The 72,089-nt window shown below is 40.5% G+C and overlaps 1 protein-coding gene across 1 annotated transcript; it reads left to right on the top strand.

The window, feature by feature from the left end:
* Positions 1-46,607: 46,607 nt before the first annotated feature.
* SCG2 (secretogranin II) lies at positions 46,608-51,940 on the top strand. The gene is made up of 2 exons (XM_002749835.5): positions 46,608-46,683; positions 49,646-51,940. The coding sequence occupies exon 2, from the start codon at positions 49,660-49,662 to the stop codon at positions 51,520-51,522; it is 1,863 nt and encodes a 620-aa protein (XP_002749881.3). The 5' UTR covers positions 46,608-46,683; positions 49,646-49,659; the 3' UTR covers positions 51,523-51,940.
* The last annotated feature ends 20,149 nt before the right edge of the window (positions 51,941-72,089 follow it).

Below are 72,089 nucleotides of genomic sequence, written 5' to 3'. Positions count from 1 at the left end.
TTTTTTAAAGAAAGAGAGAAAGAAAGAAAAAAAAGGAATGAAGGAGAGGAAGAAAGAGGAAGAGGGAGAGAGAACGGAAGTGTTGCTTTATTCTAAAAATGGGTATTGAAAGCCTCTTTTATGCCAATAATTGTGCTTAATAATGGCCAACCAATATTTTATTTAAACCTGTGAGTAGGTGTGATGTGGTACTGATAAGAGTGTATATTCTGTGTATTTAAAGTGGAGAGTTCTATAAATGTTTATTAAGTTTACTTGTTCCAGATCTGAGTTCAAGTCCTGGATATCCTTATTAATTTTCTGTCTCGTTGATCTACCTAATATTGATGTTGAAGTCTCCCACTATTACTGTGTGGCATTCTAAGTCTCTTTATAGGTCTTATGTATCTGGGTGTTCCTGTATTGGGTGCGTATATATTTAGGATCATTAGCTCTTCTTGTTGCATTGATCCTTTACCATTGTATCTTTGTTGCTTTAAAATCTATTTTATCAGAGGCGAGAATTGCAACTCCTGCTCTTTATTTATTTATTTATTTTTGTTCTCCATTTGGTTGGTAAATCTTTCTCCATCCCTTTGTTTTGAGTCTTTGTGTATCCTTACATGTGAGATGGGTCTGGATGCTGCATACAGATGGGTTTTGGCTGTATCTTTTGATTGGGGGATTTAGTCAATTTAAATTTTTAGTTGATTTTAAATTTAAATTTAAGATTACTGCCATTTGATGCTAGCTGGCTGTTTTGCCCACTAGAATTTAGTTGATGTAAATTCTTCATTATGTTTATGCTCTTTACTTTTTGGTATATTTTTGGAAAGGCTAATACTGATTGTTCCTTTCTATGTGTAATGCTCCTTTCAGAAGCTCTCGTAAAGCAGGCCTGGTGGTAATGAAATCTCTCAGTACTTGCTTGTTCATAAAAGATTTTATTTTTCCTTTGCTTGTGAAGCTTAGTTTGGCTGGATATGAAATTCTGGGTTGAAAGTTCTTTTCTTTAAAGATGTTGAATACTGGCCCCCACTCTCTTGTGGCTTGTAGAGTTTCTGCTGAGAGATCTGCTCTAAGTCTGATAGGCTTTCCTTTGTAATTAACCTGACCTTTCTCTCTGGCTGCCCTTAGTATTTTCTCCTTCATTTCAACCCTGGTGAATCTAACGATTATGTGCCTTGGGGTTGCTCTTCTTGAGGAATATCTTTGTGGTGTTCTCTGTATTACCTGGGGTTGAATATTGTCCTGCCTTGCTAGGTTGGGAAAGTTTTCCTGAATAACATCCTGAAGAGTATTTTCCAGCTTGGATTCATTCTCTTCGTCACATTCAGGTACACCTATCAAACGTAAATTAGGTCTTTTCACATAGTCCCATATTTCTTGGAGACTTTGCTCATTCCTTTTTTTCCTTTTTTTCTCTATTCTTGTCTTCTCATTTTATTTCGTTAAGTTGGTCTTCAACCTCTAATATCCTTTCTTCTGCTTGATCAATTCGGCTGTTAAAACTTGTGCATACTTTACAAAGTTCTTGTGTTGTGTTTTTCAACTCCGTTAATTCACTTATATTCCTCTCTATGTTGTCTATTCTTGTTAGCATTTTGTCAAACCTTTTTTCAAAGTTCTTAGTTTTTTGCATTGGGTTAGAACAAGTTCTTTTAACTCCCAGAAGTTTCTTATCATCCACCTTCTGAAGCCTACTTCTGTTAATGGAACACAGTCTTTCCCCATCAGGCCTTGTTCTGTTGCTGACGAGGAACTGCAATCCCCTGTAGAGGGAGAGGCGTTCTGATTTTGGGTATTCTCAGCCTTTTTAGGCTGGTTTCTTCCCTTCGTTATAAATTTATCCATCTGTCATCTTTCTAATGACCACCTTTCTAATTAGGTTTCTGAGTGGACGTCCAGTTTATTGAGTCCCAGCACCGGAATCTGAGCAACCCACTGTGCCGGCTAAAACAGCGGCATTGATTGATGGTGCTTTTCTGCCTGGGAATCTCCAGTCTGGCCCGGAGCTCCAAACATCGGTCAAAAGGGGAACCAGTCCTGTTTATTCTTCACCAGGAACCACCATGCCAAGGCACCAGCAAAACCGCCCTGCTGGCCACAAGAGATGTGCTGGCGACCCGTGGGGCTCCTCCACTGGGAATCTCCTGGTCTGTGAGCAACAAAAATTCGTCTAAAACTGTGGTGTCCTCCCGTTCTCTGCACTTTCACTGGGAGCTACAATCCCGAGCTGTTAGCGATCAGCTATCTTGGATCAATTCTTCAAATCATACTTCATGAACCTTGTTCATAAAACAAAGGTATTTTAGAGCTCAGATGGGAAAAGAGAAATGTTGTTGGCTCATATCACTGATGATCTTTCTGTCTGTTTTTATTATTGTTCTCATGCCAGAAGTGAGGCATTCTCCACTCCTTTGAAAATACAAACTGTTAGAACTAGAACCTGCTGATACATGGAATCATGTGTCATGTATCAGCATGGAATGGGGGCCTTATGCATTCATATTTTTTTTCAGACAGAGATTTGCTCTTGTCACCCAGGCTAGAGTGCAACCTCTGCCTCCTGAGCTTAAGTGATTCTCCTGCCTCAGCCTTCCAAGTAGCTGGGATTACAGGTGTGCACCACCACAGTGGACTAATTTTGTATATTTTTTTTGGTAGAGATAGGGTTTCACCATGTTGACTAAGCTGGTCTTGGACTACTGACCTCAGGTGATCTGCCCACCTAAGCGTCCCAAAGTGCTTGGATTATAGGCATGAGCCACTGCTCCCGGCCTAGGTGTCATTTCTTTAAAAAAAAAAAAAGATTGTAGCCAGGCACAGTGGCTCAAGCCTGTAATCCCAGCACTTTGGGAGGCCGAGGCAGGTGGATCACGAGGTCAAGAGATTGAGACCATCCTGGTCAACATGGTGAAACCCCGTCTCTACTAAAAATACAAAAAATTAGCTGGGCATGGTGGTGTGTGTCTGTAATCCCAGCTACTCAGGAGGCTGAGGCAGGAGAATTGCCTGAACCCAGGAGGCAGAGGTTGCAGTGAGCCAAGATCACGCCATTGCACTCCAGCCTGGGTAACAAGAGTAAAACTCTGTCTCAAAAAAAAAAAAAAATTGTAAAGAGGACAGTAAAATTGGTAAATGTTTTTATTTTGGTAATGAAATAAAGTTTTCTATGTGTCTGATAGTTGAAACTGAAGTCTTTTGAGAGAATCACCTGAAAACTCAGTGCACATAGTGACTTGATGAGTCCCCTTGATTTCTAGGCACATGGCCTATTTCTCATGTGCAAACATGATGGATAATGTGTGCCTTTTTCTTTTTAGAAAAACATATATCCTTTCTTTACTGCAAAGCTGAAATTCTCTTTATTCTGATTAAGTATAAAGATTAAGTAGTAGTAGTCTGATTAAGTTAGGAAGTGTGGGGTGGAGAAGAGGACATGCTTTTCAAGTTCTTAGAGCCTAAGGCCCTTCTTACTCCTTTTGGCAGTATGTTCCCCAGCACCCACCATGATGCTTGGTCCAATCTGGTCACATAACTCCAGGCAGGCCAATCAGGGGTAATGGGATTTAATCCTTGGAACCGGCTTGTGTTATTACAAGGATGTCAAGCTGCAAGACAGATCCTGGTGACATGCTCTGAACTTAAAATAAGACCCACTTGAAACTTCTGTTCCAGCCTGTGAGTCAACACATTCTCTTTCTGTAAGCCTGTGAGGCTTGGGTTTGACATCTTTATAACCAACTTTGGCAGATTCCCTGAGCTTAACAGGTTTTAAACAAATGTTTTAAAAGTAAACATGTAGTGGCCTGAATATAGAAACTTGTTCATTTGCAGTCAGTCAGACTCACCTGCAAACAGCTGGGCGAGCTCTGCTCTACCCAGATAGTAATTGAACCCTCAGCTTTGACTTGAGATAAGGAAAGTAAATAAGACTGTTTCCAGGTGCATGTTATAATAGGCCAAATTCAGGTCTACTGCACCCAAACCTGGAGTAGTCCTGAAGGTATAGAAAGAAATTAAACTTGAAGATATGGCATTACAAGATATCCTCTTATGGAAGCAGTATAATGGACTCTGGAGACAGACTGGGTTGGTGTGAATCCTGCTCTTCCACTTTCTAGCTGTGAGATCCTGGATCAGTTATTTCCTTGCTGTGTGCCTCAGTTTTCTCATTGGATACTTTTTAACAAACCACATTTGTAAAATGCATAATAGATGCCACATAATTTTTAAAAATTATGAAGATATATGGTGATATAGTTTGGCTGTGTCCCCACCTAAATTCTCATCTTGAATTGTAGTTCCCACAATTCACACATGTTGTGGGAGGGACCCAGTGGAAGGTAACTGAATAATGGGGGCAGGTCTTTCCCATGCTATTTTCATGATAATGAATAAGTCTCACAAGATCTGATGGCTTTATAAAAGGGAGTTTCCCTGTACCAGTACTTTTCTCTTGTCTGCCACCATGTAAGATGTGCCTTTCACCTTCTGCCACGATTGGGAGGCTTCCCCAGCTATGTGGAACCGTGAGTCCGTTAAACTTTTTCTTTCCTTTTTTTTTTTTTTTTGAGTCGGTTTCACTCCTGTTGCCCAGGCTAGAGTGCAATGGCACAATGTTGGCTCACCGCAACCTCCGCCTCCCAGGTTCAAGCGATTCTCCTGCCTCAGCCTCCTGAGTAGCTGGGATTACAGGCATGAGCCACCAAGCCTGCCTGTTTGCATTTTTAGTAGAGATGGGGTTTCTCCATGTTGGTCAGGCTGGTCTCGAACTCCTGACCTCAGATGATTCACACGCCTAAGCCTCCCGAAGTGCTGGGATTACAGGCATGAGCCACTGCACCCTGCACTCTTTCTTTTCTAAATTTCCCAGTCTCAGTTATGTCTTTCTCAGCAGTGTGAAAATGGACTAAAACATATGACAATAAACTAGACGATTGAGTGCTGACATAGCTTCTCCCCAACTTGACATCATTTGACCTCAGATAGAACGCAAAGCAGTGAACTCAGTTCTATGTGACTCACTCCTTCTTCAGTCTCTCTATTTTGTTCAGACCACTGAATTTTGGAATGACTGTGTGAGGAACAAAGCAGGATTCAAGAGCCCCATCAACCCACACCTCTGTGCTTTCAGTATCATAGGCATCCCTTTTACAAGGTTTGTTTGCTGATTTGTGAACAAGACCTCGTGAAATAAACCTCAGTTGGGACTAGTACTCTTTTTCACCTGGGCCAGACTTGGCTCAAAAGTAATAACAGAGTCAATGCTGAAAGCAAGTTTGACAAGAATATTTAATATGTTCTTTTTTAAAAAGTTAGGGTTTTTTTTTTTTGGTTTTGCTTTTTTGTTTGTTTGTTTTTTGGAAATAAGTTGATGCTTTCATGACCATATACACTTTCCCAATATGTTTTCACATTTAAATTAATTCCAAGATCAGCCATTTGTAGTTAGACTCACTTATGTTTCTCTTTATCCATATGTTTATTCTTTGTTGATGTCAAATCCTATTTTCAGTTTAGCCACTGAAGGGAACAAAGCATGGGTGACCATGAAAGGCAACCCGAAGCTATTTTAAATGGTGTTGTTTATTATAGACAAAGCAAACAAGATTCAACAGGTACAACAGTATTAAAAAGCATCTAATAGGATTGACTACTTGTTTGTGTAGCGTAGTGATCTGTGCTCTTTTTATAAAGTACACAAAAGTTAATAAATACTTGTAATTAGGTTTTGTATTAGAGTTTTAAATCCAAGTTTATATTTAAAGAGCTATCGGTTTATAAACTGTGAATCTTCAGCAAATGGAAATAGATAATATGTTTTTGTTGTTGATAGGTGATTTCTGTTATGCAGTCAACTTTTTTTAACCAAACCGACTGGTTATTTGGATTGGCTCTCTCAATCTTTGGTTCATCATCCTTCTATTTAGAGAAGTTGGAAAGCTAAAAACATGACGTTACCCTGATTCCCTTGCCGCTAGATTCCTGAATACAGATGAGATTCAGTCCACTGATGAACTTATATGGGATTTGAAAGACAGAAGGATGTAAGATGTGATTGTGTGATAGAGTGTACATGGACAGTTAGGCTCTAAAAGAAATGAACTTTAGCAATGGCTGGATTCCACTTTCCATCCAGGTTACTGGCTTTGTGGATGGAAATGGCTTTGAAATTAGCATCAGTGATGATAGCGAAATTAACTTCCTGACCTTGCATCACAGCCACAGTGGTGAGAATTTGGACGTGAGTTTCTTTGTCCCCTACACTGATTTTGTAAACACTTAATCTTCTGTTTTACTGAAGTAATTTCTTTCTTTTCCATTGAATACTGCCTGATCGTAAGTGTTAAGTTATATCTCTAACCTGTGTACAATTCAATGCAATATTCTTAATTTATCATTCCTATCTTGGAATCTTTACTTGGCTGTCTCTTGCCTTGCCATTGAAAATACCATGAAGAATGTATAAGACAGTTATTTATGAAATTCACTGAGAATGCCCTGCCTGTCTGGAACTGATGCTACTTGAACCCTTTATCCTTGACTTTCATTCACTCAACAAATATTTGTTGTTTGTCTACACTTTGTCAAGTGTTCTCCTAAGGGCTGGGGATTCGGTCATGAACAATGTAATAACCATTACCTTGCAAAGCTTATAATTTCCTGGGAAGACCCCATGAGCAAGTATTACGATTGTGATAATAATAATAGCTTACATTTCTGACAAGCAACCCCAGGAGATTCTGAGGCAGGTTGTCCACAAACCAAACTTTACAAAAACAAACCTTAGACTTCATTAATATGTTCCCTCTAATCACCAAGCTGCTGGTAAAAATGAATTTAGAACCAGAGGGCACTAAATAGCATCCTTGACATTGAGCTAAGGAATTGCAAAAGAGTATATGACTGGATATTTGTTGAATTTCTTTGACAAACATTTCTGAACACTGGTTTTTCAAAATGCTGTCTTCATAGTTTCTGTTGCACAAATTTTGTTCTTTTTTGCTTTTGCTGTTATTTTTAAGCAGCTGTTACTGGTAAAATATCACCTTTAATTTGAAGGTGAGAGAACATGTTTCATTGTTGAAATTTCATCTTTGCTAACAGCAGCCAATATTTGGGTTGATTTCCACAGTTGATTCTCATATTAAATATTAGTAAAGATTAATGTATTTCTTATGTTCTAAATAAAATATCTTTGTTTTCTCTTCCAAGGAGACTTTCTACTTTCAAGTTTTATGTTTCATTATTGCCATCATCTTCATCATCATCACGGAATTATTATGACTTTGCAATAAAGGAAATTCATCAACAGAGCCACGCTGCTGGTGTCTTTAGATAAAACAAAAGAAATATGTTAAATATTTATAATATATCAATAGAGGCTCTAATGTTTTCTTTCAACCCTTAATTGATTGACTCATGTACACTCTCGGATGTATCCACCCATCTTTAGAAACCCATGCAGTAGAGGACAAATTTGGCTGGCTTATAACTTAACTTTCCATATAGTAATTTGTGACTTTTATCCACACAGAATACTCCCTTTGGGATAATCTTAATTTCTTATCTCCGAGTACCACTGTTGTCCCCACATTTATTCATTTAGAAAATATGCATATACATATATATATATATATGTATATATATATATATGTGTATATATATATATATATATATATATAGAGAGAGAGAGAGAGAGAGAGAGAGAGGGAGAGAGGGAGAGAGAGAGAGTTTACTATATGCCAGCAATAGTTCTAGGTCCTGGAGATATATAAGTGAACAAAACAAAATTCCTGTCTTCGTGAAGCTGGTACTGTAGTTGGACATGAACAGACAGTGAATAAACTAATAAGCAAAGATGTAATAGATCAGATAAGCACTGCAGAATAAAATAAAAGAGTGAAGAGGAAGAGAGTCCAATGGCGTACCACAGCCAGTTGCATGGGCTCTTAGGAGACAACTGTGTGCATGTCTTCCCAAGTCAGCATTCAATGATGTCATGTTGGCAGTTTGAGATTGGCTACTGTGGGGGTATTCACAGCACAGAAATTAACAAATACTGCAAATCAGGTCTTTCTTCCCCCAGAGAGCCAACAGTCCAACAGTGCCATAAACGTATCCATTAACTCCAAAAGTTTCCTTCCTTCCCTCCCTCCCTCCCTCCTTTCCTCTTCCTTTCTTGCTTTCATTATTTTTTGGTGATAGGAACACTTAGTATAAGATATACCCTCTTAGCTTTTGTTATTTTTTTTTAAAGTGGCCACGTTTTGTCACTTACTCTTGTGTAAACCGTTTGATGTGTGTGTATGTCTGTGTTGTAAATTATTTACATGTATATTTTACTTTTTTGAGATGGAGTCTTGCTCTGTTGTCCATGCTGGAGTGAAGTGGTGTGATTATAACACAAACTTTTGGGCTCAAGTGATCCTCCTGCCTCAGCTTCCTGAATAGCTGTGACTACCAGCATGCACCATTGTGCCCAGCTAATTTTTAAATTTTTTTGTAGAGGTAGGATCTTGTTATGTTGCCCAGGCTGGTCTTGGATTCCTGGCCTCAAGAGATCTTCCCATCTTGACCTCGCAAAGCAAAAATGTACTATTTTTTCTTTTCTTGCGGGGACAGAGTTTCACTCTGTTGTCCAGGCTGGAGTACAGTGGCAGTACTTGGCTTACCTCCCGAGTCCAAGAAATTCTCCTGTTTTAGCCTTCCAAGTAGCTGGGATTACAGGCATGCACCACCATATCAGGCTAATTTTTAAATTTTGTAGTAGAGATGGGGTTTCACCATGTTGGCCAGGCTGGTCTTGAACGCCTGACCTCAGGTGATCCACCCACCTCAGCCTCCCAAAGTGCTAGGATTACAGGTGTGAGCCACTGTGCCTACCAAGAACGTACTTCTTAATTGTACACTTAAAATGTGTGCGATTCAATGGCATTAAGTATATTCACATCGTTGTGCAACTAAACTGCTATTTCTGGAACTTTTTCATGATCTCAAAAGAAACTCTGTACCTACTAGGCAAGAATTCCCCATTCTCCCCTCTCGCCAGTCCTTGGCAACCTTCATTCTACTTCCTGACTCTATGAATTTACCTATTCTAGATATTTCATGTAAGGGGAATGATGTAATACTTGTCCTTTTGTGTCTGGCTTATTTCACTTAGCATAATAATGTCTTCAAGGTTTATCCATGTTGCAGCATATCTAAACCTCTCTAATATGGGCGTGGGTGAGAGACAGCATCTTTCTTCTAAAGAGCTCTTCTCTGTAATCCCAGCCCTTTGGGAGGCCGAGGCGGGTGGATCACGAGGTCAGGATATCGAGATTATCCTGATCAACATGGTGAAACCCCGTCTCTACTAAAAATACAAAAAATTAGCTGGGCACGGTGGCGTGTGCCTGTAATCCCAGCTACTCAGGAGGCTGAGGCAGGAAAATTGCCTGAACCCAGGAGGCGGAGGTTGCGGTGAGCCGAGATCACGCCATTGCACTCCAGCCTGGGTAGCAAGAGCGAAACTCCGTCTCAAAAAAAAAAAAAAAAAAAAAAGAGCTCTTCTACCTTCAAGTTTCATGTTTTCAGCAGCATGATCATTATCATCATCGAGTTATTATGACTTTGAAATAAAAGCAAGTTACCCCCAAGACCATGCTGTTTGTGTCTCTGAATGTTATTTTTGACATATGAATGAAGGTAGTTCGACACTCATATCAGTTAAGTGCTACTGAGAGTGACAAGTGAAACAAAGTGATCCTGAGGCCAGGAATCAGACCCGCAATGTGAATCATCTGGACAGTTTGGCATAAAACAGCTCACTTAGCAATTTCCCATTCTTGTCATGCCTTATAGGAGAGTTTGAAGGAAGTAAATAACCACTCAGTATTGAAGACAAACAGCAGCTCTGAGCTCAGGCTCAGGCAAGAACTTTGTTCACGCCTGTAATCCCAACACCTTGGGAGCCCGAGGCAGGTGGATCGCCTGAGGTCAGGAGTTTGAGATCAGCCTTGCCAACATGTAGAAACCCCGTCTCTACTAAAAACACAAAATTAGCCGGATGTGGTGGTGCCTGCCTGCAGTCCCAGCTACTCGGGAGCCTGAGGCAAGAGAATCACTTGAACCTGGGAGGCAGAGGTTGCAGTGAGGCGAAATTGCGCCATTGCACTCCAACCTCAGCAGCAAGAGCAAAAACTCCATCTCAAAAAAAAAAAAAAAAAAGATCTTTGTTCACTCACTGGAAATTAAGGCTATAGGCTGAATACATTCCTGTGCTCTGAAGACGGTGGTGTTGCCACCCAGGCAAGGAGATGGGATCTATCTATAAAGCTGGGGAAGGAGCATGGTTTAGAAGCTCTAAAGTTAGACTCAGCTTGGACTCAGATTCTGGCTCCATCACTCGCCATCTTTGTGGCCTAGGACTACTTACTGACCTCTCTGAGCCTCAGTTTTCTCAACTGTACAGTGGGGATAATATTACTATTAACCACAAAAGATGGTAATGAGGATCAAGCAAGGCAATAAAAAAAATGAGCTTCACATAGTGCCTGACATAGGTTAAGTGCTCAAGAAATATTTGTTGTGAATCAGGGGTGGTAATTGAATTGTTTACTAAGTGATAGGGCATGCATAGAGACCCATCCAAACTGTCACTCCCTGGAGGTCTCTGCTGTGCCTAATGTTATACTTTTGGTAGCTGAATGGTGGGCAGGACCTGGGGATAGCTTTTGGGAGGCTTGAGGCAGCTGCTATTAAGCAGCTGGTCTGGAAGTATTTCAGTATTTTAATAACTTGCATGGCCACCCCCGAGTCTCAGTCCTGGCTGTTATTCTGATGATTATTCTTGCAAAGGAGCATTATTCTGGAGGCATGAATGCATCACATTACATAGCTTCTCTACGCTGATGACTCACACATTTGCATTTTCAGTTCTCTTCTGCTCCACTGCCTGCTTGACATCTCCACTTGGCTGTCTTATGGGAAAATCAGACCGAACATTTATGAAGCAGAATTCTTGATCTCCTCCATAGAGGTCCTGTGCCTCTTCCTCTCTCTACCTCAATTAATGGCACCAGGGTCCTGGTGCATACCCTGAGTGTCTCTCTCTTCATGTAAAAGGGGCTCAAGCTTGGGCTTGGTGGCTCATGCTTGTAATCCCAGCACTTTGGGAGGAGAGGTGGGCAGATTGCTTGAGCCCAGAAGTTCTAGACCAGCCTGGTCAGCATGGTGAAAACCAGTCTCTACTAAAAATAGAAAAACAAGCCAGGCGTGGTGGCACGTGCCTGTAGTCCAAGCTACTCAGGAGGCTGAGGCATGAGAATCACTTGAACCCGGGAGGCAGAGGTTGGAGCAAGCTAAGATTGCGCCATTGCACTCCAGCCTGGGTGATGAAGTGAGAACCTATCAGAAGGGTCTCAGCAAGTGAATAAATGGACATGTGGTACCTCACCATGGCTACAGTGTTAGCCTATGAAATGTGGAGCTGGAGGCCATCTGGCAGAGTGAATCCCGTGCAGTGCAGCCACACAGGACTAGACTCAATCCCAGCTTTGCCATTTGCTGGCAAGTCTCCAGACCATCATGGCCAAATCATTTTTCTGTCTAATGAGAATAATACTCTGCAGGATGATTGTGTGCATCCAAGATAATATACATGAAGTGACTGACACGTAGTAGGCACACATAGATGATGTTCTCAAATTTGTTATTACTATTATATTAATGGCCAGTGTCATTCAGATAAAAGGCCAGGAATCTCCAGGACAGGCCAGCTGGCCAGGAAGTGAGAACTCTTCTCTGTTTTCTTTTCCTTACTCACAGACTTGGCATCTCTGATCTTGAATCTCTCACATTGCACTTGATTCTGTGTTTGCTCAGAGCGTCTTTCCTCCCACGCATTCTCTCAGAACTGTTTTCCAGTGTCTCAAACTCTCATCTTTGAAATTGAAAAGATAATATTTTCTACTTGTCAGGCAGGAATGTTTGGAGAGTTAAGAAAATGGTACAAAACTTGGAAATAGACAAAAGGCAACCATTATGGACTGAGTATTTTTGTCCCACTGCCCCCCTCAAAATTCACATGCTGAATTCCTAAGCTCTCAATGCGATGGTATTTGGAGGTAGGGCCTTTGGGAAGTGATTAGGGTTAGATGCAGTTATAAGGGTGAGACCCTGATAATACGGATTAGTGCCCTTATATGAAGAAACATCAGAAAGCTTGCACTAAGGGGTCATGTGAGCACACAGTGAGATGGAAGCCACATAAAAGCAAAGAGAAGGGCCTCAGAATAAAATCTACGTTGCCAGCACTTTGACCTTGGACTTCAGTCTCCAGACATAATGACATTTCTGTTGTTTAAGCTGCCCAGCCTCTGGTATTTTGTTACAGCAGCCTAAGCTAGCTCTGACGGCATTATTGAGTATCCCTTCAGGGCATTGTTGCCTATTGACAGTAATCCTATTCCTCCTTGGATTGTCTAATTTTCTAGGGGGTATACAGTGCTTTGTCCTCCTATTCATTAATGATTATGCAATTTCACAAATCTATAAAGGTAGAAATAAGCTTGTGGAAAACTGACAGCAATGCAAATTGTGTTTGAGGGCAAAGCAAATAATTCCTCTTTTATTTTGTACCTCAAATCTATCTGTATTTGATTTCTTTCTTTCTTTTTTTTTTTTAGTTCTAGGAATTAAGAAGAGAGAAAATGGGTAGTAGGAAGTTATAAAAGAAATGGTATATATTTCCCATTAATCAGGGTCATAAGTATCCAGTTTATTTTTTTATTTTTATTTTTTGAGAGAAGGAAAGAAAAAAAGGAGTGAAGGAGAAGAAGAAAGGAATAAAAAGAGGGAGAGAGAATGGAAATGTTACTTTATTCTAAAAAATGGGTATTAATAATGGCCAATCAATATTTCATTTAAACCTATGAGTAGGTGTGATGTGGTATTGACAAGAATGTATATTTTGTGTATTTAAAGTGGAGAGCTCTGTAAATATTTATTAAGTTTACTTGTTCTGGATCTGAGTTCGAGTCCTGGATATCCTTATTAATTTTCTGTCTCACTGAGTCTAAGTCTCTATGTATCTGGGTGTTAGGATCGTTAGCTCTTATTGTTGCATTGAGAAATAATTCCTAAACATAAAATAGATCATCCAAAAGTTACAGTTTATTACCTATTAGGACATTTGTCAGTTTTATAACTGTTAGCAGATTTATTTCAGCTTTCTATTGACTGTCTGACTCAATTCCCCTCTGAATCAGCGTCAATGTCTTACTGGTTTCCTCATTAATTAATGCACTGAATGGAATATTTGACACATTCATTTTGTATTTATATGAGAATCACATTTGAACTTTCTGAAAATTATACTTTAATAGAAGCAGTAATGAGATAGTGTTTAGAGAATACTAACTCTCTGGGTAAAGCGTGTTGCCTCATTGATTGGCATTATAAGAAAGAGCACTTGCAACATTCAAAATTTCTTTCTGAATAGTGTCTATCCTTCTAGGTTATATTTCAGTGTCTTTCATGTACCTTTGAGGCCATTCTGCAGATACTTTTTTTGAGGGGCACATAATGAAAATCTGGGTCATTAAGGAATATTCTCTAACGGGCAATGCTATGGATCAGTTGCTTTTAGACTTTTGAAAAATAAGTTTTTCACCAATCACTATCTTTCTTTCCAGGGCAAATGAGCTGCTTTAGATTCAGTGTACTGAAATAGGACATTCTATTCGCTGCCATTTGGCTAAAATGGATAAAATGTCACCAGAGTAATTTGTGGTTGTTAAATTTTTGATTTCTTTAGTTCCACAAATTAATGGAAACAAATCAAATGTCAGCCACCCTTGACACCTCATTCCACCCCAGCCAAACTATGGAATGCATGCCGAGATAAACTATAGACAAATAGTTCTCAGTGACATAGTAAATTAGGATGATTCAGTTTTTTTATCCATCATTCTTGTTTCAACACTTAACTGAGTATATAGATTTCTCATGTGCACCAGAAAAAAACAAATTTATAAAATTAAGGTGGAACAGCCAATTCCTTAATGCTGAATTTCAGGTTATGAAAAATTCTCTGGAGTTAAACTACTGACAGAGGGTACCTTATTAATCCTTAGTAAATATTTTTTTTCCCTCTGCACAAATTTAACTGCAGTCACTTTTGGTGGTTAATAATAAATTAACTCCTCTCACACCCCAGGCTGTTTTATGTCAGCCCATGAACGTTATCACTACACATAATCAAAGGCATTCCAGAGTGACAGCCACATACTGTCCATCAATAATAATAGAAGCAATGGAAACTCAGTCCCTATCACATTGTTTCCCGTGTAATTTTAGACATGATCCTCACCTTTATGGGGGTTACATTCTAGAAGATGACACAAACACTAAACAAGTAATGAAAATTCTGTGGAATGTCATGACCCACTCTCTCAGGCTCAGCACTTCTTATATTTTTCTAACATCATCTTTTAAAAAAAAAATCACAAAACCACCCAGACGGATTAATTACTACTTACCAATGCCTGCTGCATGTGTAACACTGGGCTGGGTGGTATTATTAATACTTGGATCTTTGATGATTAATCAAGACAAAGCCCATCAATACTCAGGAATGTCTATGCTAGGGGAAATTACAAATAATTGGGAGGGAATGTGGAGATGTAGTTCAAATAGTACAAACTTGCAGTTATGTAGGATGAATCGGCCTAAAAGGTCTAATGTACAGTGGGAAAATGATAGCTAATAATATTGTATAGGCTGGGTATGGTGATTTACACCTGTAATTATAACATTTTGGGGAGGCTAAGGCAGGAGGATAGCTTGAGCTCAGGAGTTCAAGACCAGCCTGGATGACATGGTGAAACCCCATCTCTACAGAAAATACAAAAAAATTAGCCAGGCAATGTGGCATGCACCTGTATTCCTGGCTACCGGGAGGGCTGAGTTGGGAGGATCCCTTGAGCCCGGGAGGTTGAGGGCTGCAGTGAGCTGAGATTACACCACTGCACTCCAGCCTGAGACAGGGCAAGACCCAGTTTCAAATATATATACATTATATATACATAAATTCATACTTTATATATATGTAAATTTGCTAAGAGGGTAGATTTGAAATGCTGTTGCCACACACACACACACACACACACACACACACACACAGTAACCATGTAAGATGATGGGCATGACACACACACACACACATAGTAACTATGTAAGATGGTGGGCATGCTACATTGCTCATTGGGTGTAATCATTTCACTATGTATATGCATATCAAACTATCATGTTGTACATCTTAAATTTAAAAAACAATTCAAAAGTCCCTATCTCATTGGGATACAAAATGAATATAGGGGATATATACCAATTAGGGAATAGAATGCCACCCACTCTATGTGTTATCTGTAACCAAGAAAGAGAAAGATGACTGTGTGCTGATGTCATAAAGAAGAGATTCATGGGGGAAGCAGGGCATGAACCAGGTGAAGAAAGATGGAGAGAGAATAGTTAACTGGATGCCACCCAGGGGTCAAATGGCATTTTCTTCAACAAACACTTTTAGAAGGCTTGTTATGTGTCAGGAACTGGTCTCAGTGCTTTCGAAGTGCAAACTCATTTAATCCTCATGATAACTTTATGAAGTAGGTACTAGTGTTACCACGTCCATTTTTACAGGTGAAGCACAGAGAGGCTAACTAGCCTGTTGAGGTCACACAGCTGGAAGTAGAAAACTACGATTTAGACCTGGGAAGGAAGATACCACTGATGTGTTTTAACCACTGTGCTACGCTGCATCCTTGGCATCAAGCAAGGCACGACATCTGGAAAGGAAACTGAGCTACAGGGAATCAGTTATACGTGGACATATGGTGATAATGGATGATGGACATCCATGTGACCCTTTGGGCTTGCAAAAGCAGAGATTGTTTTGAGAGCTGGCAGCTGGAGTTACAGATTCAGAAGTGTCATCTACCAAGAGGCACAGGTGAAGCAAAGGATAGTTTGCATAAAGAGCAAACCTTAATTTTTCCTCGAAAGGGATACTTATTAATTTCTGCCTATTGACAGTCCTTAGGCAGAAAAGAACTTTTTCATTGCCTCTTACTGGCAGTTTTCTAGTAGACTACAAATCAAAGTGAGGGAGAATGCAAAGATATTTGCAGTTGTGAAATATACCCATGGAGTGACAGGTCCCCACTGTGTCACTGTGTCCAAAGCAATCAACACATACATAGGTACTACTGATTAGGAGGGAAAAGGCTGTCTTCGAGGAGCAGCCAAGCTTCCATTTGGATATTTATTGTTTTGCTGTGAGAGCAGGGCCTCAAGTTATTGAAGGAAACAGTTTAAGGCCTTTTTCATATCCACTGCAAATCAAATCGTTAAGGAGTGCTGAACTGCTGCTCTCATTATTCTGATTAACAATTCAAAACCTGATGTTGAATTATTCACAGTGTTTAAATAACTTATCAATGTGAACAAAAGTAATGTGAAACTTGCTGCAATTAGAAAAGCTTACTTAAAGCTTGTAGAAAAGTATCCTTAATGAAGTCATATTGCCTACTGGAGATGGAGTTTCTGAAACCAAAGAAGAATTGGAGAAATGGAAGTCCAAGAGGGGTAAACACACACACACACACACACACACACACACAGACACACACACACACAAAAACCTATGCATGTGAAGATACTTTAGTGTGCCCACATGATTTTGGAATGCTTGAGGGAGCCTCAAGCAGGAGTCCTCTGAAGGTCTACCACTGCCTTTGGAGAGTCTAATTAATTAGGTCAAAAAAGAAAGAAAATTTAAAACAATATGATATATTCAGCTTTCAGTTACTGGAAAACTGACAGGAATGATGGACAGTAATGTGTAAGTAATCAAAAGTTAAAAAAAAAAATACTGGCTGGGCGTGGTAGCTCACGCCTGTAATCCCAGCACTTTGGGAGGCTGAGGCGGGTGGATCATGAGGTCAAAAGATCCAGACTATCCTGGTCAACATGGTGACATCCTGTCTCTACTAAAAATACAAAAAATTAGCTGGGCATGGTGGCGCGTGCCTGTAATCCCAGCTACGCAGGAGGCTGAGGCAGGAGAATTGCCTGAACCCAGGAGGCGGAGGTTGCGGTGAGCCAGGATCGTGCCATTGCACTCCAGCCTGGGCAACAGAGAGAGACTCCACCTCAGAAAAAAAAAAAATACCCAGGGGCAGTAAAACCAGTGTAAGGAAGGTGGAACTGGCATCATCTTGAGTGTAGTGTCTGAGCACTGGACAAACCCTGAGGCTCCTTGGTTGTTTTATTTTGTCTGCTTGCTCCTAGATTATCTCTAAACCATTTTCTTATTCTCAGATCCTCAAAGGGGAGAAAGAGGTTTGGGGTAGATAAGAGACCACTCCATTACTAAGCATGTTGAAATACAACAAACACTATTTATCATGTACTACTGAGATGATTGGGTCTCTGGTTGCAAAGCTGAACACTAGCTTGCTGTTGTCTCATAAAGAGCTCATAGTCATGCCAGAAAAGCAAAATAGAAGATGCAGTAGTCATGCACAGGGTGTCCAGGAAACATAGCAGAGGGATGGAGCTGTCTTAGGTTCCAGATGGCTGGAGACCCACAGGCTGGATAGACTCGGTTCGCAGTGTTGAGGGCTCACATGGTGGAATGGATAAGTCACTATAGCAGTCAATGTCCTTAGTTTCAAGCAACACATACTAATGGGAGAACTTAGTCAGCAATTAATGGAAGGTAGCTCTTTCCAACCATAAAGGGCTAGAAGGGCAGACTTGACAAATGGGTAAAAGTAGGAGAATTTGGAAGATAACGTCAAGGCAAAGTTATCTCACCATACTCGTTGGTATGGGTAGCTATCATTGGCATCTTCCCAGAGAGATACTTCTTACCATGTGACTGGACCCTGCTCCACATCTTTGAAAGTCTTTGTTTCTCCTTCATAGAAACTCTTACCAAGAGTCAAAGTGCTGGGTGGGAGCACCTGATTGGCTAAGCTTCAGTTACATGGCCCAATCCCAGATGTCAGGGCGCAAAGTTGAGAAATATCTCATACCCTTTGTTTTGCAAAGGGCAGCTCCTTCCCCAACCTACCTCCTACCTATTTGGGAATTTCTTCACATAGGAAGGATATTTGGTTGCTGTGTGACCAGCCTCCTCAGCAGCACCCTCGTCTATCCAAACACGTTGTTCTTCAACCATGGGGTACTCAGGCCAAATGCACAGGCAGAAGTACACATGCGTGCACCCAACTTCCCGGGACATACCTTGTTGCTCTCTCGAACCAACTTCCACTACTGCCTAGAGGTGCTGAGAGGAAACACATCCTTTATGGTACATTGTCGTACCCAGATATTTAGAATCCTCCAACCAAAATTCCAGAATGAATTCCTTAACCTGAACAAATCCTACAAAGCTCTTCAGAAGTGCCAGATGGTGCCACTCCTTCTCCTTCCTCTTGCTGCTGTAAAAATGTACTATAATGTGAGTGAGTTAAACAGCAGGAATTTGTCTCACAGCTCTGGAAGATACAGGCCCAAGATCAAGGTGTCAGTAGGATGAGGTCCTTCTGAGGGCTGTAGCTGTCACGGAGAAATGTTTTCCCGGCCTCTCCCTCACTTTTTGTGGTTCCCTGGCGGTCTTTGCTGTTCCTCAGCTCCTGCTGCATCACCCTAATCTCTGCCTTCCTGTTCCCATGGCATTCTCCCCATCTATCTGTGGTCAAATTTCCTTTCTCCTTTTAGAAGCACATACATTAGATTAGGAGCTCCCTACTTCAGTATGACTTCACATTAATTTAACTCATTTCATCCGCAATGACCCTATTTCCAGATAAGGTCTCATTCTGAGGTACTGGGGACTTCAACATATGAATCTGGGGTTGGGGAGGACAGAATTCAACCCATAACAACCAACTAACCAACTGACCTACCGGTCACATATATACAATTTTTCTTTTTCAAAATGTTTGGCACAGAAAGAGTTCAGTGAAACAAGATAAATGAATAAGTAAGACTAAGTCAGTAGGAATGGAAAGTTCTGCATTGTTGAAGGCATGGCCACATTAAAACTCTTTGGTTAAGATCTAAGCCACTTACTATAAATGGATATGCTAATGTAAAGTCTGAAGCAATCACACCAACAAAGAAGCAGGGGAGCAAAAAGCCAGGATCAATCTAAATGCCTCTGAGGAGCATTCAGTCCATTGACCAAACAACACTCAGCAGAAGACTAGAACTCCTGCTCTACCAGCACCTGCCTTCACCTGCCACAAAGGGTGCATGTATGTAGTCCTCACAGAATTAGAAATTTGTAATTAAAAAAAATTCCTTCTGTTATGTCAATCCATTCAAATACCTTCATTGTTCACCCTCTGTTTTTCTTTTTCTTCTTCTTTTTTAATTTTAAGATAAAGTTGCTCTGGTGATGTTCAAGGCCCTTCATCCTCTGGCCTCACTAAGCCCACCTAACCTTATTTGCTTCTCCTCCACTATTTTCTGCTACAGTTAGGCACCTTTTGCCAAATACTAATGATGACCTTGCCTCTTCCTTCTCTTCCCATTTCCTTCTCCTGTTCAAACATGTGCAGCCTTTCTTCTTCCTTTAAGTTACTGTTGGTTGATTTCCCCTTTGAATTGTGGCATTCTAAACTTCCGAATGTCTCAGCTGTGTTGTGGGCTGACGTCTGTCACTTTTTCAAGTGCTTCAGCTATGACATTACAAACATTTATACATTCTTTGGTTAAAAAGAGAGTTTGGCGTTATACTCACATCTTGAATCTCCTTCGATTTCAGCTCATACTGAGCAAAATCGACCCTCAACAGATCCTTGATTGGAAGGAGCTTTTTGGTCAAAATTCTGACCTTTCCCCCAGATACCCTCATCGAGGAAACATGACTGCAATAGTTACTGTGGTGTCTTTGAGAAAAGTCTACATGATCAGTAGCTAACAGATCATGCACTCCAACTATAATGCAACAAATTAGAAGTTAATAATAAGTATTAAGTGATTAAAGAAGTGATAAACAAAACTCATATAAAAAGACAGAGTATATTAATAAGGACTATCTCTTCTCTCTCTCTCTCTCTCTCTCTCTCTCTCTCTCTCTCTCTCTCTCTCTCTCTGTGTGTGTATGTGTGTATGTGTGTATGTATGTGTTTGAGACAGAATCTCAGTCTGTCACCCAGGTTAGAGTGCAGTGGCATGATCATAGCTCACTGCAGTCTGGACACCCTGAGCTCTAGAGATCTTCCCATCTCAGCCTCCCAAGTAGCTAGGACCACAGGTATACACCACCATGCTTGGCTAATTTTTGCATTTTTTGTAGAGACTCATTTCATCATGTTGCTCAGGTTGGTCTCGAACTCCTGAGCTGAAATGGTCCTTTTGTCTAGGCCTTCAAAGTACTGGGATAACAGGCATTAGCCACTGCAACCGGCCAAGGAATATCTTAGTAGTAAGTAAACCTGGAGTCAAGGGAAACGGAGAAATATCTAGACTTCGATGATAATGAAAGCATTAATGTCAAAATTTCCTGGGCACATATATAGTAGCACTTTGAGGGAAATGTATATCTTTAAATACATTTATCAGGAAACATAAAAGATTTAAAAGTAAGTGAGCTAAGCATTATGACATTGGAAAAAACAGCAGAACAAATAAAAGGAAGTAAAAATAAGTCATGATGCAATAAGCATAAGGGACATAGTGAAGATGAACAAACTCAAAATATCAATTCAAAAGGGATCTTTGAGAACAGAGATTAAGAAAAAAAAGAAAACAGAAAAAGTATAAAATACACAACAAAAGAAAGAAAAGCAACTACAGATACAACAGAGATTTAAAAATAATAAAAGACTATTATGGTGTCTATATGTAATGTATTGGGAAGCTAGGTGGAGACAATGAATTCCTATAATAAAATCAAATGCCAAAATTGACATAAAAAGTAACAGAGGCTCCAGGGATTTTGGGATTGTAGCAGACGGGAGGCAGGACTAGATTGCAGCTCAAGACAGAGCAGCATGCAGAGGCTTGCATTGTGGATTTTAGCTCCAGATTGGCTGCAAGAACAAACCAGCAATCCCTAGAGGACCCCCAAACCCTCTGAAGGAAGCAGACTGCTTCTGCAGGACCTGGGAGACACCCCAAATGCTGAGTGCCCCGACTGCAGAAGTGGAAAAGGGAGACTCTCCACTCCTGAACACGCCCCCACTGGAGAAACTGAAGGTCTGTTTTCAGGAGAAGTTTCTAACTTTACCTGGAGCTGAATTAAGTTAGAGGGCCAAGCAGAGCGAAATACAAGAGTAGAGGAAGGAGCAGAAAGGCCCTGGGAGCTCACTGGATGCCCAAGCAGCCCATTCCTGCCTGGCACCATAGGGATCCATCAGGAGGGTGGCTAGGAGAGCAGGGGGGCAGGTAAAATTCCACAGGAAGAAGGACTTCTCTAGATAAACTTCATGACAATTTCAACAGGATGAGAAGCCTCATGGCCAGAACTCACCGGAGAGTGCAAATCCAACATGCAGACTCCATAGGTGGGGGAAGAACTAAAAGCCTTTTCTTTCTCAGCTGGGAGGTGGAAAGCCTCTGGTAAGTTTTTAAACCCATCTCACCCTCTGCCTGGAAATAGGGCTGTTGTAGGGGACACGGTGGGAATGAGTCCCTCCCTTTTCATGGGAGCTGGGTAAGGCCTGTGGCTGCCAGCTTTCCCCCACTTCCCTGACAACCTGCATGACTCAGCAGAGGCAACCATAATCCTCCTAGGTACACAACTCCAGTGACTCAGGAATCTCAGCCCCATCCCCCACAGCAGCTGACCTGAGTTCAGGTGAGTCTGAACTCAGACATGCCTAGCCCCATCCCCACCTGATGGTCCTTTCCTACCCACTCTGGTAGCAGAAGACAAAGGGTATATAATCTTGGGAGTTCTAGAGCCCCGCCAACCACTGGTCTCTCTCCACACTATTACAGTTGATACTTTCCAGAAAGGGCCACTTCCTGTCAGGAGGCCAACCAGCACAAAAACAGAGCATAAAACTACCAAAGCCAAGGACCCTCACTGAGGGAGAAAGCTCCTAGAACTGATAACAGAATTCAGCAAAGTTTCTAATACAAGATTAATGTACATAAATCAGTAGCTCTGCTATACACCAACAATGACTAAGCTGAGACTCAAATCAAGAATTCAACCCCTTTTACAATAGCTGCAAAAATAAAAGACTTAGGAATATACCTAACCGAAGGGTCGAAAGACCTCTACAAGGAAAACTACAAAATACTGCTGAAAGAAATAATAGACAACACAAACAAATGGAAACACATTCCATGCTCATGGCTGGGTAGAATCAATATTGTGAAAATGACCATACTGCCAGAATCAATATGGCAAAAATAACCATACTGCCAAAAGCAGTCTACAAATTTAACACAATCCCCATCAAAATACTACCATCATTCTTCACAGAGTTACATAAAACAATTATAAAATTAATATGGAACCAAAAAAAAGCCCATATAGCCAAAGCAAGACTAAGCAAAAATAACAAATCTGGAGGCATCACACTACCTGATTTCAAACTATACTATAAGGCCATAATCACTAAAACAGTATGGTACTGGTATAAAAATAGGCACTTAGACCAATGGAACAGAATAAAGAACCCAGAAATAAACCCAAATACTTATAGCCAACTGATATTCAACAAAGCAAACAAAATGATAAAGTGAGGAAAGAACACTCTTTTCAACAAGTGGTGCTGGGATAATTGGCTAGCCACATATAGGAGAATGAAACTAGATCCTCATGTCTCACCTTATACAAACATCAACTCAAGATGGATTAAGAACTTAAACCTAAGACCTAAAGCTGTAAAAATTCTAGAAGATAACATTGGAAAAACCCTTCTAGACATTGGCTTAGGCAAGGATTTAGTGACCAAGAACCAAAAAACAAATGCAATAAAAACAAAGATAAATAGCCGGGACCTAATTAAACTAAAGAGATTTTGCACAGCAAAAGGAACAGTCGGCAGAGTAAACAGACAACTGACAGTGTGGGAGAAAATCTCCACAATCTTTACATCTAACAAATAACTAATATCCAGACTCTACAAATTACTCAAACAAATCAGCAAGAAAAAAAAAAATCTCATCAAAAAGCAGGCTAAGGACACGAATAGACAATGCTCAAAAGAAGATATACAAATGGCCAGAAAACCTATAAAAAAGTGCTCAACATCACTAATGATCAGGGAAATGCAAATCAAAACCACAATGTGATGCCACGTTACTCCTGCAAGCATGGTTGTAACCAAAAATAAATAAATAAAAACCAGTAGATGTTGGCATGGATGTGGTGAATAGGGAACACTTTCACACTGTTTATGGGAATGTAAACTTGTACAGTCACTATGGAAAATAGTGTGGATCTTCCTTAAATAACTAAAAGTATTTAAGGAAGTATCTATCATTTGATCCAGGAATCTCACTAGTGGGTATCTACCCAGAGGAAAAGATGTCATTATTTTAAAAAGATACTTGCACACACATGTTTATAGCCGCACAATTTACAATTGCAAGATCGTGGAACCAACCCAAATGCTCATCAATCAATGAGTGGATAAAGAAACTGTGATATATAAAATATATAATATAACATATATATATATATAATCTATAGTCATATATGCTATATATCATATATGATGGAATACTACACAGCCATAAGAAGAATGAATTAACAACATTTGCAGTGACCTGGATGAGACTGGAGAACATTATTCAGAGTGAAGTAACTCAGGACTGGAAAACCAAACATCATATGTTCTTACTGATATGCGGGAAATAAGCGATGAGCTAAGAATGATACAGTGGACTTTGGGGACTTACAGGGAAGAGTGGGAAGTGGGTGAAGGATAAAAGACTACAAATATGGTGCAGTGTGTACTGCTTGGACGATGGGTGCACCAAAATCTTACAAATCACCACTAAAGAACTTACTCATGTAACCAAAAGCACCTGTACCCAAATGACTTATGGGAAAATAAAATTAAAAAAAATTTAGGTAAAAAAAAAAAAAGTAACAGAAAAACTGATGTACCAGTAAGTATCAGAAAGACTCCCCCTCTGCCCGCACTCACTCTCTGTCCCCAACTCAGGCATAGATGGCTTAATGAAACTCCGATAAATCTATAGGGAACACTAGATCTCTAGATTATGTTAAATTTTTTCCAGAAAACAATAAGACAAATTTTTTTTCCAGAAAATAATAAGAAAAATACAGTTTTGAGGCTAGTATAACCTTGACTACAAAAGCAGGTTAGAAAAACTTAAAAATACTATATAAAATACAGACTGATCAAATCTAATATTGTATTTTCAAAAATGAACAAATAGGGATTTCCCTAAGAATATAAATATTTAACATAAAAATCTAACAGTGAAATAACCCACATTATTAGACTAAGGAAGAAAGTCTTGTGATTATTGTAATCCCTGTATCTAAAGCATTTTATGAGATATAAAAACTTATTTGTGATAAAAACTCTTCACAAACTAGAATTAGAAAAGAATTTCCTTAACTTGATTAACATACTATTCCAAAAATCTGTGGCATATATTATACCTGATAGAGAAGCTCTATATGTATTATGTCTAAGGTCAGAAATAAAGACAAGGATTCCCTATATTAGCATTTCTGTTTTCGAAGTACTGGGAGTCCTGGCCCAGGTAAAAGTGATACTGTACAGGGATTTAGGAAAAGAAATAAAACTGTCATTGTTTTCAGTGATATAGTTACCTACATAAAACAATCCAACAATCACAACATATAACTATTTAAGCTAGCAAAGTGAATAAGTTTAAGGATATGAAATTAAACTCAAAATAGCAATCTATTGTTCTATACTAGTACCTCCTATAGTGCCATCAAAATTAAGGTACCATTTACAACAGCAACAAGATGTATAAGGTATTTAGAAATCATCTTATGCAAGAAGACATCAAGCTTTAATTAAAGACATTGAAAGTTATATAAATAAATGGAGACATTTACTGGATATAATGACTATATTGTAAAGACATCAATTCTCATGAAATTAATTTTTAAATTCAATGGAATACCATGCATTAATCCCACTGAATTTTAAAAAGAACTTGCTAAACTTATTTGAGGAGAAGGAAGATCCAAGGTACCCAAGTTAACCTTAAAAATATTCAGTATATACTAACCTTTACAGAAATTAATCCACAAAGTCATTATAATAAAAAAGTACAACATCTGTTCAATAGTAGATATATAGAACGATGGAATACAATGGAGAACAGAGAGACAGCCCATGAATATACAGAACTTTGTGTTCAATAAATGTAACACGACAGATCAATAGGGAATTGACAGTTCAGTAGTTGAGATTGGGAAAAGTGTCTCACTCTATGGAGAAAAATAAAACTGGATTTCTAATAATACCACAACTAAAGGTAGACCTTTAAAGGGATTAAAGACCTTACTTAAAAAAGACAGTAAAACTGTCAACATCATATGTGGTAAAAGAATATAGAATCCTTTTGGGACACAGTGGTAAAAGAAATATTTTAAAATAAAAAACCTTGGATGAATATTTTAGGTTAAAAAAATGATCATTTTGATATTATCCAAATTATAAATTTCTGTTCAACAAAGGACACCATAAGCAAAGTTAATAGTGGGCATAATGGGATAAAACGGTTGAAATATTAAAACTCACAAGGGATTTAAACCTAGACTCTACAAGATATCAGCCACAAAAGAAAAACAGTCAAACGATACAAATAGACTAACCAGAAGAGGAAGTCCAAAAGGCCTTCAAGCATGTGGAGGGTTGTTCAGACTCACTAGTAATCAAATAAATGCAAAATAATGAGATATCACTTTACACATACAAGTTTGGCAAAAAGAAGGAGGCTGGAAAATACCACCAGTTGGCAAGGATGGCACGTGAGGATAGAGAAGCCCTCCAGAGCCTTTGGAGAACAATCTGGCATTTAGAAAAATAAGAATCTGCACAGATGTAAATGGATACACAGAGCGATACCTTCTGCAACAGTGTTTGCAGTGAGGCAGTGTTGGAAGCAAAAGCAGCAGTCATCACTGGGTCAGTGGCCAGTAAGGTATATACGGGCATTCATACCTACACTGTGCAGGTTAGATTCATACCCGGCAACTTGGGTAAACCATAGAGGCATAGTAATGAGTTATAAAATAACAAGAAATGGAAGGAGACCTTTAACACAATACAATGTACATAAATTAAAGATACCCAAACGCAGAACAACAAAGCCCATTTTGCAAGAATATAAACAAGCAAAAAAATACACATTAAACATATGAGTGTGCTTGCCCGTGAGGACACGGTTAGGAGTTGGGGAATGGGAATGGAGAATGGGGATAAAAGAGAATTTTTAAAAACTTGCCTTCTGGGAGACGGAAACTACTTAATTGGGCTTGGAGGAAGGAACACTTGATGCGATGCTCTCAGGCTGTCAATTAGAAAACACCAGGCGAGGTGATGCGTCACCTCACCCGGCTGCATCGCGGAGGCTGGAAATAGAATCCAGGGCTCAGGAGTCTGCCTCCCACGGATAGGGTCAGAGGTGCTGGATGCTGGGCTTCTAATTGGACATGCTTGTGTCAGAGAGCAGAGCAGGGGCTTCCAGCACAATGCACAGGATGTATGATTAGCTTCTATGACGCATTTTAAAGAGAAAGCGAGAAGGAACCGGCACTCAGGCATCCTGTGATTAAGCCCTGGGGGTTGGCTATCAGTGCTGTTATTTTACAGTTAGAACCATGTCAGCCTTCACGCAGACTGTGTTCCTAAGTGCCCTTGGGCTTCAATGGACGTACTCTGCAGTATCCTCAGGGTGTGCTGAGAGCAAAGATGCCTTCTTCCAGAAAAAGAGTCAAAGTAAAGTTCTAGCACACGTGACTTTCTCCTTGGCAAGTTGGAGCCCCCATTTTTAACCCACTCCCTCATGTATCATTTTGCGATCCTCATGTTTTCTACGTGGTAGCGATCCTCAGGTGAAGTGAGTGGCCTGTTTAGGCTCTCTCAGGGTGGGTGTGCTGAAATGCTAATAGATTCACCAGTCAGTTTGACTAGCCCTGTCTCTCCAAGCTCTCCTGACCCTCAACCAGTCACAGATGACTTTAACCTGCCTACCAGTGAGCCAGACTTCATTGGTACCGGGCTTATCTCTCCAGCCCATGGTGCCTAGAGCTAGTCTGACTGTCACTCACCTGGCCTTCCCCTGAATTAGAGGAGTGTTGGATATCCACCCTTCTATGTGCCAGGTCTGTTCCCACGCACGTTGTGTCACCTGGTCTGACTTCAGGCTATGGCCTCACCTTTCCTGTGCAATGCTGCTGGTCCCCCTCAGGGTACTTTCCTGTGCAATGCTGCTGGTCCCCCTCAGGGTACTGGGAATTTTTTTTTTTTTTTTTTTTTAATAGAGCTTCCCTCCAATGCTGGGTCCTGGGATAAAAAGTCAGCATAGGCTGGGTGCAGTGGCCCACCCCTGTAATCTCAGGACTTTGGGAGGCTGAGGCTGGTGGATCACCTGAGGTCTTGAGTTCGAGACCAGCCTGGCCAACATGGTGAAACCCTATCTCTACTAAAAATAAAATAAAAAAAAAAATCAGCTAGGTGCGGGGGCTCACACCTGTAGTCTCAGCTACTCGGGAGGCTGAGACAGGAGAAGTGCTTGAGCCCTCGAGGTGGAGGATGCAGTGAGCTGAGATTGCACCACTGCACTCCAGTCTGGGTGATAGAGGAAGACTCCATCACACACACACACACACACACACACACACACACACCAGCACCGACAGATAAGGAGCCTTCTCTCAGGAAGCTTACAATCTGGAGGGCCAGACATTAAAAAAAGAAAAAATCACAGGAGTAACCCAGGAAAGCCCTATGAGAGTAGATGCATTAAGATGCACCCGGAATTTGTTTTAAATGAATATGGTAAGATGTACAGACATAGAAATGAATATTATGAAGGAAGAAGTTTATACTCACTGATTCCTAGAAACAGGAGGCACACCACACCACACCATGACATGGAGGGCCATGTTGGGGAGGGCCAGGATTAGTCAAGAGGCAGAGATGGGGAAGGGCAGAGTAAGCTCCTGAGCCTTTATTGAGTTTTCATGGGAGGGATTCGGTGGGGCAGGATAGGCACACGGAGTAAGCTTGGGATTGGATAGTTGGAATAATTTGGGAGAGGGGTTTGGGCTCTAGAGGGGGTCTCTAGTTGTTCCATAGCTGGCCCTGGGATGTTTTAGGGTAAGGTAATGTTAGCATGGCTTGTGAGTTTGGTAAAGGAGATAGTTACAGGTGTAGGCTGTGCATTTCTTGGTTTGTATATTAAAAGCCTACTGGCAGGGGAGTAGAAATCAGCCGCCTTGGGAAGGGCAGCCTCTCCAGGATCAAGGCTCCTAAAGTCACAGCATCAGGAAAGAAAGAAAGAAAGAAAAGAAAGAAAAGAAAGAAAGAAAGAAAGAAAGAAAGAAAGAGAGAGAAAGAAAGAGAAAGAAAGAAAGGGAGAAGGAGGAGGAGGAGGAGGAGAGGAGCAGCACGAGGAGGAGGAATGTATAATCAATACAGTAAGAAATTGGGTTCTTTGAGAGTCTGTAACAAAGGAACCCACTTTAACCAGGTGTCAGGGATGATTTCTATTAGGAAATGCTGAGTAAAGTAAGCACTACAGCCTGTGAATAGAAGCTAAGTAGAAGGGGCAAGAAGCCACTCCCCATGTAGAGTCGGTGGAATGTGCAGAGGTCCTGGGGCAGTAGAAAACCCCACGTAATTGAGGAACAGAAAGCAAAGATGAGAGTGAAAGAGAGCAGGACTTGGGAGACAAGCAAAGGCTGGCCCTGCAGGGGCGGGGGTGGGTAGGTGGGGCTAGTTAGTGATCAGGACTGGGAGTTAATCTAGGGCAGCAGCTGGCCACTGAAGGGTTCTAAACAGGTGGTGGTCAAGAACCCACTTGGTTGGGTTTTTCTGGATTCTCACACCTGACTTGGATATGAACAGAGCGCTCCTCTGAAAAAATGGATCCTGTTACAATGTCTTTAGCCACCAGGAGCACCACCAGTTTTGCCACATTCCTGGTTTCAAGTGTCACTAGACAGACTGCCACCCAGGTCTGCCTGCATTTGCCCCTCCTGAATGCCTCTGTGCCTGCAGCCAGGACTATCTCCCACCCCCATGCAACAGCTCCTATCTTACTCTCTCAGCTCAGGTAGCCATGCTCCTAGCTAAGGGAGAGACATTCTTATGGGGTTTACTCTCGTCAGATCTGCAGAAAGCTGAACGACTCCAGGAAAAGTGGCAGCTCTGCTGGAAGTACTCCTTACTCTCCTCTGGAGACAACGCAGCTAATGAATGAGAGATTGGCATGTAGAGGAGCACAGAGCTGAATTCAGGCTGGCTTTTTTTCACCTTAAAAATGCATATAAAACAAGTTAGCAAGGCTTTAATGCAATTACATGCAAAACCTCATTTGGAGCAACTATGTGTAAGGCAATAGCTGTATGTGTTCAATTGTAAAGTTGCGGGAGCACACGTTCCACAGCAGTCTTGAGAGTCATTTCTCCCTCTAGAGTCGTGTGTCAAAAATTCAGAAGCCCTGGCTGGATGCCGTGGCTCACACCTGTAATCCCAGCACTTCGGGAGGCTGAGGTGGGCAGATCAAAAGGTCAGGCATTCAAGACCAGTCTGACCAACATGCTGAAACCCTGTGTCTACTAAAAATACAAAAATTAGCTGGGCGTGGTGGTGCGTGCCTGTAATCTCAGCTACTTGAGAGACTGAGACAGGAGAATCGCTTGAACCTGGGAGGCGTGGAGGTTGCCGTGAGCCAAGATCACACCACTGCACTCCAACCTGGGAGGTACAGTGAGACTCCATCTCAAAACAAAATAATTTTTTTCAGAAGCACCTTGGTCTTCTGCATCTGCCTTCCCAACCTGAGTTGTTTTAATTAACTCTCTTCTGGATATTTCTAGATTACTTACTTTGGTCTAAGCTTTGCAAACAAGAAAAAGAAGAAAAAGAGAAAGGAAAGAGCCAGTGAGAGCGGGAGGTGGGGCCAGACTGCAGGGGAGTGCACCTTACAGGAGTTTGGGAGGACACTTAAGGTTGACCACAGCATCTCCTTCTTTGCAGCATCAACACCTTGAGCTGCAGCCCCCGCTGGGGCTGGTTGTGCTCCCCGGGCTGAAGTAGCCAGGAGAGGTTGGAAGTGTATCTAGTCCGCTAGTGCACTCCTGCTAGTTTAAATATTGGAGCGTGTAAACCTGGGCCATGCCGTGGATGAAACACAGGACTTGGAGACAGAGAATTGTATTTGGACCTCTGTTCAGCCACATTCCAGCTGTGGGATTTGGAGCAAAACAATGCAGTTCTCTCTCTCTCTTTTTTTTTTGAGTCTCGCTGTCACCAGGCTGGAGTGCAGTGGTGCACTCTTGGCTCACTACAACTTCCGCCTCTGGGGTTCAGATGATTCTCCTGCCTCAGCGTACCCGAGTAGCTGGGACTACAGGCGCCCGCCACCACGCCCAGCTAATTTTTGTATTTTTAGTAGAGACGGGGGTTTCACAACATTGGCCAGGATGGTCTCCATCTCTTGACCTTGTGATCTGCGCGCCTCGGGCTCCAAAAGTGCTGGGATTACAGGTATGAGCCACCTCGCCCAGCCTTGAGAAGACTGATCTAGATAACTTCTTTGGCAGAGCGGGGGTGAGGGTGGGTTCCTATCCAGTAGACAGCCACCTCCCCAGGATGTATGAAGGGTCTTTAAGTTGATCTGGGCCTGCCCTCCGTTTATCTTGAAGTCTCTAACCTCTTTAGACAACTGAAAGTCTGAATTTCCCTTCTTTAGAAGCTCCGGCTTGAGGCGTTAAATGTTCTCATTAAAATGCAAATTCATTCTCCACACAGCTGCCCCAGTTGTTTTCCTTGTGTTGTCATTTATTTCCTTTCTCTCCTTAGAAAATTTGACAATGAAGCCCAAACCCCGTCATCTGCATTCAAGGAAGTGTCTGTCAAGACTCCAGGTCCTTTTCTCTACACAATGCACAGGCAATGCGGGGTGTGGTCAGGAAGGCAGACTGCCTGGGGGTCTCTGCTCCTCTCTTTAGTAAACGTCCAAGCCTGGGAAAGTTGCTAGATCTTTGGGGCCTCCGGTTTCCTACTCTGTAAAGTGGGAACAATGAGGGTGCCTATTTCATTATTACAGGGACTGCATGTTTTAATTATTGTAAAGCACTTAGCCCCATGCTTGGAACAAGGCGAACATTCAGTAAAGGCTGGCTGCTGTCCTTGTGGCAAACCAAACTCTTTCCCCCAACGAACCTCCTTCCTCCCTAGTCTGTATCTTGCTCATTCTTTCCCCTCAGGAGAACAAGTTCTTACCTCACTTTCTTCCTCATGAAATGTTTCTTCAAGGTCTTGTTCAAATGTCACTATATCCATGAAGGCTCTCTTGAACTTTTTGTAGAATTAATTGCTCCTATTCCCTCTTGGCCTTTTCCTTGTGCCTTTCTAGAGAATATATTTTATTCTGTTTTATCCATAACGGGTTTATGTATATGCCTCCCTCACTCCCCCTGCCCCCCCACAGCGTACCCACCCTCAGTCCCAGCCACTAGGCTGTGAGCTGGAAGAGGGCAGCGAGCACAGCACCATTACTTTCTGAATAATTCAATCAGTTCAATAAACATTTGATAAATGAGCAAATGAATGAATAAATGCAGGAGTGGAAGGTTATCCAAATAGTGTGTTCTGTCATTATTACAGATTGATTCTATCAGAGAGCAGGGCTTCAAGAAACTGAGATTTCAGTGTGGTTGGTGCTCATGGCAGGCTAAGGTCAGAGGTTTGAGACGCAGCTTTGGAGGGACAGGCTTATGTGGGGCCAAGATGAGGTAGAGGGGTCCCTAAACAGTGTCTCTTCCTCATCAATCCTCTTTAAAAAAGCTCTGTGGTTTTGGTTTGAATTGATGGTAATGATAAGCACAAGATGAGGCAAATCTGAGCGTAGCAAGGCCCATACCCATCTTGCTGGATTTTGCACCTATAGTTCAAACTTTCATCAGTCTTGATGGTTCTTGAAGGACACAATTGTTTCCATGGAAGATTCACGGTGCAGTTAGGAGGTTGGAAGGGGGAACACACTCACCATGTACTCTATGTAAGACCCAACTATACAAAATTGGTTTCAGCAGTACTCGGTTGGATTTAGTTTTGTTCAAGGGGGATTCCACTTACTTAAAAGATGATTGCCAAATTCTCAAGTTTAAATTTATTTCACTCAACTAATCATAGTTTTGAGTAGAACAAAGAGTGAGACTATGAGGGGAAGCCGTAATCTTAATACTGATGAGGAGTTGAGATTTCCTGTAACTGTCTAGCACCACTAACCTTGTGCCTGGCTCAGCTTTATAGCCAGCCCCAGCCTAGCAAGGAGAAGGCAGCAGTGGAGGAAGCTTTCTGAGGGCCTCTTGGAAAGCCTTCACATTTCCATGGCTCCTGGGAAATGGTGACCAACTATATAACCAATGGGTACTCTTGACATTTTCTCTTTTTTCCTCTCTGTTTTTCTTATGCTCCACCCAGTAGTTTTTGTTGCCTTCTTAGTGGTCCCTTTAAGCAAAACTGAGAGTGTCATCCCAAGTCTCCAGAAACTCAACAAAGGACCTCTGTCCCCAGTTTCCTGATTTCAAACCCAGTCACTGCTCTATCTTCTACTTATCACCGAATCCTCCTTTTCAGAGCCTGATCATTTAAATGGTTCTGTCTTACCAGATCTTGGGAACTGGGGCCAACAGGGCCAGGCCTGGTAGTCAACGCAGGATACCAGGGGGCCTGGCACCCCTCTCTAACCCTCTGATTGCCTAGGAATGGGGGTCCGTCTACTTTCTTCTGCTCCTTTGATCAAGGGCTAGTTGGTATAGAAAAAAGAATGTCGCAATCTCAAAATGTGCAAGGCACTTATTTATTATACTATCCTACTTGACAGCAGAAACTATTATTAAGTGGTGTCACCAGAAATCAAACCCAGGCCATCTGACCACAGGTCACTTGTGTCTATTCAGGACCCTCCCTAAGCTTCAGTTGCCTCATCAGCAGAATGGTGATGATATTAGCTTGAGTCACATGAGCTTGCTACATTCAACCATTTTCTAAATCTAAAAATGGCAAGTTAACTTAGTTCCACATGTAATATTCCCAATAGGTTAAGGGTAAATATACAGTAACTTTAAATGGTGTGGCATATAGTCAACTTAATAAACTTTAGCTATTATCATGATCTCATGCCCTTTGTCTTCCCATTTTACCTTAATCCTCCAAGAAATCCTGAAAAATCATTAGCTGAGTGTCCTGTTTGTGACTACTTGATGAAAGCTATGAGAACTTAAGTGGTGTCACCAGAAATCAAACCCAGGCCATCTGACCACAGGTCACTTGTGTCTATTCAGGACCCTCTCTAAGCTTCAGTTGCCTCATCAACGGAAACCCCCAAACCAGGAATATCCTGAAAACTTAGAATGTCTTGGCTTCTGGCAAGTGTTTGGTTTCTCTCTCTTTCTCTGTCTCTCTCTCTCTTTCTTAAAAAAAGAAGACCCCTTCTTTTACTTGATTTGTTACCTTTGGGTGCAAAACACATAGTAAACCCTTGGAGCATGTAGTGTCTTCTGGAGCAGCACAAATGTGGGAGAGGCTCCAGGCACAGAAATAAGGCTCTAAAACAGCCACATACCCTGTAGGTCATATTCAGGGTCTGGGACCAGCCTGCTCTTCTCTTTGGACAACTAAAAGAGCTCTGCATAAAACTTGAGACTAGCTGAGAGATTGAGATGAAGCAAATGCCCTTATATATCCTTCCTTCCTTCCTTCCTTCCCTCCCTCCCTCCCTCCCTCCCTCCCTCCCTCCCTCCCTCCTTCCTTCCTTCCTTCCTTCCTTCCTTCCTTCCTTCCTTCCTTCCTTCCTTCCTTCGAGACAGGATCTCGCTCCATTGCCCAGGCTGCAGGCTGGAGTGCAGTGCTATAAACGTGGTTCACTGCAGCCTCAGTTTTCTGCATTCAAGTGATCCTCCTTCCTCAGCCTCCCAAGTAGCAGGGACTACAGGTGCATGCCATCATGTCTGGTTAATTTTTATTGTTATTATTTTTTTGTAGAGGTGGAGTCTCTACATGTTGCCCAGGCTGGTTTTGAAATCCTGGGCTCAAGGAATCCTCCTGTCTTGGTCTCCAAAAGTGCTGGGACTACAGGCATAAGCCACCAAACTCAGCTGCTTCCAATCTTTTCCTGGCCGGCTTCTGTCTATCTTAGACACTCAAGTTCAAAAGTTCCCTGCTATCTGAAATCTCCAGCCCTCCTACGCAACACTAATCATGGTCTCTCTCCAGCCACTGGTCCCTTGTCTTCCCTTTGATCACAGCCTGCTATGGTTTGGATGTTTGTCCCCTCCAAATCTCATGTTGAGATGTAATCCTCAATGTTGAAGGTGAGGCCAGGGGGATTGGATCATGGAGGTGGATCCCTTATGAATGGTTTAGCACCATCCTCTTGGCGATGAGTGAGTTCTTCCTCAGTTCATGTGAGATCTGGTTGTTTAAAAGTCTGCCTGCACAAACCTGCTCCCACTCTTGGCATGTGACATGCCTGCTCTTACTTTGCCTTCCACCAGGACGATAGCTTCCTGCGGGCTTCACCAGAAGCCAAGCAGATGTTGGTGCCATGCTTGGACAGCCTGCAGAACTGGGAGCCAATTAAACCTCTTTTCTTTATAAACTACCCAGTCTCCGGTCTTCCTTTATAGTGATGCAAAGCAGCCAGTGCAACGTGTAGAGGTATTTTCCTCACTAGTCTTCACACAAAGAGCCCTTGTATCTTACTCACTTTCTATTGTTGGTGCCTGATACAAGTCTTGTGATAATAAAAGTTCAATAAATATGTCTTAGTAATAATAGTACAATATTTATTGAATGTTTATTGTTCTGATTGAAGTCACACAAAACCCTAAGAGGTACCTGCTATATGATTTCTATTTTATAGAGGAGAGAGCAGAGGCACAAAGACAATAAATAAAAAGCTTGAGTCTCCACAGCTAGGAAGAGGCAGAGGCAGGTTCAAACCCAGGCAGTCTGGCACCAGAGTGTGCCTCATTAACTGACTCTCTGTCTCTTTTAATACATGGATGATTCTTGACTTTTGGCTAAGATAAAGAGTAATGAAGCAGAGCGCAGAAGAAAGGGATTCACCATTGTAGGAAAAAAAAACAGGATTTTAATCTCCTTGTTATCGTTAAAAGACCCAAGTCCATCCTGGTGGATGCTAGCCAGACAGACACAGACAGTTTAGAGATGTTAAGGTTGGGGTCCGCAGATAAATACCCCAAAGGGAATCTGAAGGGGCTCATTCACTCAGAATCCTCTAACTGGCTCAGCAGCCAAGTCCCTATCTGGGGGCCTTGGAGATGGCCGTCATTTCGGGATTGGCGTGTGACGCCCCTGCCCTGGTTGCTCCCAAACCAGCTGCATCCCCAGCATCGTGTAGTCCTCCCATCAGGAAAAGACACAAAAGCATCATGACATTTAAAGCCTTGTTCCTGCGTCTCATTAGGGCACAGCCCGAGGATGACTGTAATGAATGGCTGCGCCTCTTGTGAATGTGTAATGTGCAAACTGCTCCCGCTGAGCCCCGCCACGCGGGCCTGTGCGGAGACGCTGAAGATTAAAACCGTGAACCTGGCCTTGGGCTGAGGGGGCGGTGGCGCAGGCCTGCAGGAGGCGTTCACTCTCATTCATAACTGCTGCTGATTCCTCAGAGCTGCTCAGCCCGGGCGGAACATGACTCATCGTATTCCCTATAGCCATGTGTGTTTCGACTTAAAATCCTTCCGTCTGACGCCAAGCCCTGCTGAAAAGGCAGCCAGATGCAGCCTCCCAGAAGAGACTCCGCCTCCGCCGGCTTGAGAGACGGACAGGCTGCTAGCAGTGGCGGACAGGCTGCTAGCAGTACGCAAACACTTGCGTTTCTTCTCTTTTTCGGTCTAATGGAGGAGAAGCTGCAAATGACTTGCTTTGGGAAGGCGTGTAGAAATCAATTCTAATCACATCAGTATCAAGGAAATTATTTTTTTTTTAGGTTGGTTACAATGTTAAAATTCAGGTACAGCAAGCCCTGTTTCAGTGAATTCCCAGAGACTGAGAGCTGAATAATAATCAGGGAAGGCGTCTGCAGAGTGCCCCAGACCTTCCAACCCACTATTATATAATTGAGTCCTTGCTGTAACTCTCTGAGACCTCAGCTAGGTAACGTTAGCCCCATTTGACAAATGAACAAACCCGAGGCCCAGGAAGGTTAAGTAAGTTGCCTAAAGCCACACAGCAGACCCAAGCCCGGTTTTCTACTTTCTGCTGTACATAACTCCTGCCTTTTGAATTTGTTCTGAGGCAAGTTTGCTGTGGAACTAAAGTGCTAACACACACACACACACACACACACACACACACAGTTTCTGGTCACTGAATGTTTCTTTTGGAGTTCAGTGCCATGATCACAGTTTGCTACAGCCTCAACTTCTGGGTTCAAATGATCCTCCCACCTCAGCCTCCCGAGTAGCTGGGACTACAGTTGTGTGCCACCATACCTGGCTAATTTTTAAAAGTTTTGTAGAAATGGGACTCTCTATGTTGCCCAGGCTGGTCTCCAATTCCTGAGTTCAAGTGATCTTTCTGCTTCAGCCTCCCAAACTGCTAGGATTTTAGGTGTGAGCCACGGCACCCTGCTTGCTCAATGAATGTTTAGAACTCTTGGAGACAACAAGAAGAGAGAGATGAGAATATACAGTCAAGGGTTTTGACTCCAAAATGGGGATTAAGCCTCACTCAAGACTGAACTACAATATAATACAAAATTTCCAAAAAGAAAAAGTCATTTGAAGTATTACTTTGTTATCTCTAAGCATTATCTGTACTTCTATTTACTTAATTTTTTTTTACATTGAACCTCTCGTTAAGCCTAAATCAAAGAAGGTTTATATCACTGCCTCAACTTGAAAATTTTATTGCCTATATAAAGGGATAGAAATTCAAACCATAAATTCAATGCAACCATAAAGATGTTAATAAATTTCTGGTTAGATCCTGCAGCCTGCAGAAAGCTAAGAGCCTAAGGCCTAAAAGGAGGATTTTCAAGCATCAGAAAGGGGTTCATACTAGCCTCCAACTGAGAGTTTCTTTTTTGTGTGACTAGGAGAATTGCACAAGGAATACATTTCAGATAACTATAAAACATAATGTTACTTAATGCTATGTCTACGCCTGGCAAAAATTTTCAATAATGTTATGGATATGCTTTTCATACTCTAGGAAACAGATGCATCTGATTGGCCCTTTTAAGTACAGGAGCACCCAGGGGAAAGCAGGAAAAGCTTCTCACTGTCAACTGGTCTTACCTCCTTTCTTTGGGTAAGACTGTAACTAAAGGTCTGTCAATATTCATGTTATAGTAATATTCCAAACCAGTCATACTCAATAGTTGTATAAGTCAAGCTGGGCTAGGTTATGGGTAATAACAATTTCTCAAAATTAATTGCTTAAACAACCATTTCTTGATTTTCTCACCTTACCTGTCCATGGAAGGTCTGGAAGGTAACTCTGCACATTGCAGCCAATCACAGACGAAGCTATGTGAGCAGCCGCCAGCTCAAAAATTGCCTGCCTCTATGGTGAGGGAAAGTAAGCCCTGGAGCATGTCATTCAACTCTAAGCTTATTGGCAAGAACTTGTCACATGGTGTCACCCAATCACAACAGTCCAGGCAGGGCAATTCTATCATAAGCCCAGGAGGCAGGACAGCCAAACTATTTGGTCACCATTACTAAGAGCTACAACAAAATCTCAAGGTCATAGATTCACTTGAGAGGCTCTTTATAGCTGTAGAGCTTCCTGCAACAAAAAGCACATGATTACATATACATAAACACGTGCATTTAATCTCATAGGGTTCAGCGGACTTTAGGTTAAAAATCTGTGCTCTAATAATGGGGTAACAGCATGCAAGGGGTAAGGGTTAATTAAGGAAAGTTTCACTAAGAAGATACACCAGGTAAAACTTTGTCTTTATTTTCTTTATTTTCTCCTTCTTTCCTTCCTTCCTTCCTTCCTTCCTTCCTTCCTTCCTTCCTTCCTTCCTTCCTCTCTATCTCTTTCTTTCTTTTCTTTTTTGACAGGCTGGAGTGCAGTGGCAGTGGCATAATCATGGCTTACTGTGATGTTGAACTCCTGGGTTCAAGTGATACTCCTACCTTAGCCTCTCTAGTGGTGATACATGGGCCTATAGGCATGCACCACTATACCCAGCTAATTAAAAAAAATTGTAGAGATGGATGATAGTGTATTACTTTGTTGCCCAGCCTGGTTTTGAACTCCTGGCCTCAAACAGTCCTCCCACTTACGCCTCCCAAAGCATTTGGATTACAAGTATAAGCTACCATACCCAGTCTCAAGTATAACTTTTTAAAAGAATCCAAATGGTGGGGAAGAGGGGAAGAACATTTTCAAGGCAAGGAGAATGATGCAGATGAAGATGGGCTGAGAAGACTAAGTATATCTTCCGGTTGAGAAGATTGTAGAACTAGCCAAAAATCTAGGGAGGATGGGACTGGAGAAGTATGAGGCAGCATAAAAATGTGAGTGGAAGACCTTGAACTATGGAAACTTAATTCAGCTGGCACCAGTTGAGCAGGGGAGGCTTACGATGGAAAAATGTTGAGAGATAATTTGCTATGATGTTTGAAAGGATGGAGCCCCTTGGACTGTACTTAGGCATTTAGTAGATATTGACTGCTTTTTTTCCCCATTGTCATTCATTTTTCCCATTGTCACTTTCCGTTAGTTATTCAGTCAGCAGTAGTTCCAGAGTGCTCATTCAAATTAGAAGTAGAAATTATTTCCCTTACGATGACAACACCTAACTTTCTGGAATACAAAGGCATGTATGTATGAAAGGAGATTAGTGATATTTGAAAGGCTGGGGAAAGATTTTGAATGGGCAAACATAAGAGAATGTTAAGAGGGTATGAAAATGGACAAATCAGAAGGGGACAACTGGGAAGAATTGGCAATGGTTAGGGAAATAAAGGGGTCAGACAGTGGAGAGGGAGCAAGTAAAAGAATAAGATAAGGAGATAATAATTCCATGATTAAACTGGAAGGCCAAGACTATAATTAGTTAGGGGAGAACTTAGAGAAGGAAGTAAGGGATTGGAAGGAAATGTGATCAGTTTGGATCTTGATATTTTTATTTTTAGATGTTATTATTATTATTGGGTTTTTTTTTTTTTTTTTGGTGCTGAAACTCAGGACTATAGATGTTATTTTTAATCATTGGTTTGGCTGGTTTTGGGATATAATGCACTTATGTCCCAGATTTCTTTATGTCCTCAAAGACATTAAAGTCATTTGGGAAGACAGTAATCTAAGAATCCCAAAAATGAAAATGCTATAATATATTATAACTATACTAAGTACTAACCAAGAGAAATATATGATTCCATGAGAGAATATTCCAGAGAGAATTGGCCAAGTCAGGAAACTCAGAGAAGATTCCCCGAGGAAATGAGTTTCCTCAGAAGCAAGATGTTGACTGGGCAAGAGCGGGCAGTGTGGAGGGGTGGGGGAGAACTTTCTAGGCGAGGGGAATGGGATGAAGGATTTCCACTCTAAGCCAGACACTATTTTCTAGTCTTATATTGAATTAAGCCAAAGACTGTGCTTTGGAGCTTAGGTCCAGCACCACGAATTATGAAGAAAATTTAATAGAACTGTTTCATTTAGAAAAAGCAAACTGGCTGGGGAGGCCTGGTCCTGGTCACGGAAAAGAGGACAAAGACTTGCTCCCCATAGCCTTCCAGAGCAGAACTCGGATCCATGGTAAAGCCACAGGGGCTCATATTTCAGCCCAATACAAGGGCTAAATACCCGCAAAACTTGAGAATAAAGTTTCCCAAAGATGGAATGGGGATCATTGGGAGGTAATGAGTTGCTATTTTTCGGAGCTATTTAAGGAACCTTAATATTGTATGCTGGAAGGCTGTTTCTCAGGAATTTGACAGAGCAGATGCAAGCAACAAGCGGGGTTAGGTGGATGACATTTTATATATCTTTACAATCATAGCAATCTATGAGTTAATTTGTACTCAGATGAACCCATCTGTATTTATGCAAGAATCAATTTGAAATCTCTATAAAGCGAGGAAGAGAAGTTCTTTGCAAACATCAGTAACATTTCCATATCAGGAGCAAATATAATGGGCTGGTGAGCCAGTCTCTAAGAAGGCGGTGGGAAAAGGTCAAATGTATTTACATTTATATTTGGTTTTATGCTAAATGAACTTTTCTGGGTGGGGTCTGAGAATGTGTATTGCTAACAGATTGCCAGATAGCGCTGACATTGCTAACCTGATCACACTTGGAGAATCACGGCTCCAGTACATGCTTTACATCCCATTCCTACCCCTCCCTTCCATAGTATACAGGGCCTGTGTCCTTTCTTCAGTGTCAAAGTAGTGAGATGATTTGATTTGTGCACTAATTCCTGCTAAGGAGGTAATGACTGATTAATGAATTCTTCCTTACAGTGAAGCTCCTTAAAGATCCTGTATTGAAAATTAAAAAACAAAAGCCAAACTACCTATGATGTAGAATACAGACAGGCTGGCTGGATTTGGGGGAGAAAGTTTTGGGTTGGGAAGCCTTTTCTCAGCTCCCCACATCATATTATATATGCAGGTGCCCTACCTCCAGAAGTGGTATATTCATTTTGCCAATATAGAAAGCACTCCCAAATTCCTACAAAGGCTAAGCGAACTGTGAAAAGTCATCAGGTGAATCCATGGGAGCCCTGGACATAAAATGCTAAACTTAACCATGAAGATGCTACATTTTAACCTTGAAGACTTTCTTACATCTCTCTGGGCTTCTGATTAAAAGGAGGGGTAGGAGAGTGTAGGGGGGTGATTTCCAAGAAAAAAAAAATCCTTATTAAAATATTGGTATGTAAATGCTGAAAACATTGATTCACAAAACTATTGTGCCAGGAGAATCTGAAAGATTGAGACATTCAGCGTTATTTTAAGCAAAGTAATTAACTTCCAGTGCACAAACTTCCTTCTCCTGAAATCCGCTGAAGAAGCAGATGCCCAAACATTCATGGTATTAGATTAAGAAAATGGCACTTGCCTTCCTTCCAACGACCAGATGCTTCCAAGAATCCAAAGTCAATGAAGAGGAGAGCCTGTGTTTATTTGGTTTATACAGTTCTTATTGAGGGTATATGAGAAAAATCATATTTTAATATCTACTAGACAAAAACACTTTCATAGCAGACTCCCATTTCAGAGAGTAAAGAGGTCAAGGGATAGAAAGAGCCCTAAATGTTATCTAGTCCACCTAGGGCTGTCAGTAATGTGGCACATTGATATGCAGAGCAAAAATATTACAAAGAATAAACAAGTACTGGAATTAAGAATAGCTCATTTTTCTTTCTATATGCAATTTCATATTTTTACTCAAATACTTGGAAAATGTTTTACGAAATAAAGCAAAAAATAGAAAAGTGTAGAATGCTTCTGTAGTAGAGGAAAACGTTCCTTAAAAAAAAAATCTAAACGTAATATGCCAGCAATGCATGCGAAACAAATGAATAAAGTCCATTCATTTGCATAAGGTTGCTGAAAGAGGATTAAAAAATTCCAAGTGGAAATGTGTGAAGCTTTGGTAGTAGGAATGAGAAAACTTTAATTCAACTTGATTCACAAACATATTTTTGCCATGAGGGTACAATAATAGAGAACAGAGTTTCTACCTCCTAGAACCTAGTGGATTCTGTCTGGGAAACTGTGTGATCACATTATTAAATAAAGTGTACCTGTTTCTGACTTGTGTGTTCTCCAAACAGCAATTTGGCAGCCCTGCCTTTGCAAGGGAAGTGGAAAAATATTTCACTCTTTTGACACTGAGTTAAAAAACAGTCATTTGTTAATAAAGTGCACTACAACTAAAAGAATGAGATTTAAATTTTGAAAGCAAAAGACAAAGGTGGTAAAGAGCAAACAAGGAGTGTACAGAAAAATAAAAATAAAAAGAAGAGAAGGAAGGCAGGTAGGTGAGGACTAAGCAATGACAAGTAGCCAAGGCCCTGAGGGGCCAGGGTAGACACTACACCTTCCTTGCTGGCCACAGCCAGGTGAACGCGGGAGGACTTCAGCTCAAGTGTGCTGCACCCAGACTCCTCTGTGAGAGTCTGGTCCTCTATGGGAGGGAAGGGCAGGGAGACAGCTAGAGACAGAGAAGAAGCAGACAAGAGAAAGAGGAGAAATGAGACACATTGCCCTTCCGGATCTCAACTGCTTTTATATAAATTGAAATAAAATGAGAAGTCTAATGGAGCGTTAAGAGTGCTAAGTTTCAAATGAGAAGATGACTAAGGGAGGGGATTGCTTGTATGAATGAAAAAAATCAAAATCTGGTCTAGATAAAATATGAAACTAAATAGCAAAGAATAAAATGACTGGGATTGAAGAATATCCGGTCATAAAACAAATTTGTCGGTTCTAATTACTTAAGAGTTAAATTGGGAATGATTAACTTGAAATTAACAGCACCCTGGTGAGGATGTAAGCTAATTTTGTAAAATCCATTATCATACACGGTACATAATTATTTTGAAAACGTTCACAATATAAAGATTTGTTTCTTGGAGGTGATGATAGTTGGCAATTTAGACCTAACAAGAAAATTAAAATTTTATAAGGCATGTTTAAATGATTCCTTGAACCAGGCTCAGAGACACAAAGATGTATAGCTTATTTTAATGTTTTATACATGCTCTAAAATACTTTACATCAATAAGCTATTGAGATATATATGTGTGTGTATATACGTGTGTGTGTGTGTGTGTGTGTGTGTGTGTATCATTTTCAATTCTTCTCCAAATAAATTTCTATTTGAGAAACAGCTCCCTTTAGAACAAGTAACTACGGGCAAATAATTAATGACTTTTGGAGATATGTTAAATATAACATATTGAAAAATCTATAAAAACAAAAAATAATAGATGCTGGCAATGTTGTGGAGAAAAAAGGAATGCTTATACACTGTTTTTGGGAGTGTAAATTAGTTCAGCCATTGTAAAAGACAGTGTGATGATTCCTTAAAGATGTGAACTACCCTTCAACCCAGCAATCCCATTACTGATTATAAACCCAAAGGAATATAAATTGTTCTGTTATAAAGACACAAGCATGTGCATGTTCACTGAAACACTAGTCACAATAGCAAAGACATGGAACCAATCTAAATGCCCATCAATTACAGGCTGAATAAAGAAAAGGCAATACATATACATCATAGAATACTATGCAGCCATAAAAAAGAATGAGATCATGTCCTTTGCAGGGACATGGATAGAGGTGGAGCCCATTATCTTTAGCAAACTAATGCAGGAACAGAAAACAAAATACCATATATTCTCTCACTTATATGTGGGAACTAAATGACGAGAACACATGGACACAAAGAGAGGAATAACACAGCCAGCCCATCAGAGGGTGGATGGTGGGAAAAGAGAGAGGATCAGAAAAAATAATTAATGGGTACCATGCTTAATACCTGGGTGATGAAAAAGCCTGTACAACAAACTCCCTTGACACAAGTTTGCCTTTGTAACAAACCTGCACATGTACCCTGAACTTAAAAGTTAAAAAATATGTTTGGGGAGTTTAATTTTTAAAAAGCAGGCTGGTGAATAGAATTTTCCTAATTCAAAAACTGCTCTATTATTTGGAAGATATATGCCTTATAGCTTCTATTTATTCTTGTTTTCCATCGGTGCTCCCCAAGTAGAAGTCCAGGCCTATGCCTATACCTGTGCTGTCCTTCAACCAGGAAAAGCAACTGGACAACTGGGGATTTTTTCAAAGTAACTATGTTCTGAACTTGGGTCTTTAATGATTGAATCCATCTCATATTTATTTCTGTATTTCCATCCCTAGCAGAGTGTCTGAATCATAGTTTTTAATTGTAGAAATACCATAGAAAAGACTTCAATCCAAATTCTAGCTCTACCAATTATGAGTCAGAAAATAGTGGGCAACTTTACTTATTTCTGAGCTTTAGTTTCTTCATCTGTAAAATGGAGATAAAAATACCTACTTGTTACAGTTGTCAAGATGATTAAATTAGGTTCCAAGTATGGCGCTTGAATCATAACAGAATTCAATAAGTGAGAGGTGTTTATCACAGTCTCACAAAGTAGGCAGAAACTTAATAGCCTACGGTGGCTTATTGTTCTACCCACATCTTGAGCCTAGTGGAGTTAGTCCATCCCAGCAACAGTCTCCTGGCATCTCATTTCTACTTGGAGAGTTTAAATTAGGTTCTGCATGTCTTCTGGATGATTAAAGATACTTCCAGGCAAGATGTTGACTCGAGGGCTTTAGAAGAACTGTAGCTTCTGGTTCCTGCCAAAAACGTTTAGTTCCACGTAGATGAATTAGCCTGGGCGGGATGACTTCCTTGAGGGCTTTTGAGACCTATGCTTAACTAACTCAACATTTTAAGAATAACTGTAGAGTTTTCTAAGGCTGTGTTGATACTGATTAGTTGAGTTGGTCACACAGAACTGCTGGACAGAAAATTAGGTCAAACTCAGAGCAGCTAGCCAGGGCTTTGTTAAGATTTAAGACAATCTTATGTGTGTATAGCTAAGGATATCAGTGAATGAACTGAGGTCATTGAGATGATGCTTGAGAAATGGGTCATGTTTAGGTCTCTTCAACCCAGCATTTGATCATGTCCTAAAAAACCATTATGAAGCAAAATTTGTTGGATAAATTGGCCATATGACCTTAGTATGAGTGTGTATGAGTTCATGTCAATCCACAAATGATGGTCTCCTACTCATGTAGGAACACCAAAACAAGAGGCACTTTTTCCAATATTTTTTCCATAAGACTTTCAGCCATTTTCTATTTTTTTCAAGGAATTCAAAAGTACTGTGATTTATCTAGCATAGTTAGAAATCACTATGAAAACAAGATAGTGAGAAATCTCAACTTAGGCCTTTTATTCCAGGACATTATCTTCCCCTGAATTTCTGGGTTGAACCAACTGGTTATCCAAATGCCTCAAAACACTGCTGACAACTAACCTCTCTATTGGTGCTTAGCAATTTCTATGAAAATTATGTGTTTATTTGCATGCCATCCCCATTAGATGAAAGGCTCATCAAAGGTAGAAAACAATCACTTATTTTTGTATCAGTTAGCAATTTGCATGTCTAGCAATGTATCTGGCACCTAGTAGGTATTACGATTTATTGAATCAGTGGTTGATTTTTCATTTAGCAGAAACACATGGGATCTCTTATATGGGATCTCTGTTGCATCTTAAAGTGTATCTCAACATAGATAGTTTTTAGAAACTCATATCTTTAATAGAATAAAGTTTAAAATTTATATCTATATAAATTATTGAAATACATAATCAGGTTATCTGGCAAGGCAGAGCAATGATTATGAATTATAAATCTGAGAGGTTGAGAGTTAACTGTTGTCTTATTCCCTAGATTGTTTACATTCATGGAAGGTATTCAACTCATCTGATTCAATAGGAGAAGAGAAATATTTATAGTACAGCTTCCTCTCGGTTGCAAATGAGTTCTAGTTACGTATGTGTCAGATTGTCCCCAAACAGTGAAAGGACTTGTGGGTTTTTTTTCTTAGTAGACGGAAGTATTTTCATCAGCATTCAACTTCTGAGCTGCCTTTTCTGAGATCAGATATTGTAAAAGACAGTAACAGAGATATAAATAATTATTAACTGCTAAACTTGAAGTCTTATAAATACCCATTTAAAAAACTATATTGAAGCGATTGAAGTTGACTCTCATACAAAAGAGAGACAACTCTCCTTTTTTATTCAAATAAATATGATTTTAAAAGAATGACGGCTGATGTCATGATAAGAAATATGGTTTTTCATATTTGTAGTGTGTCCTCCATTCATCTTGGGTATACCAGGAAATGGTAATGTAATTTCTTTGTGGGCAAACACGAAAAAATAATCCTTGTCTGTAAAACTTTCTTATAACAATGACGGCAACAGTCACAACCACCGTGACACCGAGAAGCTATTATAACAAGATGCTAGAACGTAGATGAGATTATCTTGCAATTAGCCGTATCTGTTTGACACATTTCTTTCTTTGTAAGGGAAATTGTGCAGACCAGTTTATTCGGTCTCAAAGATTTTCATAAAAGAAAAAGGAAAACTGCAATTTTTGTCACAAAAAGACAGGTGGCGTAAGCATGTAACATTTTTTTTTTTTCAAATATACAATGATTATTTTCTCTTGGTTCTTTGAAAAAGCTCGCTTGTGCTCGTGTTTGTGGCTGAGCCCGGTGACGTCAGTGTGGCAGTGCGGAGTCAGGCACAGCGGCTCCCTATAAGCGGAGGAGCTGTCCGTGTGCTGAAACGGTCCAAGAAGCTCGCCCGGAGAACCGGGAGGAACATGCTGTGGATCTCCTCTGCCATCTAAAAAAAAGAGGTAAGGTTGCTTTTGCCTTTTATTTATTGGAAAGTTCTAATTGAATGCTCTTCCCTTAATTCCTAGCTGGGAAGAAAAAGACTGTTTGGCAAGCTTATGTCGATAGGATAACTGAATAGCAACCTGCTGCTCATCAGCCAATGTAAGGACAGTACATATGTGTGTATACATGATCGGGTCTATGCTTTATACTACTTGATGTTGGACATTTACCAACCTGAATGTTATTTAGGTAGTCATAGAAAGAAAAGTGAAAAAGTTAAGGATTTTGGTGTCAATACTCATATTAATGTAAAGTTAACCAAGCCCAATATCTTGTTTCTTTCCAAAATTTCTTATTTCTGCCATTAAGAACCAGATATGAATCCAGGGGTATAATTTATATACTTAATATTTTTGACAGTAGGTTTCCAATGATTCAGAGGCTGGTAAGCATGTTAGTCATAGAGGCAACCAATTTTGGAACTATTTTTTTCTTTGATATTTATCTTACAAGAGCTCTGAATTAACTAACCACATAAAATTCTTTTCTGAACTTGTATGTTTGAAAGAGCTTACATTATTATATCCTAATTTTAGTCCTAAGATATTAACTTAGGATTTTCCTGAACACTGGATTCTTCCTATTTCCAGAGTAAAACATTTTCTTGGGTTAACGGTTAGCTGTGACCACGAATTACAGAGAAATGATCATTTTGAATACATGATGGAAACATTCATAACTTTGTAAATTGTTATTATTGCTATACTTTGATTTAAAGAGGATGTTCTATATGTTGCTAAAGATTTTGTCAGGGACGAGTATTTCTTTTTTCTGTATTCCAACTAGTTGAATTGCTCAAATTACATATCGTCACCTGCACGGGTCAATGCTCTAGTCTGATTTCAACAGAAAAGACATTTTAACTTGAGGGATTTTAATAATAGCTATCAGGGAAAAACAATATTCTAAATATATTTGGATTTCAGAAAATTCCATTTTAAATCAAACCCTATATAGAATAGTAGAGCTGTTGAAACATCTTTACTACTTGAAAGAGCTGCTACCTGGGGAAAAAAATCTTTTGATTCTCACTCATAGGCAATAACTATGTCATTCAAACTGAACCTGAATAGATAAGCAAAGGGTAGCACTTGTTAGGCTGTGGCTTAAACAACTGCAATGAGTATTCTGCTTCAACGCTACAGAAAAGCACAGTTCCAAGATAAGGATTTTAAAGACGAGCATATAATCCATATGTTGAGACTATTTCGGAGTCGTGGTTTCAAAGAAATAAGTTCAATAAGGTTTTTAAGATTGCTGTTTCAAATGCCAATGTTGAAAGTTGATTACCAAAGTTGAGTTAATCCTAAAATAATATGAATGAGAGTGCATATGTACTTTGACTTGAACCTCATTATTTCATGAATAAAATTGCTTACAGTAAAGATTTATTTCTAGTAAATATTTTGGAAATATTTCAAATGTCTTTAGAGATTTTTATTTGAATAAATTAAGTAATCTGGTAAATGTGAATCATTTAAATAAATATATATGTATGCTAAAATGTTTTCATGACTAAGCCATTATTGGTCTCTAAAAACTGAAAACAAAATCATCAATATGATCTTGTGAACAATGGTATTTTCTACTATTGATGTCTAAGCTAACAGAAAATTGTATACATAAAACTTAGCTTATTTATCACAAAACCATGATCTTGTAAAGATATGAACAAACTTGTAAACTTCTTTTACATTCATTTTGTTTACAACAAAATAGCAAATATTAAAATAGTTTTTTCAATGCTAGCAATATTAAATGTAAACATATAAAAACTAGCCCTCTTGCTAAATTCTATGTGAGATTTTAAGGCATTGGAGAAAAAAAATGAATGAAGATCTTTAAGTAGGAAGAATTCAACACATCATCTGTGTTTATTTGAATTGGGATTTACATAGTGGTTATTTTAAGATTTTCTAAACAGTATGAGTGATTTAAGATTTCACAGGTCCATACCAAAATAGACACAGACATAAGACAAACTGAATCTGAACACTTACAAGTTCAGAAATAGACTAGCTAAAAAAACTTATGTTCTCCCCGTAGCATCTGTTATTATTTACTATACACTCTTGAGGGCTGATGAAAAGTATAACCACAATTGCACTTTGCAAGACAGCCATAATAAAAATTATTAGAAGAAATATGGAGCACAGAGATTTTAAAACATTTTATTGGTTTAGCATGTTTACACAAAAAGAACCTTCACTGGTTTAGTCCACTAGCTGGAATCTGAGAAGTTCTGGAGGTTATTTATGAATATTGGATTTGGTATCAGATTGAGAACAAGTTCTTTCTGAAAAATATATGTGGACACAACTCCCCACAAGGTAATTCAGTATGACTGGCATGTAACAGTATCACTTCGTCATATATGCTCATGTAACCACTGCTGTGTTTTAACAACAAAATTAGAAGAACATTTCAGGGAATAATCCACATTTTTTTGAAACAACATTAAGGACATGATTTGTGGGTGTGTATGTGTACATGGATGTTTTAAATTAAGCCAACAAATTATTTTGCCAATGACTTCAATATATAAAATAGCTAAAACATCTTGGGACGTATTTGTTACTTCATTACAAAGAAACAAGGTGTACTAACATCAAACTACATGTTCTGTAGATGAAAAAATAAAATTTGAGAAATCTCATATCAGTGTTTTTGTTGTTCTTTTAACTAAGAGAATGCTATGCAAGTTTGAGGTAAATGAGTAATAATTTTGCTAAAGATTCCTGTGGTTTGTGGAGATCATATAGAAAATATTCATGATTTTTTAAAAAGAGTTATCCTAAGTTTAATGTGAAATAATATCTACGTTGTTTTTTTCCTCCCCTCAATGACCAAATATTTCTTTTGCTATAGTGTCTTCTATTATGTTTTATTTGTGTTAACTCATATTTTCTTTGTTTTCAGGAACCCTTTCAAACATGGCTGAAGCAAAGACCCACTGGCTTGGAGCAGCCCTGTCTCTTACCCCTTTAATTTTCCTCATCTGTGGGGCTGAAGCAGCTTCATTTCAGAGAAACCAGCTGCTTCAGAAAGAACCAGACCTCAGGTTGGAAAATGTCCAAAAGTTTCCCAGTCCTGAAATGATCAGGGCTTTAGAGTACATAGAAAAGCTCCGGCAACAGGCTCACAAGGAAGAAAGCAGCCCAGACTATAATCCCTACCAAGGTATTGCTGTCCCCCTTCAGCAAAAGGAAAATGGTGATGAAAGTCACTTGCCTGAAAGTTCGAGGGATTCACTGAGTGAAGATGACTGGATGAGAATAATACTTGAAGCTTTGAGACAGGCTGAAAATGAGCCCCAGTCTGCACCAAAAGAAAATAAGCCGTATGTCTTGAATTCAGAAAAGAACTTTCCAGTGGACATGACTGATGATTATGAGACACAGCAGTGGCCAGAAAGAAAGCTCAAGCACATGCTATTCCCTCCTATGTATGAAGAGAATTCCAGGGATAACCCCTTTAAACGCACAAATGAAATCGTGGAGGAACAATATACTCCTCAAAGTCTCGCTACATTGGAATCTGTCTTCCAAGAGCTGGGGAAACTGACAGGACCAAACAACCAGAAACTTGAGAAGATTGATGAGGAGCAAAAACTTTATACGGATGATGAAGATGATATCTACAAGGCTAATAACATTGCCTATGAAGATGTGGTTGGGGGAGAAGATTGGAACCCAGCAGAGGAGAAAATAGAGAGTCAAACCCAGGAAGAGGTGAGAGACAGCAAAGAGAATGTAGGAAAAAATGAACAAATCAACGATGAGATGAAACGCTCAGGGCAGCTTGGCCTCCAGGAAGAAGATCTCAGGAAGGAAAGTAAAGACCAACTCTCAGATGACGTGTCCAAAGTAATTGCCTATTTGAAAAGGTTAGTAAATGCTGCAGGAAGTGGGGGGAGGTTACAGAATGGGCAAAATGGGGGAAAGGCCACCAGGCTTTTTGAGAAACCTCTTGATTCTCAGTCTATTTATCAGCTGATTGAAATCTCAAGGAATTTACAGATACCCCCAGAAGACTTAATTGAGATGCTTAAAACTGGAGAGAAGCCCAATGGATCTGTGGAACCGGAGCGGGAGCTTGACCTTCCTGTTGACCTAGATGACATCTCAGAGGCTGACTTAGACCATCCAGACGTGTACCAAAATAAGATGCTCTCCAAGAGTGGCTACCCTAAAATGCCTGGTAATGCTGGGACTGAGGCCCTACCAGATGGGCTCAGTGTTGAGGATATTTTAAATCTTTTAGGGATGGAGAGTGCAGCAAATCAGAAACCTTCATATTTTCCCAATCCATATAATGGAGAGAAAGTTCTGCCAAGGCTCCCCTATGGTCCTGGAAGAGCTAGATCGAACCAGTTTCCCAAAGCTGCCTTGATGCCGTATGTTGAAAACAGACAGATGGCATATGAAAACCTGAATGACAAGGATCAAGAATTAGGTGAGTACTTGGCTAGGATGCTAGTTAAATACCCTGAGATCATTAATTCAAACCAAGTGAAGCGAGTTCCTAGTCAAGGCTCATCTGAAGATGACCTACAGGAAGAGGAACAAATTGAGCAGGCCATCAAAGAGCATTTGAATCAAGGCAGCTCTCAGGAGACTGACAAGCTGTCCCCGGTGAGCAAAAGGTTCCCAGTGGGGCCCCCGAAGAATGATGATACCCCAAATAGGCAGTACTTGGATGAAGATCTATTAATGAAAGTGCTGGAATACCTTAACCAAGAAAAGGCAGAAAAGGGAAGGGAGCATATTACTAAGAGAGCAATGGAAAATATGTAAGCGCTTTCATTAATTACCCTACTTCCACTCCTCCCGTCCCAAGCAAACCCTAACATTTCTCTTTAGTGTGTTGACTTCTATCTTGTTAGCACTGTAATATCTTTAAATGATGTGCAGGCAGATGAATCCAGGTCACTGGGGAGTCTGCTTTGTTTCCTCTGAGCTGTTCTCGTGTATGGATATGTGTAAATGTTGTGACTCCTTGATAAAAAATTTATTATGTTCATTATCCAAGAAAGATATCTATGACTGTGTTTAATAGTGTATCTAATGGCTTTGGCATTGTTGATGCTCACACATGATGAAGAGTGTCCGATAGTTCTATTGAAAGTTTTTAATATTTATTGAATTATTTTGTTACTGTCTGTAGTGTTTTGTGGAGTACTGGAGCAAAGAAAAATAAAGCATTATAAATATATAGTTTTATTTATAAGGCCTTTTCTATTCCGTGTTTTACTGTTGATTAATAAATGTTATTTCTGGACAAATTTGGACTCTTAATTCCGGAAAACCAGAGACAATGACTCTGGAGCAAGCAGTATGAAGCCAAAGGAGAAAATCATCTTCACCAGATCATTCCGGTAAGAAGTAATAAGATTTCATACATGTGCTCAGAGATCTGTTTGCAGAATGCCGCATCCTCTCACAGCCCACTAGTTATGCTCGGCCATGGTTTTCCTCATATAGATAATCTATAGAGTAATATAGGGCATAATCTTGATGTAGTAGGTATATTTTTTACTCTTGATTTATATAAGTAAAAGAAATGTAAGTCTCCAATATCCATAACCAGCATCAAAACAAAAACAGAAAGAAAAAGAAAAGGCTGCATATATGGCAATCAAAAATGACTACAGACTTGAAAGCAAACTGTCTATTCCCAGGTCATGTTGGTTCCCAGAATACAAGGCTGTTGTCTCTCTTATGTGACTTGAGAGGGGCCAAAGGACCCCCAAACTGACCAGTAGGTAAGCGAAGGAGCACAGTCACAGTGGGAACAGACCAGCCCCATCTCCTGCCCTAGTGGCAAGGCAGTGCATGATTATTACAGCACACATCACTTTAGTGCAGTGTCAGCCAACTGACACATCAACAAGGAATCCACACAACACCAGTGAGAAAATGTATACAGCAACGAAACAATAATGGTCATAAACAAAGAAATAAACAATAGCTTTTATTTTTTGAGTGCTTACTGTGCTACAGACTTTATACTAAACACTGTACAAACTTTGCCCTGTTTAGTCTATAATTTTTCCCTCCCTTTTACAACAGGAAAAATAAAACTCAGAAAGATTAAATAACTTTCCCAAAGCGACTTAGCATTATGAGTTGTCAAATCTTTATTCTCAACCGCTTCACTACACTGCCTCTCTGGGAAGAGCCCTTTCAACTGAGGAATGGGACATTGGGGTTGAATCTTGAGAAGCGCCTGAGGTTTTAGGACAGGTCACTTCCAAAAAAGGACACGTGTGTGTGTGTGTGTGTGTGTGCTTCGTGTGCGTGTGTGTGTGTGCTTCGTGTGCGTGTGTGTGTGTGCTTCGTGTGCGTGTGTGTGTGTGTGTGTGTGTGTGTGTCCAGGGGGACCATCCCTGAACTATCAGAAGGCTGAACTGTCATAAGGCAGTCCCAGGGCCTGGATGCTTTGGGGGAAAACAAGGAATGTAGTTTTCCTAATTTATAACTTTGCCCAGATTCTTTTCTGTCCAATGATCATGCAATTTTATGGTATTCTAGAATCTGCAAGTGAGCAGGAACTTAAAGGCAATTATCTCTATGGTGTTTCTAATATGTAGGCCATATTCTCAAATACTCTCAAGATAAGGTTTTCTCCCTCACAATTCAGTATTATAAATTGGACATGATGGAGTGGCCATTCTGCAGAGGTAGCTTTCCCACAGGTTATTACAGTTTACTTTCTGCAAACCCTTCCGAGATCAATGTTGTTTGCAGTTTTGGAAGCTCACCTAGGTAAAATAAATTGCTTCATTTGTACAGTTGGTTAGTGATGAAGTGGACTTTAACCCACAACTAACCGTAACTCTCAGGCATATGCTGTTCCACTGGGTCTGATGCTTTATCATACATGGAGCTAGGTATGGGGGGAGGCCGGGGAACAAAGTAGGGTTCCTTCCAGTGGAGACATCTAGGATGCTCATGTGGCTGAACGTGTAGAGAACACATTTATATGCCATGCTTTGCAGGTATCCACACATACCTTCCACCCATTGTGTACTCTGTCCAATCATCTGTGTCATGCTATATAAATCATTCCTTGGATCCTAACTCAACTGCATGAATATTTCCATGGTATCCCTAAGCAGAAATAAGAACTTGGCACATGCATCTCTACCAAAAAGAAATTTGCCTTCTCTGTGATGTTTAAACATTTTGCTGAGAGGTCGGGCAAGGCTGACAGGACGCAGCAGATAAGGCTTCTGTCTGGGATTTATACACAAACCAGGAGCATGCCAAACCCTGCACTCTGGACTACACCATGCTGCTTTGTTCATAAAGCCTCAGTTAGGTCTGACATTCCAGGACTCTCTCATGGAGACATTTTGGACATCAGAATTGGCAGTTGAAAAGATGTTTTAATTTGAGACACGTATTCTTCCCTGACCTCACTTAGGCACCAGTCAGCAAACACCGTTGCCTTTTTGCAGTACCACCATATCTTCAGCTATTGACTCATCAGACTTACTTTGGATCCAAAGGTTGTTGTTGATTTTGCTGCTTTTTTTTTTTTTTTTTTTTTTTTTTGAGATGGAGTTTCGCTTTTGTTACCCAGGCTGGAGTGCAATGGCGCCATCTTGGCTCACCGCAACCTCCGCCTCCTGGGTTCAGACAATTCTCCTGCTTCAGCCTCCTGAGTAGTGGGGATTACAGGCACGCGCCACCATGCCCAGCTAATTTTTTGTATTTTTAGTAGAGACGGGGTTTCACCATGTTGACCAGGATGAACTCGATCTCTTGACCTCGTGATCCACCTGCCTCGGCTTCCCAAAGTTCTGGGATTATAGTCATGAGCCACCGCACCCGGCTGTTGCTGTTTTTTAAAGCACTTTAGTATGTTATTCCTTAGCATAAGAAATTAAGCTCTAAGTAAAATTCAAGGATGTAGATGACAAATTAGTTGCTATTAGAGCAACACTATCCCTGTTCCTTCCCAGAAACCTCCTTTATTAGAAGGTGGGTGTAACTCAGACCTCCAGCCAGACACCCACTGCAGGCTACTTGTGAGAAGAGAAGGAAACTGCACGTGCATCAAAACTGGCCCCCTTGCTGGAGTCCTTGTCTCCATCGGTAGGAATCACATAGAAGCCTGGTACTTTACGTTCTTTGCAAGATCCCACCTACTGATCCTTCCTTCCCCTCTTCACTCACAGCATATCCTCCCAGCTTCCTCGGGGACAATTAGGACTAATATGACTGTGTCCTTTATAACAAGACTTTTAAGTCACCCTCTTCCCTCACATTCAAACCTCCCTAAATTTTGCATATCACCTTCATGGACTGTAATGGTTAATCCTGCCACCTTGATTGGACTAAAGGATGCAAAGTACTGACCCTGGGCATGTCTGTGAGGGTGTTGCCAAAGGAGATTAACATTTGAGTCACTGGGCTGGGAAAGGCAGATCCACCCTTAATGTAGGTGGGTACCATCTAATTAGCTGCCAGTGAGGCTAGGAAATAAAGCAGTCAGAAAAACATGAAGACTGGACTGGCCTAGCTTCCCAGCCTCTGTCTTTCTCCCATCCTGGATGCTTCCTACCCTCAAACATCAGACTCCACATTGTTCAGTTTTGGGACTTGGACTGGCTCTCCTTGTTCCTCAGCTTGAAGACAGCCCATTGTGCGACCTTGTGATTGTGTGAGTTAATACTTATTAAATTCCTGTACATATATATATGATATAGGGATTCTTATATATATATATATGTATAATATATAGGAATTTATTATATATTGGAATATAGTATATATTAGAGGACACAGAGCGAGAGTCAAATATATATAATAATATATGATATATATTATATGATATATATCCTATTAGTCATCAGAATATATATTATACCATATGTACCCTATTAATTCTCAGAATTAGAAAATTCCAGTTAAAAGGGGATGCTGTATGGGGCTTTAGGATAGGCTTTTAACTTAAATTAAGCCACATATTGAATTAGATAATCTTTAAAGCATGGCACCATTCTGATATTTCAGATATTTTGAAAAGGCCATGGTCCCAAGGTCCATATATCCTAATTAGTTCTGTCACTCTAGAGAACCCTGACTAATACATGGACTCAACTTCCTCCCTTACTCTATCACCTTCCTCAACATGCCCTTTGATACTCAAGGTTACTCATAAGCATGACACCCTGCATCCTCAACCTCTTCAACTTCTTGCTCTAAGGGAAACCTACCTCTCCCCTAAGGTTGCTGCTCTCCCTGCAGTCCTCTTCCTTGTTCCTTCCTTCTGCTTAAGGTAAAGTTTTTTCTCTCTTCCACAAAAATATCCATTGCTGAATCTCTTGCCATCAACCATTACTACTGGCGGTCGCAGTCATCTGCTGTCCCAGGTTACTTCATCTCATTCCTGAAAGATAGTAACGACTGCTCACTGTTGCTTTTTTCTAGCACTGCTTCTGTCTTAATGTTTGTTGATTTTAATATGTCTAAGATGATTTTTCCAGCCCAGGCTCTGTTTTCTACCAGCTCTTCACTTACATGGTTATGCCTCTGATCTTTTCCTTACTAATAACGGCAACCTGTACTAAATGTCAATTCCAAACATTTCACTCTAACAATCGCTGTCTTTATTGCCAGGGTGCTTCCTCTGGTACGTCAGTTCTAATCATCCCTCCACCCCAAAAACTGAATCCAGGCATCCTGCCATATTTTCACTTTCTGTGATCCCTTTGATTTTTCCTACCCACTTTGTCAAGCATAAATTTAATGGCAAGTCATTATAATCACTACCTTGTAAATATTTTAACTCTCTTCTGTCTCTCATGTTCAATTGCATTCTCTTTGCTAAACAGCTACTCTAGTTAAGTTCAATTCTCCACCCCATCTTACCTTCTCTCCTATAACTGAGCATTGCAGAAACAAGACATATAGCACCACTGACTGATTTCACTTTAAATTCATGCTCACTGCCCTCAAGTGGACCACAATGCTGATCTGTAATCCTCACACACCCCTAATCTATTCAGTTTCTCACTCCTTAGGCAATAATATCACACTTTTCCTGCTGTCTGAAAATATTCATCACTGTCTGCACAATCCACGCTTTCACCTAGTTATCTGGCTTCATGTTTCACCCCAAGGAAGAGATGTACAGATGCCCATCTCCACACTGAGCCACCTACAGTATATCTCTGCTTTCCTGTTTCCTTTTTTGCAGGGAAGGGAAGTGACTGTTCTGTGCTCCTGTCTTATTAGCCTCTGTCCTCTTGCTAATGTTAGAACTTTGTTTCAGGAGCTTTCCTCCTTTGTGTTGAATCAACACTGCCCTCTCTATTGAATCATCCCTATGAGCCTTCAGATAGGCTGCTTTCTTTCATCTGCAAAACCAACCAAACAAGTGAACTCGCTCCTGATCCCACATTGTCCTACATCCACTGCCCCATGCCTCTTCCCCTTACAGAAAAATTCCCATAAACAGTTGTGTGTCCTCATCCAAATTCTCCCTTCCCATTCTCAAATTCCTTCAGTTGGGCTTTTGCCCTCAACTCTTCATAGAAATGGCTCTTGTTAAGGTAAAGAGTGACCACCATATTGCCAAATCTGAAGGCCAATTCCAAGTTCTTATTTGGCTTAGCAGCATTAGACAATATCATCACCTTTTTACCTTTGAAGACTTTCCGCACCTGGTGTCCAGGCCACTGAACATGCCCAGTTCTCTCCATACCTCAGTGGCTACTCTTTTAGTCTCCTTTGCTGTTCATCTTTATCTCCCTGGTTACCAAACATTGGAGACCAGAGCCCAGACCTTGGAACTCTTCTCTTTTCTATCCACACTTATTCCACAGGTATTCCAGTTCGAGCCTCTTGGCTTTTATCACCAACTATTGGCCAACAATGTCCACTATGTGTAGTTTATAATGTTTCCATTAACTCCAAACTCATACATTCAACTGTCTAGATGACAACCTCACCTGGATGTCCAATAGGTGTCTCAAATGTCATATAGCCAAAGAGGAATTCCTGATTTCCCATTTTTTGGGCAAAATTTCAGCTCCTCTCACAGACTTTTCTCTCTCAGTTGTTCAGAACAAAACCTGTATTTTCTTAGTCATTTCATCTCAACATTGCTCTTTATCTTATAATACATTCATGACCTGGCATCAAATTTTGTTGTCTCTTTCTAAAATACAACCGCATTTCATTTTCTCACCACCTCCACTGTTGCCAACATGCAGTAAACCACAATCATCACTCACTTGGGTTATTGGAATCTATTCCTTTTGGTTTTCCTGCTTCCACTCTTACCTTTCGTATATGTTAAACATAGCAACTAGTGCGACCCTATTACAACCTAGATTAGAGGATACAGAGGGACTGAAAGTTACTGCCGTGTTCTACAATGTTCTACATGACCTAGCTCTGAACTCATTTCCTGGTACTTTTTTCATTATTCCTTCCCTAGGTGCATTGACCTCCTCACTGTACTTGAAAGTGGCAAGCATGTTCCACCTCAAGACTTCCACATTTTCTGTTTCCTCTTTCAAAAATGCTATCTCCCCAAGCAGCTGCATGATTTTCTCCCTTATTTCTTTCGAGTCTTAGTTGAAATATTGACTTCTTGGTCAACTTCAATTCCTACACATCTTTTCTATCCCCTTTTCTTGCTTAATTTTTTTCTCAGCATTTATTACATCCAACATTCTCAACTTACAGATATATCTAAGTTACTGCCTACTTCTTTATCACTAGAATGTAATCTTCTGGGGGTAGTTACTGTTTATTTTATTGATTGTTCCATCTCTAACTCTCTAGATCAGTAACCAAAACACAGAAAGTGCATAGGCAATAGTTATTGACCAAATGAATGAATGGGAGATGAAGGAATGAGGAGAGAAAAAAGGAGGGAAAATAGTGTTTTTCTGTTTTTGCATTGCTATAAAGAAATACCTGAGATTGAGTAATTTATAAAGAAGACAGATTTAATTGGCTCATGATTCTGTAGGCTGTACAGGAAGCATGGCCCCAGCATCTGCTCTTGGCAGCGGCATCAGGGAGATTACAATCATGGTGGAAAGCAAAGGGGGAGCTGTTGTGTCACAAGTTGAGTGTTGTGCAAAATGGGGAAGGAGGTGCCACACCCTTAAACCAGATCTCACATGAACTCAGAGTAAGAACTTCACTCATTATTGCAAGAACAGCACCAAGCCATCCATAAGGAGTCTATCCCCAAGACGCAAGCCCCCCTCCAACATTGGGAATCACATTTCGACATGAGATGTGAAGGGGACAAACATCCAGACCATATCAATAGGAAGAATAGAGATTAACTTTGAATCTAGAAGAATGAAACAAAGTAAATCCTTACTAAAAGAATAAACTTCATAAATATACAATTTTATTATATAAATTATTATGTTTTTGTCTGTTATATCAAGTAACAATTTTATTACAGTACATCAATATAGATTTGGTGACATTTATTTTGACAGAATGAAATTAACGGAGAAAATAAAATTCTTGATCCAGATTTCAGTATCTTTCTTTGCCACGCCTTTCAACTTTGCCCCAGAGAAATGTAACAGCAGGATTAGAGCTCGATTACCTCTCTAACCTAGCAGGAAGAAAGTAGGTAGGAGCTGTAAGCTTGTAAAAACAATAGGGCCCAGCTATTTTTTTCAATTTAACTTATCCACTATCAGAAGGACCCAGACCATGATTAGGCAATCCTCTAAGATGCTGTAGTTTTCTTGAATTACAAAATAACAGTTATTTTGGTATTTTTATCGATATAGGTGAGAATTATAGTTATTTTGACCTATAGAAGGAAGAGATTACTGTTATTATACTGCTATGGAAATGAGTCACATGCTGATAAAGGTTATGCCAGCCTGAATACGTAGCTACTATGGCTAATGCTATTTATGCTTCGACTATTATTCCTCACAGCTGGAAGGCTGGGAAGCCCCGTGGGCTTTGATCAGGGAACTTCTAAAGGTTAAAAAGAACTAGGTACTGAAAAGCCAGTGGAGTTTTCTTGGTGACTTTAAGCCTTTTTATTTGGAATAAAAATGATAATTTGTCTGCAAGTGTTCAGACGTATCTACCTTCCAGATGGTTTATTATAGCAACCATCAGCATTTTTTTTTCTGGATGACCGAAGCCACATGTGTATTTGTAGTTAACTTCCATGTCATTTGCTTGTGCCTACATTCACTCTGTTTTCTATTTTCAGGACATTTTCACAGCAAAATGTATTGTTGATATCTTGAGGTTTATTATTTTTATCAGAGTCTTTCTTTTCCCTTGATGCCCTTTATTAAAGCATCATCATTGATGTGACTTCTGGACATCAGAAAGGATCAGTGGGTTTGGGGGCTGGAAGGCTTAGGTAAATATCAGACTACAGTGTCTATGCTAAGACTTAATAATTAATGTGGTTTGGCTGTGTCTCCACCCAAATCTCATCTTGAATTGCAGCTCCCACAATTCCCACATGTTGTGGGAGGGACCCAGGGGGAGATAGTTAAATCTGGGGTTAGTTTCTCCCATACTGTTCTCATCGTAGTGAATAAGCCTCATGAGATCTTATGCTTTTATAAGGGGAAACCTCTTTTGCTTTGTTTTCATTTTTCTCTTGCCTGCCACCATGTAAGATATCCCTTCCTCTTCTGACGTGATTGTGAGGCTTCCCCTCACAATCATGTAGCTACTATGGCTAATGCTATTTATGCTTCAACTATTATTGTGTCGAAGCCATATGGGATTGTGAGTCTATTAAACCTCTTTTTCCTTATAAATTACCCAGTCTCGGGTATGTCTTTATCAGCAGCATGAAAAGGGACCGATGCAATGACGTAGTAGCCACACCGGCATGTCCTGCTGCTCCAGATCATACTTATATCTTGCTTTTGGTTCCTCCTTCCTTTATCTGCTATTAATATATTGTCATCCTTTGAGGTTTAGTGCACACACTGCTATCTCCGCCGAGAGTATTCCCTGGCTTTCCCGGTGTTTTTGTTTCTAATTTTCATTGTAATATTTATTTTTCTTGGTCTAGCCACACAGCTGCAGCTAGGCAGGCTGACCTGTCTGTTTCATCTATTAAATTAGAAGTTATTGGCCAGGTGTGGTGGCTCAAGTCTGTAATCCCAGCACTTTGGGAGGCCAAGGCGGGTGGATCACGAGCTCAAGAGATCGAGACCATCCTGGTCAACATGGTGAAACCCCATCTCTACTCAAAATACAAAAAAATCAGCTGGGCATGGTGGCGCGTGCCTGTAATCCCAGCTACTCAGGAGGCTGAGGCAGGAGAATTGCCTGAACCCAGGAGGCGGAGGTTGCAGTGAGCCGAGATCACGCCATTGCACTCCAGCCTAGGTAACAAGAGCGAAACTCTGTCTCGGGGGGGAAAAAAAAGTTCTTTGAAGTCAGGAACCAATTCTGAATATTATTTTAGCATCCTGTACAATGTCCAACACTGTGCCTCTTTCATTCAAGCTGCTCAAAACTCATGTGTTGAATAAACAAGCAAATATTATTGAGCATATGTTCCTCTTTGCACTACACATGGTCATCTGTGTGGTCTTTTGACCTTGGGATTTTCAGACTATCTGAAATACCAGAATGATGGCATGCTTTAAAGAGTATGTAATTCAACATGTGGCTCAATTAAGTTAAAAGTCTATCCTAGAGCCCCACACAGGCATCCCCTTTTAAATGTGATTTTCTAATTTTGAGGTCCAGAAAAACTTAAGAGCTTTTGGTTTTGAAAAATGTAGTCTTTCCACATGTCTTACTGGGTAAGTTTGGCCCACCATTTAACAATTTCGTCATTCTCATTTTGAGTGGCACGTCAACTCCTGCATCACAGCTCAAATAACATTCAGATTTCCATTCCAGAAAGTTCTCTGATCTTATGCATTGGAGCTTTTAAAGAAGTTATTTTGGGGATAATAAAAAAGTACAGAGAAAAATCCTGGCTTTCCTATTTACCTGACAAGCATGGGATCTAGCTGGGTCTAGGTTGGAATTATACTAACCTTTCAGGGCTGTTGTAAGGATTTATTGAAAATGTGTGTGGAGTGGATTTAAAGTCCCTGGAACAAAGTAGTTGCTAAATATAAGGAAAATTTGTTTGGTCAATAAGCCAACAACTACTATAATTTTTTGCGATATGTAAATCTTAATATTAGGGATTATATAGGGAGAGAGCTATAAGGGTTGCATATAATGATTTCCACATAAAGAGACCACATTGTGAAAATGGTTTTGTTCCATTTACAAACAGGACTATTTCTCATGCTGCAGCTATTTTGAGAAAGTGCTTGTAATGAAGCAACAAATTCTGATTCCATCTGTCATGGGGTGCAATTTAACTAGGGCCATTTCATGAGAACTGGAATGTTTAGAAGCCCGTGGGTGGTATGAACCAACACTTCAGGTTTATTTTAAGTTTAAAAATCCCAATTTATGCTAAAATTATCCCATATGGATGCGGGAAACAGATGAGATCGAGTTTCAATTTGATATGATTTTCCTACCTACCTACTGCCCAAATTCCATTATTTTTAAAAAGAAGTACATTTTCAATGAGATAATGAAGATCTTTTTATTTAATTTGTCCCCTACTGCCTTTAGGTGATGCAGTGGTAAACTAACCACTGTAAACTTAACATGGATATTTAACAATCATGATAGTTTTAAAATACAACATACATTTTGAAAGAAACAACAAAATCATTCCTTTTTGTTCTTTCTATTCATCAGCATTGCACAGTGAACTGACAAAAAAGTAAATAAAACAGAAGACCCTCCCTTCCCCTTTAGTGATAATCTCACAATTCAATTCATTCTGAACCAACAGGTTGCTATGGTAGCGGGAGATTCAGGGTTACGGTACTGAACCATTCGTTCTGCAAAGTGACATCAGTGCAGTGCAGGAGGCCCTTCAACATTCATGGCAGTGGTGAAAGCAATTTTGTGCTTTAAACTGCAGGCTCCCTGAATCTTTAAGAAAATAAAAATTAAAAGGTGGCAATGGCAACCTGAGCCTCTTTAATAACTTAGCAGCTTTTCCAGGGTGCTGAGTGCAGTAAGCTGTGATCTGTGCTTTTTATTTATTGAGTTTAAGGTTTGATCCTGATAAGACTCTTATTATTACACACCCTTAAACCAGATCTCTTATTATTACACACCCTTAAACCAGAAAAGCTACATGCCACAAAAAATGAATAAGAAGAGTTTCTAATTACATGTTCTATTTTTTTTTTTTTTTTTGAGACGGAGTTTCACTCTTGTTACCCAGGCTGGAGTGCAATGGTGCGATCTTGGCTCACCGCAACCTCCGCCTCCTGGGTTCAGGCAATTCTCCTGCCTCAGCCTCCTGAGTAGCTGGGACTACAGGCACGTCCCACTATGCCCAGCTAATTTTTTGTACTTTTTTAAGTAGAGACGGGGTTTCACCATGTTGACCAGGATGGTCTCGATCTCTTTACCTTGTGCATGATCCACCCGCCTCGGTCTCCCAAAGTGCTGGGATTACAGGCTTGAGCCACTGTGCCTGGCCACATGTTCTATGTTTCTATTCATTTCCAGTCAGAAAGAAGCTAACGGTTTGATTTTTTGATATATGTATGTTCAGATACACTGAAACTGTGTTATAAGTGGAATGCTTGGAACACAGAATTCAGTATGAGATGTTCACTTTTGCATCTATTCATTATGTGACAAATGCCTTACAAATATAAGGTAATATACATGCAAATATCACATATACCTAATATATGATACATAATATGTGAAGATATTATGAACATATATTATGCACATGTGCATAATATAGGTACAATAAAAAGGCATTTTTGATATAACAGTCATAGGAAGTGCTCCAGATATATTAATCTTACTTGTACACATATGTAAATATATACAAATACACACAATTACTTAGTCTACCTATGTAAAGTCTCAATAAGTTTAATAATTGCTAATAACATCTAATATACCCTCCGTTTTCTCACATACAGAGTTATTATCTCTCGTTTACTCAACTGAAATCCCAACCTTTTCTGTGGTTGCAGCTGTAGCCATAAAATTAAAGAAAAATAGTTGAGCCAATAGATCAGCCTGATTTCATTAAGTGCACAGTTTATTCTTATTTGCTATGAATTAGAGCATCTTGGGACTGGGATGCATTAGGGCTAGAGATGTGTAGGGTTTAGTCCATTCTGAAACTTGGTGTATCTCCAAGGAGATGCTCCAATTAGGGAATTCGGGGAGTAAGGAGGTTCTACCAGGATGTTTTGTGCTTCAATAACTTGGCATATTTCATTCCTTCCACCTGCATGATCCTTCACTCTTATTTTTCTGCCAAGCTTTTCTGTTCACTTTTAAGATACAACTTGTGAACTCTTTTTCCATATTGTTTCCTGTCCCATACACTCTGCCTTTTACAGCCCAGTTAATACAATATAAAAAAAAAAGAAACAATCTTCCTTCTTTACAGTAACAATTCCAACTGCACTTACCATATTCTATTGCAATTGTCTGTGTACATGTAACTCTAGGATGAAACATTATCTATTTGAGAACATGCAGCATGCACTGAGGAACTATGTAACTCTTCATGTTTTGTTTTGGCAGGCTCAGCATCTCATTCCACCTTACTTCTGCTCATATCGCCACACTTTGCTTTGGGAACCTGCCTCTCTGGTGTACACACAGTGGGACTGGTAAACTTAGCATCTCCTGACCTACAACCCCAATGCCACAGGGACCCTCTAGATTGATCAATCATGGTAGCCCATACTCTCAACCATAGGGAAGGTTCAAGGATGGACATATGGCCCAAGCTGGGCTAATCAATACGAACGCTATCAGAGAGAATTTCTTGAGACTTTGAATATTTTCTGCCTGAATATATCTGTTGCCTTGTTGGATGGCCAGGCCTGGGGCTGAAGAAGGGCATGGCAGATGTAGTCATGTGTCTTACTGAGAAGGAAGTGTGCTAAGAAATACAGCATTAGACGGTTTTATCTTTCTTTTCTCTTCTTTTTCTGATAGAATTTTTGCTCTTGCTGCCCAGTCTAGAGTGCAGTGGTGCGATCTCTGCTCACTGCAACCTCTGCCCCGCCACCAGGTTCAAGAGATTCTCCTGCCTCAGCCTCCCAAGTAGCTGGGATTACAGGTGTGCCACCATGCCTGGCTAACTTTTTTATATTTTTAGTATAGACGGATTTTCACCATGTTGGTCAGGCTGGTCTGGAACTTCCGACCTCAGGTGATCCACCCGCCTCAACTTCCCAAGGTGCTGGGATTACAGGTTTGAGCCACCTTGCCTGGCCTGTTTTAGCATTGTGTGAACACTGCAGAGTGTACTTACACAAACCTATATGTATAGTCTCTTACACATGTAAACTATATGGTGTAGCATATTGCTCTTGGGCTACACACCTGTACAGAATGTTTCTATACTGATTGCTGTAGGAAATTGTAGCACAATGGTAAGTATTTGTGTACCTAAACACAACTTAACATGAAAAAGATATGGTAAAATATGGTATAAAAGAGTAAACATGGTACACTTGTACAGGGCGTTTGCTATGAATGAAGCTTGCAGGACTAGAAGCTGCTCTGGGTGAGTCAGTGAGTGAGGGGTGAGTGAATGGGAAGGCCTAGGATGGTATACAGCTATAGACTTTATGAACCTGTACACTTAGGCTATACTACACTTATCAAGAGTTTTCCTTCTTCAATAATAAATTAACTTGGCTGGGTGTGATGGCTCATGCCTGTGATCCCAGCACTTTGCGACAAAAGGCAGGTGGATCATCTGAGGTCAGGAGTTCAAGACCAGCCTTGCCAACATGGCAAAAACCCATCTCTACTAAAAATACAAAAAAATTAACTGGATATGGTGGCACACAATTGTAGTTCCAGCTACTTGGAAGGCTTGGGCATGAGAATCGCTTGAACCTGGGAAGCAGAGGTTGCAGTGAGCAGAGATTGCGCTACTGCAACAGACAGAGCAAGAATGGGTGACAGAGAGAGACTCTGTCTTAAATAAACAAACAAATAAATAAATAAATAAACCTTATCTCAATGTGCCCTTTATGCTTTATAAACTTTTTGGTTTTTCAAAAAACATTTTAACCCTTGTAATATCACTTAACTTAAAACACAAACACATTCTACAGTTATACACAAAAATTTTCTTTCTTTATATTTTTATTCTATAAGATTTTTTTTCTATTTTTAAATTTTTTAAGTTTTTTTTTTTTTTTTACTTTAAAAACTTTTCTTGTTAAAAACTAAGACACAGGCCAGGTGGGTGTGGTGGCTCATGCCTCTATTCCTAGCACTTAGGGAGCCTGAAGCAAGCAGATCACCTGAGGTCAGGAGTTCGTGACCAGCCTGGCCAGCATGGTGAAATACTCTCTCTACTAAAAACACAAAAATTAGCTGGGTGTGGTGGGGAGCACCTGTAATCCCAGCTACTCATGAGGCTGAGGTAGGGGAATTGCTTGAACTGAAAAGGCAGAGGTTGCAGTGAGCCCAAATCGTGCCACTGCACTCCAGTCTGGGCGACAGAGTGAGACTCCATCTTAAAAAACAAAACAACAAAACAAAACTACACACACACACACACACACACACACACACACACACACACTGGCCTAGGCCCACACAGGGTCAGGATCATCAATATCACTGTCTTCCACCTGCACGTCTTGTACCACTGGAAGGTCTTCAGGGGCAATAACATGCATGGAGCTGTTGTCTATGATAACAATGCCTTTCTCTGGACTACCTCCTGAAGGACCTGCCTGAGGCTGTTTTATAACTTTTTTTAATAAGTAGGAATACACTCTAAAAGAGTAATATAAATATAGTATAATAAATACATAAACTGATCACATAGTTGTTTCGTATCATTATCAAGTATCATGTACTGTATATAATTGTATGTACCATACTTTTACATGACTGTCCGCATCGCAGGTTGGTTTACACCAGCATAAACACAAACGCATGAATAATGTGTTGTGGTATGAGGTATGACATCACTAGGTGATGGGACTTTTTCAACTCCATTATCATCTTATGGGACCACTGTTGTAGGTGTGGTCCATACGTGGTTATGTGGCACGTGACTGGACTTAGAGGAAAGCGTTCCTTGGGAAACTGAGGTGAGGCTGAATTCGACAGGAGCCACTAACAAGCACTGACAAAACTGAGAGGGAATGGACCATGGGTCAGGTTAGACACAGACTTCAGCTCGAAAAGCCAGCAGGACAAGGGTCCCTTGGTTGGACAAGGGACATTGGCCCAGGGTGCCAGTAGGATGCTCTGGGAAGCAGACCCTAAGATGAAGGTGGAAATATGAAATGTAATTTGGAAAGTAACACCCCTGAAAGAAAAAGGGAGGAAGCAGTATGGAAGGGGGAAGCTCTGAGACAAGATAAGAGACACAAACATGAAAGTCACTGGCAGTTCCACGGGACACTCCAGATGCAGTCTTCATCTGGAAGAATGGTCCTGCTGTGCGCAGAAATGGCCAGGCCCGATCCCACTTGCTCAGGCATGGCATATACCCTACAAGAAGAATATGACTAGGTGATCACTTCTTGCTCAGACATTGAATAGGGCCGCCCAAGAAGAGTGCGAGCCCAGCTTGAAATTGGAGGCAGACCCTGAAGGAACTAACAGGTGGAGACTCTCAGACAACACCTTGCAGCTGGGCAGGAAGTTGTTTCTTTAAGGGAGATCTGAGAGATGCACTTCCAAGTCTGAAACACTCGGAGACCAGAGTGAGATGGTGACATTTCATCAGGGGACACCCACTCTTTCCTGGGCTTCCTAGGACACATAAGCCTTCCTCCTACCCTATTTTAAGGAGGAAAGCAGAGGAGATGGGAGATTGAGAGACCTAGTATTTTTAACAAATGGAAAACTATTTCCTAAAGACACTGTTTATTATATTGTTCTGTGGTTCAATTTGTTTTCTTACTAATCCAATGACAAAAGCTCTGGAGAAGAACTGCTTTAGTTATAGGCAAAAAAGATATAATATTTTATAGGTAAAAGTAGTAGTTGAATTTTGTAGTGCTGTCATGAGTATTATTATTACTGTTGGATTCATAATGTAGTGCCAGCAAATGGCTACAGAGGATATTTTGGCTGTGAGTTTGTGCAAAGTACTTGAGGGAAATAGTTAATATTTTATATATTTTGTAATTTTTTCCTTCTTTGATGGTGGGCAGTGTTGTGAGAACGAAAAAAAAGTTGCTCCTTTTTTCTTTCCTTTGATAATCGGTTTCTTCCCTGCATATACTTGATTTATTATAATTTATTATTATAAATCAAGAATAGAGATAAGGAAAATTGTGTCTTTGCAGTGAACGCATGTTGGATGGTGACTTTCACCTGAGGATTTCAAAGAAATGCAGTTTATTGGTTGCACATTACATATTGTAGCTCATGTATTTTTTCTGCATTGCAGGACACAAACATTCGGACAGTCTGGCTGACTTCTCTGTAATGGATGAAACAACTCAAAGCCATGAGTCATGTGATCTGGTCAGGCTGCAAGAGAAATAAGAGCAGGCTATTGGAGCTGAAGTCAAGAGAACAGAAGCTTAGCTTTCTGCTGAATTCATTCTACTTCATACCACTTCAACCCCTTCATTCATTCATGTTTTCATTCATTCTTTCACTTTCATTTTGCTTTTTAAGTCAGTCATTACTTGTTGCTTATTAAACATAGGGCACTAACGGTTAGTAAAGATATATAAAGAATTTTGCCTTTGAGTTGTTGACATTCTAGTTAGGGCAACTGCCTTATAAAAATGCTTATTTGAGGGAAAATCTATAAAATCGAGCTACGTTTAAGCTATTAGAGATGCACAAGGAATGAGACATTTAGGGAATCGTCTGTGGAATAGCTCGGATTTCCCTGCCCTGCACAGTAGACCTGGATACCTGAAATGGACAAACAAAACTACAAAACAAATGCACCAAATGAAATCAAAGCTAAGTAAAAAACACATAAAGCAGAACTGGTCTGTAGGCATTACGTGAGGTCCTGGTAGCTTCTACTTAACTATCCGGGCAGGTTTTGGTGCCCGCCTCTCCCCAGCTCATGCATCATGATATCCTCTTTATCTTCTTTGAGGATTTTGGGACTATCTAAAACATCCTGGGAATTGGGGTTTGGAAATCACAGGGTGCTGTGTTGGCCCCAATGCTGGCTCTGATTTCTGCAGTTACTTTGGAAAGATGATAGCAGGAGAGGGGCTTGTGGCTAGAAGCCTGATTTACTTCCTGCAGACTTGTGCCCTAGGCTAAGTGTGTGCACACGAGTTACCTGGAGATCTTGTTAAGATGCAGATCCTGGGCCGGGTTCAGTGGTTCATGCCTATAATCCGACCACTTTGGGAGGCTGAGGTAGGCGGATCACTTGAGGTCAGGAGATCAAGACCAGCCTGGTCAACATGGAGAAATGCCGCTGCATGATTACTGGGAGATCAGAAATCATGGAGATCCCAGAGATCTAGTATTTTTAACAAATACTAGGAGATAGAGCTTGACTCCATCTCAAAAAAAAAAAAAAAACAATCCTCATCCAACAGGTTATGGGAAGTGGGCTGACTGTGCATTTGTAACAAGCTCCTGGGTGAGGTTGATGCGGCTGTCTGAGCTCTACACTTTGAGTAAGCAAGGCTGAGGGATGTATTGTTTCTGAGTGGGGTCAGGGCCAGGGGTAGAGAAAGCAGAGGTGACACTCCTGTAACTCTATTATTCCTCTAGACACTATACTTACTGAGACATGAACTGATTCTCTTTGTCATCACTGGATTTTCTATTTTCTGTCATTTTCTCCTCCTGGGACCTCTTTCTGGCTTCCATTGGACCCCAGTATCCTTATATGCTCAGCATTTTCTTCTGCCTCTAAGAACAGCAGGTGAGGGGTCAGAAGACCTGGCTCCGTATATGGGCCAAAATTAACAGTGTATGTCAGATAATTAAATTGCTCCAGTCCCAATTTCCTCATTTGTAAAAATAGTTAGTGACCAGATGATTTATAAGACTCATCCACTGCAGCAGTAGGATTCACGAGCCTAGAAATGTCTTGTCCATGAAGGTACTGCTGTCATTTTCTACGGTGATATTGATTCCACTCTGAGGATTGCATTGGATTTATACTTACCTCTAATGGTGCAATGAAAGGTTTAGAGCCTGATAATAGACTATTCTAAATAGTATATAGGTGGTGAATAGGGAAGGTTGCCCTTCCTAACTTAAGTATAAAAGCTTAAGTTAGGAACTTTTGGTATAAAGGCTTTCTCTTCCTCCTAAAGGTGCCATATGTGGTTTGGGATGGGAACAAAAGAAGAGAGAACGATTCATCTGCTTATCAAGATATAGCATCATTCAAGCTTAAGCCTTTTGAGAGGGATAGAGGGGTCATGATAGGAAGGTGAAAAAGGTCCCAAGGGCATGTATTCATGTATCCAGAGTGACATCCTGGCTCTGTAATCACACCCATCGACTGCAAAAGACACAAACAGGTGACTCGCGAAATCTTCAATAGGTTGTTGGGCACCAGGAAGTACAGCATTTTCTGCTACAAAGTTAATGAAACTATCCTGCAAGTTGACATGTTCTCTGGCTCTAGTCTTCTCTACCTCATTCTGCTGAGCGACTTCCTTGGATCACTGGGAACAATTCTCCCAGAGATAGCAAAGGTAAGAAGAATATAGGGTTATCCAATCTGAATAGATAATACTTTATTTTCTTTTTAAAGTTTTTATATAGATTTAGGGGGTGTGATTGCAGTTTTGTTACATGGGTATATTGCAGGGTGCTGATGTCTGGGCTTTTAGTGTAATATCACCCTAATAGTGTACATCGTACCCATTAGGTAATTTCCCATCTCTCAGCCCTCTGCCACCCTCCCTCTTTTACTATTATTTTTTAGAGACAGGGTCTCACTCTGCTGCTCAGAATGGAATGCAGTGGTGCTCTCATAGCTCAGAGCAACCTCCAACCCTGGCACCCAAGCAAGCCTCCCAGCTCACCTATCTGAGCAGCTGGGACTACAGGCACACAGAACCATGCCCAGCTAATTTTTTAATCTACTTTTTTGTGGAGATGGGGGTCTTGCTATGTTGCCCAGGCTGGTCTTGAACTCCTGGCCTCAAGCAATCCACCCTCCTTGGCCTCCTGAAATGCTGGGATTACAGGTGTGAGCCCCCACACCTGGACCTCTTCTGATGAAGAGACATTAATTTAAAAGAGAAATAAACAAGGAGGTTTTAAAAATTCATTTCTCACCTCTCACCTTGTGTAAGCACAGGACTCAGGGTTGCCTTCAGAACAATAACTTCCATATATGAGTCTTCAAACATATTAGGTCCTCAAACTTTTTTTTTTTTTTTGAGACAGAGTCTCATCCTGTCACCCAAGATGAAGTGCGGTGGCATGATCTAGGCTCATTGCAACCTCCACCCCCTGGGTCCAAGCAATTCTCTTGCCTCAGCCTCCCAAGTAGCTGACATTACAGTTGCCTGCCACCACACCCAGCTAATTTTTGTATTTTAAGTAGAGATGAGTTTTTTTTTTTTTGTATTTTTAGTAGAGATGGAGTTTCACCATGTTGGCCAGGCTAGTCTTGGACTCCTGACCTCAGGTGATCTGCCTGCCTCTGCCTCCCAAAGTGTTGGGACTACAGCCGTGAGCCACCATGCCCAGGCGTAGGTCCTCAAATATTTTATATGGAATGTAGTATTAATTGGAGAACCTTGATACTGAGGTCTTGTGCCCTGTGTAACCAAAGTGCCAGTCTTCAAAGAGAAGGCAGCTAGGATGTAGAGCTTTGAGAGCTGCTGGGATGTAGTGCCTTCAGAGGCCCAAGAGCAATGCTTCTCCTCTTGACTTGCATGGCACTTTCTCCCTCATTTTGTTCCCTCCCACTGGAGTCTGAGTCCTTGGTCTATGCCAATGGATCAAGACATGGGTGGACTATAGTAGGGAAGAAAAAAAAAAGACCCTGTGCCCGTGTTTGCCAAGACCAGTGCAGGTTTCAGTTTGTCATCCTGGTGTCCCATCTGCTTAACATTTTTGTTTTCATTTTTTAATAACATGTTTTTATTTATTTATTTATTATATGTATTTTATTGCATTGTAGGTTCTGGGATACATGTGAAGAACATGCAGGATTGTTGCATAGGTGACATGACAATGTGGTTTGCTGCTTCCATCCCCTGTCACCTATACCTGGCATTTCTCCCTATGTTATCCCTCCCTAACTCCCTACCGGCCACTCTCCCTTCCCTATTCCCCCGACAACAGACCTCAGTGTGTGATGCTCC

This window comes from Callithrix jacchus, chromosome 6 (assembly GCF_049354715.1).
Source record: "Callithrix jacchus isolate 240 chromosome 6, calJac240_pri, whole genome shotgun sequence".
Classification (NCBI taxonomy): Eukaryota; Metazoa; Chordata; class Mammalia; order Primates; family Cebidae; genus Callithrix; species Callithrix jacchus.
The sequence above is the reverse complement of the archived record's forward strand: the minus strand, read 5'-3'. Positions and strand labels throughout refer to the sequence as shown.

What these genes read in the sequence shown, in the direction of transcription:
- SCG2 (XM_002749835.5), top strand. Translation starts at nt 49,660, where the DNA reads ATGGCTGAAGCAAAGACCCACTGGCTTGGAGCAGCCCTGTCTCTTACC.